General features: G+C 42.1%; 2 protein-coding genes and 1 long non-coding RNA gene across 3 annotated transcripts; 2 read left to right on the forward strand and 1 right to left on the reverse strand.

Annotated features, from left to right (window-relative positions):
* Positions 1 to 5,541: 5,541 nt before the first annotated feature.
* LOC120324404 lies at positions 5,542 to 19,982 on the forward strand. Its single transcript, XR_005565688.1, has 4 exons — positions 5,542 to 8,990; positions 13,105 to 13,224; positions 14,080 to 14,186; positions 17,324 to 19,982. It is a non-coding gene; the product is annotated as an uncharacterized LOC120324404 (long non-coding RNA).
* Positions 19,983 to 26,040: 6,058 nt separating this feature from the next.
* Positions 26,041 to 42,742, reverse strand: UBE2QL1 (ubiquitin conjugating enzyme E2 Q family like 1). Its single transcript, XM_027743261.2, has 2 exons — positions 41,596 to 42,742; positions 26,041 to 27,374 (listed from the first exon to the last, which is right to left on the reverse strand). The coding sequence occupies exons 1-2, from the start codon at positions 42,388 to 42,390 to the stop codon at positions 27,243 to 27,245; spliced, it is 927 nt and encodes a 308-aa protein (XP_027599062.1). The 5' UTR covers positions 42,391 to 42,742; the 3' UTR covers positions 26,041 to 27,242.
* Positions 42,743 to 58,678: 15,936 nt separating this feature from the next.
* Positions 58,679 to 62,814, forward strand: MED10 (mediator complex subunit 10). The gene is made up of 4 exons (XM_027743258.2): positions 58,679 to 59,188; positions 59,344 to 59,427; positions 60,762 to 60,864; positions 62,003 to 62,814. The coding sequence occupies exons 1-4, from the start codon at positions 59,016 to 59,018 to the stop codon at positions 62,096 to 62,098; spliced, it is 456 nt and encodes a 151-aa protein (XP_027599059.1). The 5' UTR covers positions 58,679 to 59,015; the 3' UTR covers positions 62,099 to 62,814.
* Positions 62,815 to 72,089: the final 9,275 nt, after the last annotated feature.

Genomic DNA, 72,089 nt, shown 5'->3' on the forward strand with positions numbered 1-72,089 from the left:
TTTCTAAACTGGTGCACTGATGGCAGAGGGGTTTATCTGTGATAGAGGGGAAAATTGAAAAAACCTCATGCTTCTAAATGAATAGTCTGATGATGTTCTGCTCAGAGATGTCCTCAGGAACAACTAGAAAATCTGTTGACTGAAAAACCTAGAAAGATAAAGAGGGAATGCACATGGAATGCTTTTCTTCAACATTTACCTAATGTTAGTAATTTGTTACTTTTGGAAATTTGTTAGAATTTTCTTACTTTAGTTTACTGCAAAGTTAATATACCATAGCCTAGTGCCACTGGGGTGATTTTTTTTTTTTTCTTAAATGTCTAAATCCTATTAAATGTCAGTGAGGCTTCTCAAAGTATACAGACACCTTGAAAAATTCCTGCCTATGAATTTCAAATTTAGATTTAGCATTAAAAGAAAGCAATATAGCGCATGTAACAACCCCTTTTCGAGGCTGCAGCAAAGGGAAATCAGTGCATTTCTTTCTTCCAGTGGGAAAACTCCAGCCCAGAAAACAATCAGTGGCATGCTCGTGCTGCATTGCTGCCAGAGCTGAACTCTGCACACTGTCTCTCCCTGCTCTCTCCCTCCAGGACAAGTCTTGTAAACAACCCCCAGCAAAGCGGCGCAGATACAACAGCAGTTCTGTTATCCCCAACAAATGTCCCAATAAAGTTGGCTGGCGTGCTCGCGCCACCGCATGTTCTTGCCAGTCAGCTTCACAGCTGGCGCTCAGGAAGGTTTGTTGGCACGTGTTGCAGGGTGATCTGCAGCCGGCACAGGGGTGGAAGGCACCACGCTGCCCATGCCCAGCACAGGCCCCTTTTGGAGGGACCCACACTGCGTGTACCTTGCTGCATCAAATGCTCACCTAGGTATGTACCCTGCACCTTTTCCCCTCCAGGTGGATTTTGCACATCTACCACTCATCCGTGTACCGAATACATGGTTGTATTTAATTATTACTTAATTTGTTGCTCTGTGTTTCTTAAATCTTAGTACTGTTTTTGACCAAAATCTGGTTTTCTTCTTAGGTCGTGGCTGCTCAAGTTACAATTTTAAGTTTCTTGCTTGGTATTTCTATTCAGTTAAAATTTAAGCAAACGGTTGGCTACATAGGTGTTTGCCTGTGTAGCCAAATTTTTTCTTTAAAAAAGTTATCCATGTGTGGCTTTGGCAGGATGGGTAATTCCAGGCGCTTTGTCACCGAACCATCACTTGGGAATGTGCCTGTACACTCCTGACTCACCTTAGTACCTCCTTATATTTCTGATGTTTTGCCTCTTCCCATTTTCTGTTTGTCATCCTTTGAAATTACAGACTTCTCCCTAGTTCTCTTTTTGTGTAGCTCAAAGGCTTTCAGGTATGTTAGCAATGGACTCTTGCCTGTTCTCACAGGGAGAACAGATATGAACAGTGGCCAAAACAATGGGCCATTTTATGTAAGAATGGGGTAAATGTACAACAATCCTTGCCCAGAATATTCTTCCAGACCTCAGGGACATGTTGGACCAGAGATGAAGTCTTTGGGTTTAATGGTCACTTGTGTATTTCTCCTCTTATTAATTTGCTCCTTGAGACCAAGTGAACTTTAAGAACTCATAATGTCCTATCACAGGGATCCTGAAAATCCTACCTGTCATATGAAGTTTTGTTCAATGATCCCTATTTCTTGCATTGAAACTGACAACAAGCAACAGATTGCTGACTAGCTTGGTCAGGACCCTCGTGGTTTTATCTTCTGTCATATCCTTTACCAGTCATCTTTTTTCCAGGCTGGAGGGTCCTAGCTTACTTTTTTGTTCCCTCTATGGAGATTACTCAAAACTTTTCATGATCTTTACCACGTGTTTCTGAGCTTTCTCAGTTTTTATGTCCTCTTCCAGGGAGAGGAACCAGAACTGCACATGATGCTTAGGATGTGGCATTTGTGGAAGCGTGTGCTCGCTGTTCTGTCCTCCAAGTCCTCCGGTTGATGTTTTTTAATGCTACTAAATATCGAGCTGATGTTTCAGTGGAATTGCCTGTCATAAACTCATTATTATGTTCCGAGTGGCAATTGAGAACCTGTTGTTTTACATATGATGCTAACATTATTTTTCCCCACATTAATCACTTTTATCTGCATTGAGTTTCATTTGTTGTTTTATCATCCAATTGCTCAGTCTTGTAAGGTCCTTCTGCAATTCTTTTTTTTTAGTTCGACCTAAACCAGTAGCTACCAGGTTGAATTGTATCCTACCTCAGTTAGTTTTCTAGGAGTCTGCAAGTCCTTGGCTGCTCTGAAGGGACCCTGAGCTAGTTGTGTCATTATGACTAGGTCATGGGAGAGGAATTTTATGTCAAAATGCTGATGAGCAGGATGACCGAGCACCAAAGAGAGAACAGCATTTTATTTCTAACATTTAAATAATTAAATATCTGTCCACAAAATGCTCTTACAGAATGCCTGTTGCCTGGAAAATACCAGCTTATGGGAGGGGAAAAAAGTGTCCTTAGGAACACAGCAATCAGACTTCTGGCAGCCTCCCCTGAATCTTTTCCAGGACTCATCAACCTAGAAATTTATCTATCTGAGAACCACTCCCTAAACTCCTATTTTCTGTGGCTTTTTAGGCTTCAAATTCACCAACTAACTTGTGCAACAAGGTGATACCCTGAACACTGTGTTACCAGGATTTCCTGGCCTTGTAGGTCTGAATGTCTCCTTGACCAGCTGTTAGTCTGGTACACTGTCCAGCTGTGTGCCCATATTTTCAGCTGGATACTTTAGGACAGTGAAGAGGGAGTTGGAAACAGCCTGAAATTGTAAAAACATCTGTTTCAGTTGTTCCAAGTAATTTTTAAAGCCATTTTACCCCTGTAGGACACTTTGCATTTTCAACTCTTCATTCTCCACCATCTGAATTTTTACAAATGCAAAATCTCCTGGGGAACGAAATTCCAGGTCCTGCATAGTAGCAAACAACACTGTGAACTTAACACTGTTGTAACATGGTAAATAAGAAATACAAATGTAATGACAACTACATAATTAAAGTTTCCTAAAATTCTTTTAAAACCCACTTGCTAATATATCAGCATTTCGTTAGTTTCTTCACAAAAGAAACCCTAAGAAAAAGACAGAAGTAAGGGAGGACAGGGCAGAAGCTGTTCAGTAACACCCCTGGTGCTGGATGCAGATGCATGGCATGTAAAGCCAGGTGGTGGGTAACTCAAATGACTCAAGGTGAGCTAACTGATGGATGGTTCTCAGCAGCTGTTTTTGAAATGTTGCAGGAATGTACATTTAATTAGGCAGTCTTGTAGGTTCCACACACTTGCCACTGAGAAGTGAGGCAGTCTGAGCTTGTAGATGAAGACCTACAAGACAGAGCAGCTGAGGACAGAGAGCGCATCAGGAGACAGTCACTGAGAGTTTTTCTGATTATAAAAGCACAGAAACCAGAAGGATTTAGGTTGGAAGGGGCCTTTGGAGGTCACCTAATCCAAACTCCTCAAAGCAGGGCTAAGTTCAAGGCTAGGCCAGTTTGTTCCAAGGTTTGTCCAGATCAGCCTTGAAAGTCTTTTGAGGATGGCACTTCAACCACTGCTCTGGACAAGCTTATCCTTAACCGTTCTCATGGGGAAGAAATTCTTCCATATGTCCAGATGGAGTATTCCCTGCTTCAACTGCTGCCAGTTGCCTCTTGCCCTACCACTATGTACCCTTGAGAACAGTTTGGCTCTGTCTTCTCTGCAACCAGTGCTGAGGAGGGCAGATGAAACCCCCCTGACAGTCTTCTCTCTCAGCTACCCAAACCCAGCTGTCTCTTCCCCTCCTCACTGATCATACTCTGGGCTTCCTAAGCATCTTGGTGGGCCTCTCCAGTTTGCTGGCAGATCTAATGGGGAACCCAGACTGGACTCAATACTGCAGATACAGTCTCACAAGCAACAAATGGAGGGGAATAACTACCACCCTTAACCCCCTGGCTGCTTCATGACAGTTTTGAATTTCAAAAAGTTTATGGCGCTGTATTTAGTCTAGAATAATCTTGGTGGGTTTCTCTGCCTTGTAACTTAATTTTCATACCCTAATTTTTCAAATAACCTTTCTCTTGATGTTTAAAAAAAACCAAAATCTGTGCAGCTGTGCAAAATGTGCAGATTTACCGAACAAGAAGATACAACTAGCTCTGTGCAAAGATCCCGTGAATTAAGAAAGAAAATAAAATGCTAAGATTTTTCAGTAATCATTGTTTAAGGGCTTTTTATGTGATGACACACTCGTGATGGTAATGTGAAGTACTTTGAATGGTGATTTAAAAAATATCATGTTTAATATGGGATGGTCTTTAATGCAAAAATATGTACCTTCTTTTTGGACCAAAAATGCAAACTGCTTCATGTGGAAGAGGACTGCAGCTTATAGGAATGCCTCAGTGAACCAATACTTAGTTGTTTTAGGAATTCGGGCTATGGAGACAGACAACATGTTTCTTAGCTCTGCTGGCAGTACAGAAGGGACCCAAAGGGCAGAAACTGCATCATGGTACAAAAAGAAACAGCCTGAAGCACCAAGCTTTGTCCACTGCCTACGCACATATGTCCTGCAGGGAAGGAGTGCTGGAGTGCATTGAATCCTGCTGTCTGGGTTGGTGTATAATGAGTCCACTCCTGGGGACACTATCAGAGTACTGGTGACACAGCAGTGCAAAATCCTGCTCATCCCCACCTCTGAGGTCTTGTCTAGGTTTCCCATGGTGCATTCTTTGCCATAGCTTGAAATCCTCTTAAACCTGCAGGTTAGGATTTCAGGTAATGGAGTTTCTGATCCAAAGGAGGGTTGAATCCAACGTAGAAAAAAAATTACTAATTGAAAGGATAACTATGATAGAGGGATGGGTGAAGATATGTTTTCTTAGGTTTGGTCTGTTGCTGAGGCCTCTGGATGGCCATCGTGGCCAGAGTTTGAGCACCATTCAGTGTAAGGCCCTCATAATTCTAACAGGTCTCTGTTTGAACAGGGTACCTATCACTGATGAAAAACCTCTCTAAACTCTGGAGAAAGAGGAGATATTTGAGCTTTCACCTTCTCTCAGAACTGCATGTTACTGGCCTGTAATCAGATCTCCACCTTTTCTGAAGAAACCTTCTTCTGTCTTTAATGTGACCAGCAGGTCCAGGGAGGTGATTCTCCTACTCTACTCTACTCTGCTCTTGTGAGACCTCACCTGAAGTTCTGCATCCAGCTCTGGGGCCCCCAACACAAGAAGGACGTGAACCTGTTGGAGTGAGTCCGGAGGAGGGCCATGAAAATGATCAGAGGGCTGGAGCACCTCTCCTATGAACAGAGGCAGAGAGAGCTGGGGTTGTTCAGCCTGGAGAAGAGAAAGCTTCAGGGAGACCTTAGAGCACCTTCCAGTACCTAAAGAGGGCTTGGAGAGGGACTTTTTATAAGGGCATGTAGTAATAGGACAAGCAGGAATGGCTTCAAACTGAGATGGTGGGTTTAGATTGGATATTAGAAAAAAATTCCTCACTGTGAGGGTGGTGAGGCACAGGAACAGGTTTCCCAGAGAAGTTGTGGATTCCCGTCCCTGGAAGTGTTCAAGGCCAGGTTGGACAGGGCTTTGATCAACCTGGTCTGCTGGAAGGTATCCCTACCCTTGGAAGGGGCATTTGAAGTAGATGATCTTTAAAGTCCCTTCCAACCCAAACTATTCTGTGATTCTTAGTGCTTATAGGATTTAAGCAAGAATCCACTTAAACAGTGAGCTGACACCTTCTTGAATGACTGTGTGCAAGAACAAAGAGAAACCAATCCCCCATTTTTCAAAAGGGTTGGACATTCCTACTTCTCTTCTGTAGCTTTAATTGCTCCTATGGATGTTTTAATTCCATCTTGAGTTTTGCAGTCTCAGTGAGTCTGTTCTGGTTTTTAAACTTGTCATTTGCATAGGGGAGTTTATAGTATGCTTATTTTTTATATGTTTCTATGTCTTATTTCATAGCTCTGAATCTGAGTGTAGAGAGACAAGTGCACTCAGCTGATCTGAAATGGTCTTCACCTTAGAAATATTGTTCTTTTAAACCTTAGTGATATATTTCATGGTGGGGTACAGCAGAATTTAAATTGGTTGCTGCAAAATCAGCTTAGGTTATCTGGATTTATATTTTTTATTGGTGAAAATAATTTAGAGCTTGTGAAAGGTGGCAGATTGACAACCTTGAAGTTAATCTGATTGTCCCATTATTTCCCAGCATCTCTCAGCCTTTTAAAGACATCTGCTCTTTTCTAATCTCCCATAACTCAGTTTCTCAGATGACTGCTAAGTCTTCTGGGACAGTGAAAGCCACTTCTCTGGGTATCCTTAGATGATGTTTATCAGGCTTGTCTAATTTGAAGATGTCTAATTTATTTTGTTAGGTGCAACTTACTTCATTACTCTGTTTCTGCTCTTGTCCCTGAGACCTTTTTTTCATTGATATTATGTGTATGAACAGCCTCCTTTTTTTTTAAAGGGCCAGGTCATCGGTTTAGATACATTAATTACTGTATAGAGAACACAGGTTCAAAAGAAATAACAAGTAATTAAGCTTAAAATCATCTGCTGAATCTTTTTTCTTTAATGTATTTATCAGTGTTTTCTTTGGGCCATTCAAGAAGGTGCAGAGAATGATATCTTGTTATCCTGAGATTCTCTTGTGCAGTTGAATCTCATTTTGCACGTATTTCTTCCTTATATCTATGTATTCTTTTACACTTACTTTAGGAAACAGGAAAAGTTTACAGTATTTTTTATGAGTCCTTTTGTTGCTTAAAAGTCCACAGTGAAGGATCACTGATGTGGCTAGGAGGCTGGAGCACATGGCCTGCAAGAAGAGGTTGGGAGAAATGGGTTAGTTGAGCCTGGAGAAGAAGTGGTAGGTGACATCTAATTGCTCTCTTCCAGTAAATAACAGGTGGCTTAGAAAAGACAAAGCTACTTTTCAGGGCAAAGTGATGGGACTCACAGCAAAGGATACAAAGATGCAGCAAGGGATACTCCAGTGGGACATAAGGAAAAAACTATTTCCCACAAAAAGAGCTGAGCACTGTGGCCAGTGGCCCAGAGAGATCTTCAGAACCTGTCTGAGTGAGGCCCTGAGCAAGCTGATCTAGGCAGGAAGCAGGGTCTGCTTTGAGGAGGGAGTTGGACTAGCTCACCTCCAGAGCAGATTCAAACCTTGGTCTTTTTCTGATTCTAGGATAACTTCCTGGGTGATGTCAGTGATGTACAGACAACCACAGACCCCCCAAGAGTCTTTTGCTTAGTACACCTTCACCCACCCTCTGGCTACCCAGACATGGAAGTACTGCATTTAGCTAATACGGAAGCACACGTACATGTCTGACTCGAGTTAAATGAGCCTGCAATGGTCTAACAACACAGTTACTGGATCCCCTGCTGACTATGTTCAGCAGATTAGTATTGCTAGTGCTTTTCATTTTCTGTAATTCTAGTTAGTTCAGTGGAATCTACCCAAATGAGGTAGGAATAACTTCATTGTTAATTCAACTGTATCATAAATTAGAGGATAAAAGAGTTGAAACTGCTGATGAAGTTGTTAATGTTAGATTGCTGTAGCAGAAACAAGCCTCCCTCCACCTTGGCGTTTTGTACCACTATGCCACACCATTACTTAATGAACACTACAGAAGGTACAAGGCTGTTGAATTGTGTCCTGTGTTTCAAAATGCTGTATTCCTGGCTGAAAGCCACTGCAGTACATGAGTAATGTGAGGCATCTACAGATCTGAGTTGTTCCCATTTCCATTAAGTCATACGTTCAGCTGTAAATGTTACATTGTCTCTGGAGGCAGAGGATGAGTTGTACATAATGACTGTGAATTTCAGATAGAAAAGGGCAGATCTGAGCAGTTTTAGAACATTTTCATTTCCTAAAAGAAAAATAACAAAATTATATTAGGGCAGGATTATCTGGTTACTGGACAGCACAGGAAAACCCATGGTCCCTTTACCTTTGGCCAAGAGATGGCCACCCCCCCAAATAAGCCCCAGCCCAGTACTGTGCCCAGGCCTGAACTTTGACCAGGGGGGTATGTTAAGACGGTGCTAATTGGTATGTGGCAAAATCAGGGGGTGCAGGAGATTCAGTTTCTCTGTTGTCTCAAAAAGGAAGTGACAATATGAATGGAATGATACCTGTGAGACACTTGTCCTGGTGGGACTACAGTATGTTCCAAGGAAGTTGGGAAGTTCCTCTCTAGGGAAGAAATACTAGGGGAAGGTGTTGATAGCAGGCAAGTGGTTTGCTTTGTTCTAGATGGCTTATGAGACCATCTCAAAAAGAAATGTTTTGTGAAGAGAAGTAATGCGTGCATGTGCTGATGGGCTGCCAGTATGTCCCACAGAAGGTCATCCCATCCCATGGAGATATTTCTGATGCTCTAGAACATCTTAAAGACAGTCAGAGACAACATTAAGCCAACTGAACTTTACTTCCCTCTGGTTGGACTTCAGTGTTTAACTGAATGGCTTCTGGTATTAGCCAATCTTTTCTTTCTGATAAAAAAGTTGTTTGATGTTTTTTTTAAGCAAAGTCTTTTCAAGCAACACTGGAAAAAAAAGGTGAGATAAAGAAAAACCTAGGAAAAGTGTGTCAAATAACAAAAGCAGACATCACAACTGATGAACAATTTATTTGCTTCCTATGGAGAATCCAGTTATTTTGCTTTTCACGTCCAAATAGGATTTGGATCTACATCCACTGTTTGAGAAAACTCACGTAATACCTCACTCAAAACCCTCAAGTAAGAACTAACTCTTTAATGTTTTCCTATGACAAATTGCAACAGATCATGGAAGTGACATGCTTTGTTAAGAACTGATGTCATACAAAAGGATTTGCCAGGTTAAAATAATACAAGACCTCTGATCATGCTATTACAGAGACTGCTGTTCCCTTGGAGAAGAAATATGAGGGATAATGTAATACAAATGGTGAGTCTGAGCACAGGAAATAACATTAACATTTTGTACTCCAGGTTGCCTTGGTACAGTGCTGCGATAACAGGGTAATGCTGTTGACCTCTGTGAACTACATTGAAAGGAGACCTGAACTCAGCCCAATTCTTTCCTGAAGTTTATAGAAAAGCACATTAAATCAGATTTAATCTGAAAAGGTAAACATAATGAAACAGGGTATTTTCCTGATATATTCTTTGTAGCATGCAAGTGTTCTACAAAAAATGATGTCATTTTCCATCTCTCTGGATTAATTTCCGGGCTGTGCTCTGAGGCAAGAAAGGCTGTTTTTCAAATCAACTCTGTCCTCTAAACCAAGCGTGTGGGACCATGGAAAGAGTAGAACCGATTGGGTTGGAAGGGACTTGGGGAGGTTGTGCAGTGAGCCCCCTGCACCATGAAGGACCAAGTTCCCTGGTTCTTCAGGGTCCAGGTGCATCTTGTGAACGTCCCAGATAGTCCACTGTCTCGCTGGGCAGCTGCTCCAGTGCTTAACCTGCTCCTGCAGGGAGGGCATGCAGCAAAATATGGCAAAAAAAAAAAAAAGACAGCTGGCCCTTTCAGAGAATCATGAAATCATTCGAGTTGGAAAAGACCACTAAGATCATTGAGTCCAACTGTCAACATAAGCTCCACTGTGTTCACCACTCAACCATATCCCCAGGTGCTACATTCACATACTTTTTGAACGCTTCCAGGGACAGTGACTCCACCACTTCCCTGGGCAGCTCTTTCCAATGTTTGACAACTCTTTCAGTGAAGAAATTTCACAGAATCACAGAATATGCCAAGTTGGAAGGGACCCACAAGAATCATCAAGTCCAACTCCTTGCCATCCCCGAGAATCACACCATGTGCCTGAGAGCATTGTCCAAATGTTTCTTGAACTCTGTCAAGCTTGGTGCTGTGATCACTTCCCTTGGGAGCCTGTTCTAGCATCCAGGCACCCTCTGGGTGAGGAACCTCTTTCTAATATCAAACCTAAACCTTCCCTGACACAATTTCAGGCCATTCCCTCAGGTTCTGTCACTGGTCACCGCAGAGAAGAGATCAGTGCCTGCCCCTCTTCCCCTCACAAGGAAGTTGTAGACTGCAATGAGGTCTCCAGTCTCCACTTCTCCAGGCTGAACAGACCAAGTGACCTCAGCTGCTTCTCATGCGGCTTCCCCTCAAAGCCCTTCACCATCTTCATTACCCTCCTTTGGACAATCTCTAACAGCTTAATGTCTTTTTTATGTTGTGGTGCCCAAAACTGGACACAATATTCAAGTTGAGGCCACACCACTGCAGAACGGAGCAAGACAATGCCCTCCCTCAACTGGCTGGCGATGCTTTGCCTGATGCCCCCCAGGACATGAGTGGCCCTCCTGGCTGCCAGGGCACTGCAGACGTATTCAACTTGCCATCGACCAGGACCCCTAGATCCCTTTCCGTGGGACTGCTTTCCGGAATCTCATTCCTCAGTCTGTACGTACATCCAGGGTTACCCTGTCCCAGGTGCAGAATCCAGCACTTTCCCTTGTTGAACTTCATATGGTTGCTGATTGCCCAGTCCTCTCATTTGTCGAGGTCTCTCTGCAGGGCCTCCCTGCCTTTGAGGGAGTCAACAGCTCCTCCCAGTTTTGTGTCATCTGCAAACTTGCTTAGTATCCCTTCCAGTCCTGCGTCCAAGTCATTTATGAAGATGTTGAAGAGCACAAGGCCCACGATGGAGCCCTGTGGAACCCCACTAGTGATGGGTTACCAGTCTGATGTTACTCCATTCACTATTACCCTCTATGCTTGACCCGTGAGCCAATTGCTCACCCATCTCATGATGTGTTTATCCAGCTGTGTGCTGGACATTTTGTCCAGAAGGATCCTGTAACAGTATCAAAAGCTTTACTTGAGATCCAAAAAGATTACATCACTTGGCTTCCCTTAATCAACTGGGTGGGTTACCTTGTCATAGAAGGAAATCAGGTTTGATAAGCAGGACTTTCCTCCCATGAAGCCATCCATGCTGGCTGTGACCAGTGACTGGGTTGTCTTTTGGGTGTTTTTCAATACCTCCCAGAATAATCTTCTGCATAACTTTACCAGGCAGTGAAATGAGACTGACAGGCCTGTAGTTTTCGGGGTCCTCCTTCTTGCCCTTCTTGATAATCAGAACAACTTTTGCCAGCTTCCAATCATCTCGGAGCTCCCTGAATTCCCAAGACTGCTCAAAAATCATCAAGAGAGGTTTTGTGATGACATCAGCCAGCTCTTTGGGGATTTTAAACCTTCCCTGGAACAACTTAAGGCCATTTCCTCTTGCCCTATTGCTTGCTACTGGGGAGAGGAGACTGACCCCCACCTGGCAACAACCTCCTTTCAGGTGTTGTAGAAAGCAATAAGGCCCCTCTTGAGCCTCCTTTTCTTCAGGCTAAACAAATGCAGCTCCCTCAGCTGCTCCCCATAAGACTTGTGCTCTACTGTTTTTCCACCAGCTTCATTGCCCTTCTCTAGACACTCTCCAGCACCTTCTTGTAGTGAGGGCCCCAGTGAGGGCACCTCCGCAGTACTGGAGGTGCGACCTCACCAGTACCGAGTACAGGGGGACTATTGCTGGCCACACTACTTCTGATACAGACCAGGATGCCATTAATCTTTTTGGCCACCTGGGCACACTGTTGGCTCATGTTCAGCTGGCTGTTGATCAACAGCCCCTGGTCCTTTTTCACAGGGCCACTTTCCAGCCACTCTGCCCCAAATCTGGGGTGTTGCATGGAGTGGGGTGTTGCATGGAGTAATGCTTTATATAGCTGTACTGAAATACTGTATTTTCCTGAAATACAGTATATGTGTTTAACACCATCATCATCGTGGCTAGGCTTCGCGAACGAAGATTTGGGAAGGCTCTAACCACATTTGTTACAGGCATGTTGGTGACTTATGAGGCCAATACGAGATAGACATATCCGATTGCAAAAGGCACAGCAGAAAGACTCTTTAGATGGTGTATTCTGCAGAACACGATTCTTTCTGCGTTGCCTTTTCTCCTCGAGAGTGATCCTGCGTGTGTTCTCAAAGGAGACAGCTGCGTTATAGATGGTGTGTCTCCAGGCCTCCCGATTGGAGGCCAGAGTAGACCAGTTATGGTGATCAATATGGCCAAGGCTGAGATGTTGTTTCAGGGAGTCCTTGTATCTTCTCTTCGGGGCTCCTCTCATGTGTCAGCCAGCGACAAGTTCACCATAAAGCAAGATCTTAGGGAGGCGGTGGTCCTTCATCCTGGAGACGTGCCCTGCCCATCGCAGCTGTGTTCTCATCAACATGGCCTCAATACTTGTGACTGCTGCTTGCTCTAGAACAGATGTGTTGGTCACATAATCTGACCAGTGGATGTTTAGGATTGTGCGGAGGCAGCGTTGATGGAAGCGTTCTAGGAGACGCAGGTGGTGGCGGTAGATGACCCATGATTTGGAGCCATATAAGAGAGTCGACAACACTATGGCTTTGTAAACACTGATCTTGGTGCTTTTCTTCAAGTGTTTATTACGCCATACTCTTTTGTGGAGTTTTCCAAAAGCACTATATGCCTTTGCTAACCTGTTGTCTATCTCTCCGTCAATCTTACCATCCGAGGAGATGAGGTAATTAAACTGTTGGACTGATTTGAATTCTGATTGGCCAATGGTGATGTGGGGATGATGGGGGACTTCCAGAGGTGCAGGTTGATGGAGAACCTCTGTCTTCTTTAAGCTGATTTCCAGCCCAGAGAGCTCAGCAGCATACAGTCCATGGGACAACAGAGAGGTCTCAGTCAGAGATGAGTGATTACCAACAGATTACCATTGATTTACAGAGGGAATGTAGAGAGATGTATATGGACAATAACTTTTATCAGCTTACTGCTGAAACTGCCAGTGGAGGAGCCGTGCCGTGCACAGCAGATGCTGATCATAAAAGGATTATAAAAAGTCTCAAACAGCTGGTAAGGACTACACCTGAGTTTATGGCTGGTGGCACCAAGCAAAGATGCCAACTATTGTTTCTTAGCAAGATCTGAGAACAGGAATCTAATGAATGCATCATGTTTACTGGAAATCACTCCATTTGCCTCCAGACGCGAGTGGGCTTGAAGATCACCAATGGAAAGACTGGCTCTGGCTCTGGACCTGCTCACTCCCTTAGGCCTGGAAGATGTGTGCTACCAGCAACAAATTGCTCTCACATTATGGCACAGGTAAGGGACACCCAGAAACAACCTGTCAAAAGAAGGCAAAGCAAATGCAACCTGTGATAGCAGCTTCACAAGATCCTGTTATGTCAGTGTTCTTTGGAGGGGGGTCACCTTGTTCAGTAAACCATTCAAAACCTCTGTCTCCCTACCCCTGAAGGGTGTAGGCTGGGTCTGGAGGAGCCCAGGATACTGAGAACAGTGCCTGAGCAATATTTTGTCAGAGGTAGGCAAGCCGAACTCGTGCAAATGCCAAATAAAAGCCACTCTTTCCAATATGCCCTGCGCCCCTGCAGTGCTTTCCTGGCAGAGGGGAAAAGCTTGTGGGGCCTGGCCATGGATATGCTCTTAAATGTTGCATGTCTGCTTCTTCCTTTCCTTCACAAAGGGCTCTGTGCTTCCCAGCAGAGAAGTGAAATGGGTAGCAAGCCCCTGGAGAGGCTCTGAGACAGGGGAAGCTTTAGGGAGAAGGGATGAACGGGGTGGCAAGTGGGAGGGCAAACGATGAGTGCTATTTGAAACTTAGGAAGCTAGGAAAGACTGCTGGGAAACAGAGGAATCCTGCAACATTTGGAATAATAAACAAATTAAGATATTGCAGCTGGCTGTGGGTCAGAGGGATGTTAGAAAGATTTTGAATGTCCAATATCCAACATTAAAAGGAAAAAGTGTCCCTGGGGCATTGTGTGTATGCTCAGAGCTGGAACTGCAGCTTTCCAGGAATGAGCAAAATGATAAAGCACTGATGCACTTACTGGTTCCGGCTCCTGAGGGAAATGTGTCCATGCAAGAGCAGCTCTCTCTAGTGCTTGAAGGGAGCAATTAAGGCCATTGCTAGCAAGCGATGTTCATTCTTAACAGCAACCGCCTCTGCAGACAATGTTGAAGACATGCCAGTTCTGGGCTTGGGAATGATGATGAACTCTTGTGAGGACAGGAAGTACCAGAACAAACTGGTGAACAAAATAGTAGGTACCAAACCAAAATGGCACATAAAAGAGCAGCCTGTTCCAATAGGCTCAGTTGGTTTGTGTTCAAGAGTTTGGAAGGGATATAAGCCTCATGCTGAATGGCTGCAAGTGAAATTATGTTATAGTGTATAACACATGGTGAAAATGCATACCCTATATTCAATATTTATTAAATATATATACTGAGATTACTTTTAGTGGTTTAAATTTATGTTAAATGTTTATGCTTAATTTATACTTTATTATTTTTAAATTTTACTGATTATTGGTTATATGCATTTTATATTATAAATTATATTACATTCACTATATGCTCTATATATTGTTATATATTTATATATATAAACATATAAAATATGCATATGGGATATAATTATATGTTAAAATGTTATGTCATATTACATTACATAATACCATGTCACATATTATTCAGGGAATCATGGAATGGCCTGGGTTGGAAGGCACCCCAAAGACCATCTACTTCCAACAACGCTGCTGTGGGCAGGGACACCTTTCACTAGACCAGGCTGCTCAGAGCTGCATCCAACCTGGCCTTGAACACTTCCAGGGATGGGATATCCACAACTCCTCTAGGCTGTTCACCTGTTCCAGTGTCTCACAACCCTCACAGTAAAGATTTCTTCCTAATATCTTACCTAAACCTAACCTCTCTTTCAGTTTGAAGCCATGTCACCCTGTCCTGCTCTCAGTCTTTCTTGTAGGCTCCCTTCATGTACTGGAAGGCCACAATTTGGCCACCCTGAAGCCTTTTTGAATTATTATGTTTTATTGTATAATACAATGTAAACAGTTTTCCTGTTTACATTATAGATTGTATAAAATATGTGTATAATATTGCATTATACAGTCTATATAAATAATATTACATAATTTATAAAATAATATCTATTACATATTAAAATTAATTTCTCACTGAATCTTGATTTTGTGCTAGAGGGTTACAGAGCCACAAAATGCTGAGTGTCTGTTCTGGTTGGCTTTTTTTTTCAGATTAAAAAAAAAAAAGCTTTCAGAGTGATTCGCAGAATCAAGAGTTAGTAAACCTTATACCTGCAGCTGGCAAGTAGGTTTAACTGATCATTTGAAATAAAAAAAAATTAAAAATCAAAAAAAAAAGAAAGAAAGGACAACTTAATGTAATTAATAACTCAAAAAACTTGGATGAAGTCCTTTCTTAGCAGCTATAAAAATGCAGAATCTTCTTATGGCTACAAATCTGCCCATGATTGCGCAGAGTAGACTGAGAAATTAATTTTCAGGGTGGCAAGAGATCAGAAATGTCAAAATGTTTAAAAACATTAAGCTTCGGCAGTTGATCTGTATAACATATTGAATACTTGGACATTTGGAAAGGGATGTGAACAGTGATTTAACAAAATTTGTGGAGACTATAAGGCTATTTGTTTTAGTTAAAAACCTGAGACTATTACAAGGCAAGTTGAACAAGGAAGGAAGAACCTAATGAGAGACAAGTAAATGAAGGGGTACCGTGACAAATGGCCCTCCACAGTCAATACAAATGAAAGAGAACTGGAGGGAAAAGATGAAACTTCAAACACTTGCATTTTAGACGGAGAATACCATGGTGGTGAGATTTGGGCACTGCTGTAAGCAGGTCTTGGGAGACCTCTGCTTGGTGAGTGATTCCGGGAGACTAAAACACTGAGATGTCACCTTGAGACACTAACTGGGAAAATGTAACTATTCCTTTCTCTCTTTTTGAACTGGTTTTATTTGCTTCTCACAAATGCAGACCCCTTTCAGAGGTTCTCATGAAAGAAGACAAGAGCCAGCAGCCATCCTTCTAGTTGGACAGGAAGAAAAGGTGAACCCCCCAGAGGGTGACTAAGCACTGGAACAGGCTGCCCAGAGGGGTGATGAGGTATCCACCTCATATGTGAGATTCAGATATGAGCAATATGATCTAACATCCCAGTTGGTCTTTTTTGGAGCAAGGGGTTGAATGAGATCATCTCCATTCCAGCCTGAATCATTCTGATCCCCAGGACAAGATTCTGACTCTCCCTTCTTAGCCATCAGGATACAGAATTAGATGACTTTCTCATTTGGCTGGACAATTAATTTGTACTGATCTCAACATTTCTATATTATATAAAAAATACAAATCAGATGCCTGGTTCAAATCTTGCCTAGTGCAACATAACCCAGTTGTTTTTATTGCATGTCATGAATTGGACTTTGCAAGTGGACTTTCCACATGGACTGGAATTTGCAAGTAGTATTGAAAGATTATGAGATACAAAAGATAAATATTGTCAGTCATTTTTTAGGAAAAGCCTGTATATTTCTAGAGCATGTTCTGAGTCTTCAGATATCCTGGCAATAAATTACTAAAAGTAGCCAAAGCTGCCCCATGAGTAGCAATATGAAAACTAAGGTTCCTTTTTGATCGGCTTTGAGCAGGTGCAGTAATAGACAAAATCTAACTCCAAACTGAGAGGATTTGATGAATGTAAAGCTGGACATGACCCAGCAAGGTGTGCTCACAGCCCAAAAAGCCAGTTGTGTACTGGGCTGCATCAAAAGCAGCGTGGCCAGCAGGGTGAGAGAAGTGATTCTGCAACTCTACTCTGTTCTGGTCAGACCCCACCTGGAGTACTGCATCCAGCTCTGGGGTTCTCAGCACAAGAACAATGTGGACCTGTTGAAGCTAGTTCAGAGGAGGGCCACCAAGATGATTAGAGGGCTGGAGCACCTCTCCAGTGAGGAAAGGCTAAGAGAAGAGGAGGCTCCAGGGAGACCTTAGGGCAGCTTTCCAGTGCCTGAAGGGTACCAACAAGAAAGCTGGAGAGGGACTTTTCACAAGAGCATAAAGTGATAGGACACAGGGGAATGGCTTCGAACTGAAAGAGAGTTGATTCAGACTAGATATAACAAAGAAATTTTTTCATGATGAAGGTGGTGAAACATTGGCACAGGTTGCCCAGAGAAGCTGTGGATGCCCTATCCCTGGAAACACTGAAGGACAGGTTGGATTTTGTGTAACCTGATCAAGTTGAAGATGACCCTGCTCATTGCAGGGGGCTTGGACTAGCTGACCTATTAAAGGTCCCTTCTAATGCACACCATTTTGTGATTACTATCTTTTTCAGTTGCTCCCTACAGGTGTGCACATCTCTGAGGCAGTGCTGGTGCCTTCTGGCATCCTTCAATGTGACACCTAGTGCTGTGGCATCCAGAGAAACCTGGAGAAGCCATCACATCCTCCAAATGACACACGGATCACACTGAAGTTGACATCAACTCTTACCAATTTCCACAAGGCCGCTTTCCACTTTCTGAAACAGCTGGGTCCCTAAACACTAAGTTAAAGGTTATTTTTATTTGAGTAAAAAGCATGCTTCTGACTAGTGTTGATAAAATGGATGGAGTTTTGTTTGAGTTTTTCTTTAATTACTATTGTCTCTGAAAAGGTGAAACTTCAAGTTATTTCTCAGGTTCAATGCAAAATGTTACCTTGCTCAGGAAGGAGAACTGGCGCGTGAAGGGAAGGCAAGGTATTTCCTAGGAACTGAAATTTAATTGTGTGATTCTCTTTTATGGATGTTTGCCTTACTGATAAGAGTGACAGAAAATGAGAGTACAGAAGGAGTGACATGCACGTGTTCTCTGTCTCAGATGAATTCATTTTCTTGTAGCTGATCCTCTGAATTTGCTGCCTTTACCTAGCTTGGTAACATCTTTGCAGGTTGGTTGATGTTAACTTTCCTTTCTTTTCCTCTCCCCTTACCCTGCCCTGCTCTCCTCCCTCCATTTCTACCTCACCACAAGGAATCTGGTAGATTTATCCTTAGGCACCAGCAGATGACTCAATTAGAGAAGATACCTAAATGCTTATCTTCCGGATTGAAAGAACTTAATTTATTTGAAATATTTGACTACAAAGTATTACATTTTGACTAGCTGCTTGAATCACAGAGGATAATCTCTTTATGTTACTGATGTTGGCTAAACTTTGCCAGTGTTGCCATCTACTGAGCAATGGTATTCTTGACTTGGCAGAGTCTATCAGGGAACCAGGGGCAGGACAGGTCTGTGGAGCTGGAGGTAATGTACAGTGGCAGGCGGGTCTGTTTAAAAAAGGCTGTTTGCCCTTAGTGTGAACCTAACCTCCTTAAGAAGTTAAGGACATTCCTAAGGATTCTTTGGAGACATTTTTTTTTAATTAGAAACAGGGAGGTCCTATCCTTTTACTAGTTTCTACTTACGTAGAGAAAAATCTGGCCAAATGTTTAAAAAACCTTTGGTGCTTTGCCCATGTAGTTTAAGCTGGATATACCAGCTGTTTACTTTCATGAATTAATGGGTATCCTTAAGCTTTCACCATTTGTTTAACATCATCAGCATTAGAGGACAAAGGGATGTAGGTATTGAGAAACAAAATGCTCCTTCAATTTCTCTATTACATTAGAGCTATTGTTATATGTCATGTGGCAAAATCTCAGATCACTTGAAAAAGTGTCCTGAAGAGACAATCTATTTATTGAAATTAATTTCAGTGACAGAGATGAGATGACCTTGTTATAAATCAGGACTGTCTACTCTCAGATTCATACATTAGCTCTCTACTATTGCCCTGATCCAGCAGATCGTAACTTTAAACCACACAAAGGCTGCAGCGTGTTTATTTATGGTCATTAAGCTAAACACACACTTCAAATACTTCAATTTACTTGTTAAAGACAACTTTCCACTCTCATTCCAGGTGGTACATTGCACAGAACTTACTTAAAAACACATGAAATCAAGTACAGCTCTGCAGTTACAGATGCCTGCTAGCTGAGGAGGGAGAGAATACACCAACAGTTGTGAGTGCTCTTCCTCCTACCAGCACTTGCACTTTTGTATTTAAAAGGAGTCTGTACTGGCCCATGATGGTGTCACTGACGAGACTCCTTGGGTATGATCCACATGTACTCCAAATCACTTGGAAAAAAACTGGGAAGGTGGAAAGGCATATTTAACTGAATAGCTGCTCAGGGCATGTAAAGTATTGTAGGAGAAAGAGGTATAAAGAAGAAATTTTTGGTAGTCTTTCAAATTTCCAAGTCAAACCTTTATCGAAAGGTTTTAATTTTCAAAAGTCAAACCTTTGACTTCTCATCCATCCTTGTTTGGCTTTGTTTACTGGCAGAAAAATAATGGTCTTCTCTGTCAAAAGAAGATTTCAAGAGAAATCAACAGCATAAACTGGAACTTCTCCTTCAGGAGGCTGCAATAACTTCTTGTTCTTTTCCTTCCAAAGAACTTGTAAGCTCTTCCAGGAACACAGTCAGCAGTTGTACTGGTGGAGACTGTTTCTGCCTCCTCCTTTGCCACCTTCACCATGGTGGGTCCTCACCACTCGTACCCCAGTTTGCCTAGTTACATTTATGCTTTTCCCATAAAGAATTTACCATGGGTACTCGGGGAAGCATCCAGCTGTCACTTTCTGAGAGCTGGTGCATGAATTGTAGATAGCTCCAGCTAGCAATGAATGGATCATGTCACCTGTCAGTGAAATTCATGTCAAGAAATACATGGACTCTTCAGGTCATTTCCAATGGGCAGGGACCTTTACATTTATTACTGCCAGTACAGAAAGAAGAGCAGAAATGGCCTTGAGATAAAGCTGTTATTTATACCCCAAGTCCTGCAGAAGATGTCTAAGCAGTTGCACTCCAGCTTTTGGAAACCTTATGGGTGTAATGGTGGAAAGAATACCAGAATAGTCTGTTTCAGCCTTAGTCTTGATTTGGGTCCAAGTTTATCCTCTATGTATTTATATATATGTATATTTTAATATAAATAATATTTTAATATATATAATATAGAAAACCATTTTTAAATATAAAATAAAATGCATATAAAATTTAAAAATACATCAGGAATAACTGAGTGCCTGTAGAGTAACTGTTCAGAAGGCCAGGACGAGGGTAATTTTTTTTTTCCTTGATGATGGAGGAGAGGGGAGCGGCAACTCAACACAGATACACTTATTGGCACACCCCTACTAAGACTGGGCACCACTATTGCTCACTGAGAGCAGCAAAACTGCTCTTGCAATGCTTAACATTCAAACTGACGACACTTCCAGTAAGACTCCATTTTGCACGATGCAGAGGATAAGGGAGCTGAATCACAGCACTATTCACTGTGGCAACTTACCAGCTGTGCTGTAGGGCTACTCACTTGGAATACATGAGTCCTTTGTTCCATCTCTTTGTTTTTCCAAGTGCTCTGACTGCCCTTGTGAGGGAGTGGTACTTGACGATACAATTTTATCTCAGAAATGGGGTCAAAGTAAGTGCAATCAGAGAAGGCTTTCCTATTCAGGTGCAGTGACGTAAAGCATACCAGGGAGCAGGGAAGGAAAGGCAAATCCAGGTACTCACACTTGCCTGTAAAGTCTTTGACCCTACAAGGTGGGCAGGGGAAGCACATGTATTGACCAAACTGGGATCTGTTGTGCAGCAGTGTGGACATCAAATGCAGAGCAGAAGTGTACTGTGACATATTCCAGAGGAAAGTCCCTGTCAGAAATGCCATCAAATAAAAATGCATAATAAAAAATTAAATAATTAATTTATTTAAATAATAAACCCCTCATCCAGTGTAAGGCATTTCTTGTGCTTGTACTGTTTCCATGCATTTTCAGAACTAAATGATGCTGGTGTTAATGAAGAAATGGTTTAAATTTCTCATAAGGATGATCTGTTTTCGTTCCCGACACACACGCTAATCCATATCAGCATGGATTTTGTGCTGAACTTGAAGTCTTAGTTTTGTTGAGGAAGTTCAGAAGGGGAATATTTAGTAAAAATTTGCGGATCTCAATAATGCAACTGGCAAGTGGAGAACTCCTCTAAATCACCTAGGCAACAAGATTTGGTTCAGTTACATTTCACTGATTTTGCCAAGAGGACCTGCAACATACTTGGCATATCTCTGTTAGTGAACCACAAATAATTTAAAACACAGGAGGTCGCTGAATAAGAAAATACAAGAATATTTGACAGCAAAAGATAACGAATGCTCTGTGTGGTGGCAAACACTAAGTATAAAATGCAAAGTTTTCAGAGTGTGAGGAGTTATCTCTGAATTCCCATTTGGTGAAACACAACTGCAATGAATACTTATTGCCACCTTATTTAGCACCATGAACAAAAGGAACTGTTATAAATAAACAACACTATGACAGTTTTGCTGCTGTTAGCTTGACATTCTCATCTGCAGTCAGTCAAACTGAAAGACAAAGTAATCAGGGAAAAGACTAAGTCAAACATCCAAATTACGGAGTTTCTATTTTTGTTTTAACTACCGCCATCACTGATTTGTCCATGACTTCTGTGAGGAAGCTACTGGTGAAATTTGACAGGTGTCAGCATGGCATTTGCATGCTTCCAGATTGAAATGAAGGCTTTAAACGTAAATTTACATGACTCGCTTAATGTTTCCTTAGCATGTCAGCAAAACTTTGAAGTGATAGGAAAGGGGTAAAATTTACAAAGAAGAGCAACATACATTTAAGAGGATGCAATTAAGTAATATGCAATACACACATACATACACACAACAGAGGCAGGTTGTCTGTAAAACTTCATGTGTTTCATGTGTTTCTCCTTCTGGTGGCTCTCACTGCAGTACCTCACCTCTATCCTCTGATGTAAGGATGAAACTACTTCTCCAGTCCAACTGTTCTGATAATAGCATGTGACTCACTTCCAACCTACTTGTCCTCAGACCTAGTTTGACAGCCACTTTATTCTTTGGAGCCAGCAAAGCAAAACTTTAAATGTGTTGCTAACTTACACAAAAACCCACAGTGTGTATTTAGTAACCCATCTGCTCTGCAAACAAGAACTCAGGTCAGAGGTGTACTGAACCCTTTGATTTAATCCAAGCAATATGCATGTTTGTAAAGTATTTACAAGGTCAGTATTTGATGAAAACAAGACAGGATGCACACTGCCTAGGTAAGCTCAGAGGCTTGTTTCCCCCATCCTCCCAAAGCTGGCATTTTGCAGGGCAGCACATGCTCTCAGTGCCTGTGCACAGTCCTCTCCGTCTCTCTCATTCACTTAGGGCTAAATCTTCCCCTCAGGAATGCATTGGGAAGGCTAGAGGAGATACCTATCCAGAAGTCTTACTTCAGCATCATTACTGATCTTCTGACATGTAATGTCTGTAGCAGGCATAGGTTGGTGCTTGTCAGAGAGGGAAAACATAACTGGAAAATTATATTGTACCAGCAGGTTGGCCTGCTTAATTCGACTATACAGATCACAGTACAGTTTGAGAGGAACCTTCTCCACCAGAAGTTACCTACTGCATGGAAGAGACAAACTTTTCACACTGACGCCATGCAAATGCTTCCCCATGTAATTTCAGCTAAGCTTTGGGATGCCTATGCATGCGTCACATCTGCCCACGTAACACTACCAAGTAAATCCTCAGTACATCCGCCAAGCTCCACACCCAGGCGTTCAGCTGGAACACAGTTATCCTCTAAAAACTTCAACAAGAAGTGTGTTTGTAATAGACCACCTTACTGGAGTCATGCAAGCAACCATGCTGGTCATACTCCCAGTGTAAAATGAAGACACTGTGGCTCCATGTGGGTGTCTGAAAATCTTGGAAAAAGAATGAATTAAAATGTGGTGAAGAAAACTGTGAGATTTAAATCCCGAAGCTATTCAGTTCTGTGATATTTTTCTCTGTACAGTCAGCCTATCCCTATCAAGAATAGATTTCTCTCTATTGCAAGTTCCTGTGGAATGGAAAGTGCACGCACATCAGAGCACTGGCCATCACAGCTGTCACTGGCTGACAGTTGTGATTCTGAATGTCTTTCTAAATGAGTTTTCTAAAAGTATATATATATTACATTGTCATATCACATGTATTTGTTATACTAGAAAGGCTTTTCCCAACCCTGCTATTTAGGCAAAAAGTTTAGTTTTAGGATCTTAGGTACTGCTTTGGACAAGGATAATGAAGTGAGTCTTTTTAAAAATATAATACAGTGTCATAGCACAAATAAACAGACCATGCCTATGACTTTTCTCTAGGCTCAGGACTGAAGTTTAGGCTGGAATGAAGGAGACACGCTGTGTTTGGGAAAGAAAACAATGCAAGTTCAAAAGGTCTTTTTGACTGATGAGTGAGTTTCTGACTGTTGAACTTTTAGGACCAATTTCTAATGACACAAAAATATACCCCTGTATAAATCATCAGTTCTGTTCTTTGTGGAAATCTTCCAGCATTTAGGTATTTAGAGAGAGTTTTCTTCCTTTATCATTCTTTGTTCAATGCCTGTATTCAGTCAAGTAGCTTTTTCAGGCTCAAAGAAGGTACTCCAAAAGGATATATTCTAAAGAAGCCTGGAAGTAAGTTCCCAATACAGCTTCACACCTCCCCAGATGCTCGTTTCAAATTAATCATCTGTTCTGGGGACAGCAGATGGAAAATAACGTTCCTGATAAAATGGGTCTAATGAGAGCTGGAGGAACCGTACTGACTGCTAATTTTGCAAGAAGTCCTAAAGAGATTTTTGATTGGATAAATGGGGAATATTGACGTTTAGTCTGCAAAAAAAATCCTCCCACTTCTCTGATACTGAGGAACTCTGACCAAGCAGATGACTGTCCAATCTGTTTTAATTTTGGCCTCCTCGAATTTAGGATTTGGGAATGACACTTGGCTTTATTTCTCAGTCACAGAAGCGAGGTGACGGCCTGATTTGAGTTCCGCACCACAGCTCCAAATCCTAGCATCTTTCTTCTGAGCTGCCAGAAAGAGGACAGAAAAAGGAGGAAGTACTTCTCACTTTCTGTGATACAAGCCAAAAGGACATTATAGGATCTCTTTTATGGTATCTCCCTCAAGAGAAAGGCACCTGAAGCAGCTCTGCAATCAGTTCCTACAGTAGGTCCTACCTAAACTGCTTTTTCTGGTGCTGTGCTGTTCTCCTCTGACCCCTCATTTTATACCCTTCCATCATCAGCCTTTTTCTGTCCTGTGTTTTACCTGTCCAGTTATACCTTCTTTAGCCCATACTTCTCTCTCTCTCTCTCAGGTCTTCCTCTCTTCCTTCCTCTCATACACCTTTCCCAATTTTCTCCTTCATTTATTTTAGGCTTGTCTGTTGCAAAGAAAGTAGAACCTGTCTAGCATACAGTTACGATAAAAACCATGAACTAATTTTCCCTAAAATAGATCAACCCTCTTTATAGCTCTCTTAAGTAACCACATTCCTAGCCATCTCCCTCCCTCCCTTCTCAGAAGCACAATGCACTCCCTGCTGTCCTCTTTTTCCTGCACCCCCCCAGCACAGGCTGCTCCTGCCATAAGCCATCGTCCTTTCAATAGGAGCAGTATTATTTTTGGTGCAGCAGGAACTTCATCCTGCCCTAGTTCATGCGGTGTACTTTGCCTTCTTTCTTCCTTGCATGATTTGTTGCCGCAGCTTATCATCACACGCGTTCTGCTCCCCTTCTGCTACTGCTTCAAAGCACTCCAGATTTTTTGATTTACCTCTCCTACTGCTCCAAGACGCTTAGTGATGCAGAGAACCTCCTACAGCCAGAAAGTAACTGTGATTTTTAGCGATGATGTTTGCTCTAACTATTTAAAGCACACTTAAGAAGACACATAATAAGTAGGTTTGAGGGAAGTGGTAGCAATCCACCCACTACGTTCCTTTTAGCTAACCCTTTAATTAAATATTAAAGATATGGTTCTCAGGAAGATTTAAAATAACCCACTGACAGAAAAAAGAGACAGGTTAAAAAACAGCAGAAAAAGAAATAATTCCCCCTAAAGACTTACCACACCTTCATGCTGGTTTTAACATAATTTCACTGTGCTGATAAGAGCTCTTCCAAAAGGAAATAACAAACCTTATGCTTTCCAGTGCTAGATCACTCTCTTTGTTCTCCAGGGAGTCACACTAGGAATTGCAAATTATTTGATGCTTAACTAAACATACTAGTTTCCTTTTTCATAAGGGATAGAAAAAAAAAGTTTATAAAAATTGAGTAAGTAAATTACTTGAAATGCTATTCCTCACTCAAAAGACACACTCTGGTGCTGGATGTACAGAACTGATATGCTGTTTGAGGGGAACGGTATATATATACAGATTATAGCATTGTCTCCCTGTATAAAAGGGTGAGATAAATGACAGCAAGATCTGGGTAGATTTGTGGTACAAAGCATTTCCCTTTATAACTGAGTGAAAGCACACCAGGTGGGCAGCACAAATGATCAGAGGAGAATGAGAAGAGACTACTGATGGGAGATTAGAAGTGCAAGAAATTAGGTATGTCCACATACCTGAGTGGCTCTGACTTGCATATTCGTTTTCGTGAAGGCTTTGATTATTTTTCTCTGTATCTAGCTGACAAAGCATTGGTAGGTTAACTGAGCAGTGGTTTTGTACTAGTACTGCACGAATATCTGCTCTGCTGCTTCTTCGCTTGTGTTTGAACTCCATTGTCCTCTGTGACTCTTTTGTTCTTCTATGATAGGTGTAGTTTTAAATCAAACTCCAGACCCCCAAACTCCCTAGAGTATAGTCCCCACTGTTGCTGTAATACAAACAGAAACTGGTAAACCATTTCGATTTGTTCTTGTGTTCGCCATACAATGGTGTTTCCAAACACACACCGCTCTTCTCCTCCAAATCAGTCTTACAATCGATACTGTCCTACTTTCAATTAAAGTATCACAACAGATATATCTATGTGGTGCTCAGAATCTCACAAAAGAAAACCTGTAACTTTAAATACAAGAGCTGACCAAAATGATTGAATTCCTGAGGCAACAGAAACGATACTGGTGATTTTATTCAGCACGTGTCCAATACGATTTTCCATTCGGAATCCACATTTTTTAATACTTTTCTATACCATTCTTAACATTACCTTCAGCTTTTATGGAGTCCCTTAGAAAGTTGGTTTTTTTCAATTTGTTTACCAGAAAACTTAAATTTTAATGATTAAATAATAGGACATTTATATACATCAGTGGGTTTTCTCAGATACTGGGCTCTAAGTACATACAATGTCTATTGAGTGAAAATAAAAAAGAAAAATTCCAGTCATGCAAATCATCTTACAAACCATGTTCCGTTTGACTTGAAAATTTTTACTGTTACTGGCATATCATTTCAAAATTAAACAGATAAAATTTTAAGGTTGCTTTGTCCATTTCCATTTGTTTGTTTTGCTGTTTTGAAGAACTGACAGGCCACATGCTACTGCAGAAGGTACTGGCAGGGTAATAATTGTTCTGCTACCACCAACCAACCCCTTCGAGCCCTGGTGTGGATGTGTTTTAAAAAACCACCTAACCTTCAGCTAACTGCACTGGTTTATTTCTGAACAGCACATCACAATATCAGCACAGAGAGCACATTGTAACCGGTTGGGTGATTCCACTTAATAATTTTTCAACACTAGGACCTTTCAGCATTTTAATTCTGGTTTCATTTTATGAATTAAAGGTCATATATAGAGCACAAATGAGGTCTAAATTTAGTCACAGCAGACCACAGTTCCACATAAAGACAAATCTTCAAGTTATGTTGACCTGCTAGGAGACAAAGATAAACAGCACAGCAAACATGTACCTGCAATGCACTGCTTCCCTATTAAATATTAACTGTTTCATTTACATTTAAATGAACTGAGCAGTAATGGATAGACTTTCCAGTACTGCCGTTTGGTGCTGCTGTCATGGAAAGAAGCTGAAGACAATGTGGGCTGTATGGGGGCAAATGACGCAATTTCAGCATCCGCTCAAGTGACTTCAATGATGACCATTCTCCAGTCTTGAAACATAATCCTACACAGCAATTTTTTTTTCTCTCCCTCTGTAAACACATCTGTTCATAAATAACTTAGATGTCTCCTTGACATTCATGGTATGTAACTGAAGCTGAAGTAGAAAAGGATGGGCGGTGTACAGCACTGAGGAGATGTCACAGTACTTTTTTTCAGCATTTTTGTCAAGTGCAGGTTGCTAACATCAGCCATCAGAGACGGGCGGGGTGACCCACCCATATTTTTCATGGGTCTTCACCAAACTCTTAAATGTTGCTTCAGCTTCCTTTCGACTGAATGACTTTTTTGATTTGCCAGCTTTTCTGCAGATACGGCCCTGCGCCAAACAAAAAAGAAAACCTTCATTAAAGACGTGAACACGCATCTGGAAACCACAGCTCAACTTTTCAATGCATCAGGCCAAGAGGCATTCACTTACGGGTACCAGAAAGCAGAGTTCCCAAACGCGAGCAGACAAATGCATTATTAGAGATGATTAAAAAGTATATTCAGTGAAGGGGAAAATTAAAAAAAAAAAAAAAAAGAGGAAAAAAAGACAGCTGCCGGACTACTTCTTCCCGGCGAGCCCCTGTGCTGGCGTGCTGCCCTGCATGCAGCAACCGGCAGCGGCTGCTGTGGCCGTGCCACGGGGCTCGCCTCCCTCTCTGCTGCACTGGGACCTCTGCCATTAAGTATTTGGCATGAGGACCCCCATGCCCACCCTGCATGGCCAGGGGGGAACTTCCGTGCGGGCAGGGACTGCGAGGCACACACCGCTACTCCACAGAACTGGTGCCTTGACAGAGCTGCGTCTCAGGGCTGCCCGTATTCACCCCTCGCTGCCAACGCACAGTTGTCACTAAAAATTACATCCATCCTACGAAACACACTCCATTCTTCTTCCTCCAATCTGACCCGTGAGAAATGAACAGCAGAAGTGCCTTAAACCAACTTGCTTCCAACTTACATCAAAAATTCTGATTTGTTTGTTACCCCTTCATGACAAGTTTGATAATAAATGAAAATATATCCATTTACATACACTGCATTTTTATTATTCTGCAATTAGATATTACTTCTAAATGCACAGCAGTATAAAATTTCAAATCCTTGTTTGGCAATAGAGACTTTTACTGAGTTATTAACAGCTTACCTTATTTTTCATATTGGTCTATGTCAATTACCAACTGAGATACAAGAAAGAATTATATTTGCAGATTAATACCACTCTACAAAAGTAAATATCTTAAAATAAATAAAATTAAATAAATACCTTGAAAGTATTTATGCCTATTGGATTTATCACAAAATAGAAGTTTATTAAACTCACTGGTCTAATAATTTTAATAATTGTTTGACAGACTGCACCAAAAGCCTTTTTAATAATGAATGGTATTTGATGAGCAGATATCACATTGCAGTGTTATAATTATTAAGAACCAAGTTAGCATGTTGTCATTTTTTTCCATTCTATAGCTCAAAATCATGCATTAGGGGGGCATCTTTTGCCTCTCTGATTTTACTGTCAAATCAGAATTTAAACCAAAAATTCTTCATTTGCAATTGCATGCAACAAATACTGAGAAAATAATCAGGTATATGGAGGGAAAAAAAGGGGGAAAATGGGAAAAAACAAAACAAAATCTATCTTTGGAGCATAAAAGTTATTTTTACAGACTAAAATGAGTAAGATAAGTCTGCATTGTGGACAAACTCTTTCTTTCTAGAAAGCTGTCACAATATTACAGAGGCTCTTTTGTGTTCAGTGCCGCTTCTACTATAACAAAACTATGGATACGTGAGAGAAAAAAGGCTGTTTCCTGCTCCTGTTTTAACAAATCATTTTTCAGTGCAGTTTGAGTTCTCCTTTAGAGCCTACCTTAACCAAAGATTAGGAACAGCCTCTAATTCCCACCTCAACTGATTCACAGTCAACTTATACCCACCCAGTTTTCACAAAAATAGCTATTTTACCTGTCGATGCTTTTTCTCACCTTTCTCTCTATTTCCCATTTACAGACTAGAAATGTATTTTCTCTTTGATAGACTAAACAGTGAGACACCTTCTCCATCCCATACTCATTTGGCAATTAATATGTCCCAAATAAGGATGATCTGAATGGTTCTCAATTTAACCCCAACCATAAATTTTCTTAGAAAATGCTCATTTTTAGTGGTGACAAATGGAATAATTAAATAAGACTGAGTAACGTATTTTTTAAATCTTATTTAATAATTATCATACATAATTATATAATGTATAATTATCAATCATAATTATCCTGCAGAAGTATTTTTGTTGTTACAAAACACATTTTGTATTTTCTTCCCAATCTGAGGTTTTGTTGGAAGCACACTTAAAGAAACATAGGAAAAGATAAAAGTGCAACAGAAGACTCAATCAGCACAGGAAATGCTGTCCTCAAAATCTCAACAAAGAAATACTTTTGAAAGTAAATATAAACTTACTCTACTAAATTTCTGCATCAGATCCATTTGCCATCTCCTATGTTTTACACATTATCAATCATTTAAAGTTCTGATGCCTTTCTGAATTATGTGCATAGCACCTAGGACAGTATGATCTACATATTCCCCAGCTTTAACAAAGTACTAATATTAAGCTGTACCTAGAAAAGGGATCTTTGCATTGTGAACAGCTATTGCTCTTGTTTGGTGTCAGCTACGTACAGCTTTCAAAGAAGGACAGTAAGAATTCTCTGGTGTTGCAATAATGTGGGGAATATCATTACATTATCTAAAATGTTACTGGAGCCATGGCAGATGAAATGGGCATTGTTTCATGAGTTTATTCTGATACTTTTTTGTTGTTAATGCAACGGATCATTAAACCCGCTTCCATTCTGGTACCATATGCAGGTTGTATGTAAACCGCACCATCAAAGACCAGCTAATTCTACCCTGCTGTAATCCATGTATTTCTATGTTTATACAGAAACTATGGGTGGCATGGTCAGCACTGTCTCTTATTAACCAATATCCTACCAGCTGTTTATAATTTGGATAATATTTAACCTCCTGGACTGAAAGTTTCCCTATTTGGTGCCTCAAGTAAACCTGGGGTAAAAAGAAAGAAGTGTGGAATTTCAGCTGACAGAATTCAGATGCTGCTGAGTCTATACTTGGGTGGTATCTACTCTCTTACTGAATTTTAGCTTTTCGCCATTCCTACAAAACTCTTTAAGTAAAAAAATGTCATTTTGGATGCAATTATAAAAGAAAGCGTCAAACCTTTTAACAGGCACCGTTACCAGCTCTGACTACAGTTTATTTTCAGACTGCTACTTAAATATGCAGTCATTTTAACTCAGGTCAGGAGCCTGCGAGCTGCTGCATTCTGCAAACACAATAACAATGGTAAATACAGTATGTAAATATAGTGCTGGCCACAGCTCTGTTGCACACAACTGCATTTTGACCAATGCCCAAACCTCATGCGTCACTACTGTCGGGGTAAGGAATACAGATAATTTTCACGGCCAGTGTTTTGATGTGTCCAGCACCATATCAAGGAAAGATAGCAAAATGATATCAGAACAAGATCAAAACATTCCACAAGAGATTAAAAACAACAGAGAAAACCTAAGAAAGCCTTTCATAAAGATATCAATGTCGACTTCAGCTCTGAGAAGTCGCACCAGGAGCTTATTTAAATACTTGCAATACTTCAGGCACTCACAGAGTGCCTTTCATAAAGGAATAACTGAAAACCTAATTAAAGAGTTGGAGAGAACATTTCAGATTTTGCCATCTGCTGTGACTTCATGTACTTTTCAAGATATAATTTTAACAAGCTAGAAACATATGAAAGGTGAAAGCAATGCCACAGCATCCAACTGGTTTATGCAGCCATGCTGAAATGCAGGGGGACGTGTGCTGCACTCAGCCTCCTCCCTCGCTCATGCTCTTGCTGTGCCCAGTCTGTGTGGCACAGTGAGCAATCGCATGCCACTCATCCAGGCTTTGCCCAAACTAATGAGCTTGAACAAACAGCTGATAAGGATCTAGTCTATAACCCTGATAATAGCGGGCAGAAAGACCTCCTGGAACACAGTCTGCTGTGGGCAGCCTTCTCAGGATCCTGATCATACCAAGAGACCAACCGCTCCCTCCTGCCATGTTCAGCAAAAGACCCAATGTGAATCTCACATATCATTTGTCCCTCTGTCCTGGTTTCAGTTGCAATACAGTTCATCTTCTTTCTAGCAGAAGTAGTGGTTTGGATTTAGTATGAGAATAACGTTGATAACATACTGATGTTTAGTTGATGTTTTAGTTGATGCTGAGTCAAGGGCTTTTCAGTGCCTTGTGCTCAACCAGTGAGCAGGTGCACAAGAAGCTGGGAGGGAGCATGGCCAAGTAGGGGATGGGGTAAGCAAGTGGCTGTGTGGCACTTGGTTGCCTGCTGCGGTTAAACCACAACACATCTACATATATGGACCACTGTGGGCAAATCTGGGAGCTTTTCTACTTCTAAGTGATGCTGCAGTAGTCTACATTTTTGCACAATCATGAACACATCTCCCCTTCAGAACACTCTGTGGCACTGAAGCACATCCACAAAAATATTCAACTCAACATCCACTAGCTCTTTAAAGTCTATCAGTACCATTATCAGCAACATGCCATGTTGATTCTTCCCCAACACCACCAGGTCAGAAGGCAGTCCGAAGATAGAGTTAAGTCCTGTACAGAGATACCAAATACGAAACCTGAAACTCTCGAGCCCTGTAATCCCACTACGACCATGTATCTGCCCATGTCTGGCCTGTGTGTCATGAAAAACAGTCCTGGCATTTCTACTGGTCTTTCCAGAATATGGACGGCCTCAGGAGGATTTCTTTGGCAGTAACAAAGGGATTTTGCTCTCTTGTCAAATCAACGATAGTAGCTCCCAGACCAAAACCCAACAATTTTAGCACAGCACACAGCACCAGGTGTGCTTCCATGCGTGTCCTGTTGGCACTACCCGGAAGGACAGGACTATATAATGGAAGTCAGCCTTTCACAGGATAATACAATCACCAAAGTGCTGGCTGGAAGGAGCCTATGGTGGTGTCCAAGTCCACCTTAGACACTTGGAGCTGAACTGCCAACACAGGTCAGCTGTGGCAGTGCACAGTCAGGTCCTGAACCCTTTCAGGTTGTGTTCAATCCTCTCCTCATGCCACTCCTTGTTATACTAGGTCCCAAATTTTCAGAGATTTATTGTACACAGTTATCAGCCCTTACAGGACTGATGTTATCACGGAAACCACATAAGCCCCTGTGCTACATGTCTCTCAGATGTCACAGCAACCCTTTAGGCAGATCCAGACCATTTTTCTTGGACCAGTTAACAAAAAGCTGCATACATTTCAAGCGCACAGCTAAGAGACTCAGAAGCAGGCAAGCCTTCACGTTACTAGCACAGCTCTTAACGCAAACTCCTCAGCCCTGTGTACCTTTCATTAATCCTGGCAATGCAAATAACTCAAGGCTGGTCTCCCAAGGGCAAATCATACCTGCCTTCTGAACATGGGGCTAAACTTGGCCCATCATGTAAGCCAGCTTAAGGATGCATGGATACAGTCTCCATTTTCTGCCTCCATCTCTTAGCAGATCTCTACAGTAGGCTCTACTGACCTACCTCTAGGTAGAAGTCAAGAGACAGAAAACAAGCAAAGGTTGAGAGAAGTACACAAAAGACTGCAGGAAGTCACTGTGCCACACACAGCATCTGTGGTGATCCCCCCAAGGACAGGAAAGAGATCCACAAGGACATGCCCATTTTCCAAGTCTGTTGTCCCAGGCTTCTCCATGAATGATGTAAAAACTCTGGATTTCTATGTACTGAAGCATGCTATGAATTTTGGGTACATAACATGTTCCGTAATGTGCCAGTGACTAATGACTTTGGGCCCCAACTGTTCAAAGCCACATACCATGCAAACATACTCAAATCTTTTCTGATAAGTAACAGAGGAACCCAGTGCTTAAGCAGTCTTATCCTAGAATATTTAAACAAGTTTACAGAGAAAAATATTTCCACTGGCTTGAGAGAAGCATTCAAAAGTAGAGCGATGCTAAAGTGAGCTACTGTCATGCTCTCAGTGCAATGATTGCAATGTGTCACAACATCACTGTTAGAGTGCAATATACACAGTCTCTCCCCCCAATTACATGGTTTATAATTTTTTTCCTTCACGTACTGATGTGGCACAGTTAATCATGTCTCAAAAACTGCACACAATTTATATTGCACTATATATAATTATTAGCTATAGCTAAAACAAAGCAGTATAGAAACTGATACAGACAAATACCGTTACTGTCACAGCATAAGCGAATTAAAAATGGGATGTTTTACTTCAAATGTGTAATTTCTGAAGCAGTATTTCCATGCCTTTTTTTTTTCTCCTTTTTAAGAATAATCCATACAAAGAAGTGAAAACTTAGCGAGTTCCGGCTTTAAAGCATCCTATAAATTGCGCCTTCTGGGAGTATAACTGTTCTTTGTCCAGGAAAACGAAATCCAAGTTCCAGCTGAATAATCATTAATGCTCATTTGTCTGTGTGCAGCCTAGTGCCAACAGCTCTTAATCGATAGAAATGCTTACAGCCCCAATCTCTGACAGCTACAGAGCACTGCGCTGCTCTTCTTCACCTTTCCCTAAGTCTCAGCACTGAGCTGGCAGCGTGACTTCAGTACAGATAAGCGTTAAGAAACTCCCTTCCGGCATTTTATGGGTGGAACAAACTCTGTGTTGGCAAAAGAACAAGAAAATATGGGTGGCTGGCTACATTCTTAGAAGGTGCCTCAAGCTGAAGGTGCCAGGGCTTACAACATGGTGGGCTTCTGTCAAAAGAGAGAGTCCCTGTCCCCTGCCACCAGATGGGCACCTGCTAATCTAGGTGACAGCAGGATGTTTTCTCTTTGAGTCTTTTGCTGAGCTACCTGGACTACCTTTCTGTGGAATCATGTACCAGCAGAGTTCCTGAGAGCCAGTCCAGGTGAGAAGTTTGGGAACATGACAGCAACTCTTTACGTAAGTCCACAAGTCTTCCACTCACGAACCTGAAGTTACCCAAACCAAACACAGTCATGGTTATAAACCCAACCAAAGCAAAGCAAATCATCCTTTGTGACAAGCTGTAAAGGCAAAGGCACTACAGTCCAGACAACAACATCTATCTCCACATTTCCCAAAGTTTTACAATGCTAAAACAAAAAAAGAACAAAACAGTAGTAAAAAGCAGGCTGCCTCTGGGAACATTTAATCAAGTTAAACTCAAATTTAGTAAGATCAGAGTCACAAGCTGACGTGCTTTTCCCTTGCTATTTATACAAATGTGTCAATCTCTTGACTGCGGTATGTTTCATACTGATGCACATGGATATCTACTCAAAGAGCCCCCACTTTTAAGTGCTTTAAGTACATATCCTCAAATGACCTTTGGGAAGAGGGTTATCTGTATTTTACAGGTGGGAAAGAGGAATATAGTGAAGTTATATGACTTGCCCATGGCTGCACCTGAAGTCAGTGGCAAAATCTGGAAGCTTAACTCAGATCACCTTTTCTCAGATCAAATGCTCTAACTGTGAAATAACCTCCTTCCCCCAATACTTTTAGAATCCTAGAAATATTTTAATTGAAATAATCTTATCAAATTTACAGAAAATTTTATATCTATAGAAATTCATAGAAAATTTGTAAAACTAGTAACATCAATTTCCTCTGTTTTGCAATGCTTTAGGGTTTTTATACGGACATGTATTATGGAAACAAGTCCTACACTTCTTACTGCAGCTGAGGGTTTGTTACCATTTGTAACTCAAACCTAGAAACAGGGGAAATATGTAGTCATTCCACAGCTCATAAAGCCTGACTGTGACAAGCATCTGAGCTCTGAGCCATTTCATAATGCAGGCTTATGTCTTCCTTCCTCGGGTTTATTTTCATTCATCTTTGAATGCAGGTTTGGGGACGTAACTGACTTGTAAGTCTACCAAGGAGTCACTGCAGAAGTCCCAGGGGTTTTGGAGAGCCTGTGCAGAAGGGGATTAAATCACTGAGGATCAACAATTTTAACAACACACACAAAATTGTGAAGTACATAAAAAAAGACATATTCCAAGGACAGACTCCACAAATGCATGACGCAGGCATGTATCTGCCACACGAGGCTGAGGACAGGCATGCCTCATGTATCCTTCCCCAGTGTGACTTTTAACTGGAATGGGGCAAATCAGACTGGTACCTTGATCTTGTTTCAGAAGAGGAATCACCTGAACATCTGAAGTGTGGTGCCCACTTACCTGTTCTGTGCAGTCTGATAGGGACTGCAAATTAATTTTCATCAAAGTACACCCACACTTCTCCCTAGCTTAGGCTTTTTCAATTCCCAGTGCAGTGCTGGTTTCACCAGCCAGCCAGGTTAGGTAACAGTGCCACATCCTTCCTGTGTAGCTTGTCCTGTGACTTCCAGGATCTACTCAGTTACTGCTGTTTGCAGACTGAGTTAAAGACCAACACCATGGAGTGTTCAGCACCCTTCAGAAATGACCAATGGAATACAACTCAGACCAGCCCCCATGCTTTCAAAAAATACAATGAAACCTGCTATTCCATTGACAAGTACGACAACTGGATCCTGTGCACCTTGAATTTAAGGCACATTTTAAGCCATTTAGTCAGCATAACGACTGCAGTCTCTGAGGTTCTCCCTGTTTAACCACGGAGGAATTGCACCCAGCAATCCTTCCACCTCCCATCTCCCTTTGCACTGAACATCAGTGCTACCTTTTTTGATATTTACAGGAGAAAACTGGAAACTGTATGTGAAGGACCGAATATGTCAAGGAAAAGAAGAGCTCTTCACTGACTCTCACCAGCCCAAAGGAGCTTAGATGGGAAAAAGAAACACAGCCAATATTGTGTTACTTAACCAGCATCCCGCTTTGTGAGAGCAGATGCCCACACGGGGACATGCCTCGGATCATGCCTAGCAATAAGACACTCCCAGGATATGAGAAGCTGAATTACTGTGGAGTTACAAATCTTCAATCTGGAAGTCTCCAGTCACGCATGGAAATCCCTGGGCATTGTGTAGATGCTAGGAAAGCTGCATATTTTCAAGGCTAGCCTGTATAAGGAAGAGTAAATCTTCCTCACAATAGAAAGTGGGTTACTTATGTTACTCCTCCAGGATATCACCCTTCAGGTTCAATACAGTATCTGACAAAACATCCCAATGCTACATGGTTCTCTCTGCCTGAACACTTCCACTGAAGAAAATGAGCACTTCTTTTATAACTCAGGGAAGAAGAACCTTGCTCTTTTGAGCAATTTTCTTACAATCCAAAGCTGCAATTCTTTCAAATTCTTATTTAGGAGATCAGCCAAGTATTGCCAGGAAGAAGCAGTTCTCCCTCCATAAAAGCATGTTTTAAAATAAGTAGGTTTTTTTTCAATTTAGGGATTTAATTTATTTGACGACTATTTTAACATTAAGGATGATAGTTGAAAGTATTTTAAAATTTTCATTTTTATGCTTCAAAGGAAGAAAATGGAGATTATGTCCCCCCTGCTTTTTAAAAGAATTAAAATAGCTTCTTATTTCAATGAGTTGGAATCTGTGTGTCTTCATTCCTCTCAGTAGAGTTTATTTGCATAATAATAGTGGATGGTCAGAACAGCAATATATCAGAGTACACATGAAGAATATTTTTTCAAGCCTGTTCATCAGGCCCAGCATTTAACATAGCAAATATATATGCTCCCACTTAAATTTCAGCTTGACAACCCTAGGTTTCTCAATTGAAATAAAAGAGACATCTAGAAGGCCAATAGATCTGTTTTTCCTCTGTAGTGAAACAATACTCTGTTACCTCTCTGGCCCAGCATTTATACCTTTTAACGGGGAATAAGCCCCTTAAGCACAATCTTTGTCTCCTCTGTCATCTTTGTATACGAGTCAATGTGTTTTTCACCTATGGACCTAAAGCAACATTTCTTCCCTTGATGATAACCGTCATCATTTGCTCGGGCAACCAATCGAAAGCAAAAACCAAACCAGTTTTATTTTTTAAGGCCCTAATAGGAAACAGTGGCTCCAAATAATTCAGAGGCCACTGTGTTCTCTGTACCTTTCTGCAGCTTTTGAGATTAGCTGATTTATTCATGGCTACAGTCCTCAGACCCAGCATCTGGAGTATGAAAACCCATGGATTTGCAATTAATTTCTGCTATACATATTTGAAAGACCTAGAGTCTGCTGACCTCCTGGACACTGTGCAAGTCCCATCTGCTATCTGCTCGTTCACACTTTTGTTTGAAAAGGATGAAGAGGGAGTAATTTAGACTATGATTAACAGCTACCTTCTGTAGCTGTTTTTCATAAAATAAGCCCATTTCTCCTGTTTCAATCTTGTAGAAGTCAGCTGGGATATTCGTATCTTTAAAATGAAAAGATAAATCCATTCACTAGTAATAAAAGGCATATACCATTTGAGGCAAATGAACACGATTCCACTGTGGTAGTTCTAATGCTACAATGTGAGGGATCAAAGTACTCGATACCAGCAACTTTTATTTGAATTCAGGAACTTTTCCGATACAGAATTAAAGCTTAACTACAAACTCTCTCTTAAATTACCAATAAACCATTTTAAAGGGCTAAAAAAGGAATAACACTCAATGGGCCACTTCCATGGCCCAGATGACAGACAGACAAGATACGAAAGCTCTGCCTAGACAGGCATGTTGAACAGTTGCCCTCAGGACAACAAACAACTGGTATTTAAATTACTTCATTAGCATCACCCCACCTCCTTGGCTGGCACCCTGGCTCCGAAGCAGCAGCTCGAAGCGACTGCATCACTGGTTCAGCAGGGCCAAGCTTTTGCCTGTGATGACAGGAGTCAGCGAGCAGCTGACTGTTCAGGAAGCAAGTACAAAGTCACCCCTTAAAAAGCAAGGCTACAGTTGAGTTAAGGACAACACCAAGTTTTTTAAAATAAGATTCTGGATCCCAGACAGATAAACAGTCTTCGGCCTTTGATGTACTGAGAATTCCCCTCAAGATACTGACTAGAGCTGTGTGAATAATTGATTTTCTCAGCTGAATAGCTGAAGCAACCAACCAAACAAACCCCAACTTGTTTGTTAATTAACATTTTTTTCCTTGAAAACTGGGAAAAAGAAAGTTAAATTTTGGATGGTTTAATTGTTATATTGAAAGAAAAATAATTTCTCATTTTAAACATTTCTCTTTATGGTAAAAAAATCTAAAAATGCATTACTAGATTCATGATAGGAAGCAAGGGTGTGCATCCCATAAGGTAGGACATCTCTTAAGCAAGGTCACCTGAGGCATATGGTTCCTTCTTGGTTAAATCTAGAGAAAGAGATGCTCTGCTTTAAATCCAGTCCCTGGGAGGCACGCTCAGGTTTGGGAACCTGGAGTCATGTTTCCCCACATACGAGGGCAATGCTGTATTGAAAAAGAGCTAACTTAACTTCTCTATTGCATGCTTATGTCTCCTTAGACACAACTTCTGAGTGACATCCCATGAGATGTCAGAACAACTTATCTCAATTTCTCTTTTACTCTGCTCAAAGTTCTGTGAAATCCATTAAAAACATCTGCATTTGTCAAGAATCTTGACTGTCTGAAAATGTATTTTCAATGCTAGTTTTATCTGCTTTTTGATCATTTTGTCAAGAAGCAGAAGGTCATACATGTTCATAGTTATTATTAGCTCTAATAACAGACCAAGAAGTGCTGTGTTTCTCTCTGAAGAACCAGCAGAGAACTGCAGTGTTACAGTTAGTTCAGCAAAATGGGACTGATGAGAAACATTGCATGAAATCAATCACCTTAGTTTTATCACTTGAATCACCAGAGGAGGAAGATGTGCTGGTGAGACATTCAGCCCTGCTCACTCACGCTGGTGCCTATGCCAGCGAGGCGCACTTTTGGATGCGTCACAGGCTGGAGTATTCGCAGTGATTTCATGCTAAATCATGGTGCTGCGAACCGGTGACATTTCTCTGGAAGGTCCCATTGACCCACCAGCGGTGGCAGTGCCTCATCTCCCACTCAGCCTCAGGCCACTGCCATTTGCTCAGGCAGGGTCGTTCTGAGGTGGTGGAGAGCGGACCTCACCCTTCCAGCCTTGCTGATTAACAGTGAGCATCTTGAATATTTTATGCTATTCCAGAGTGCGGGCTGCTTACAGAAATTACAGAATTTGGCTGGTGACAGCCATCGCTATTTGTTCAGGACAGCTCCTTGCAGGCACCAGGACTGCCCACGGCATGGCAGGAGTCACCCAAACCTGGCCCTGCAGTGCTGGGGAATGCACACCCTGGCCCCCGACACTCCATCAGCTCCATTCTCATTTTCAAAAACTAAATGGTCAAAAGTAGATCACCTGTAAAATGAAACGAGGATAGGGGAGCGCCAGTCGTATTTTGAGCCCTATTATGCAATGGAGTGGGGATTACATAACGAGGGGAGTGCAATTACAGAAACGTGGCTCCCATGACACGGAGCCCGGCTACGGTGACAGGCCAGCAACCCATCATAGGCGACACCTCTCTAACCCAGAAAATAAATTTATTGACAGTATTGCCTAATAACCTTTGCAATTGGAATGAACAATCCGAAAGGTTGAAACATGCATGTTGTATCTATTTAACTACTAATTTACTTTGAGCAATTTATTTCTGACTTTTTTTTATCCCACACACATTTTCTTTTCATTATAATTGACTTTGTAAACTTCTGGCAGAATGTTATTGGAACCCTTGCTTTTTAAATGTGTTCATTAATGATGCACACATAAACATCTTCTGTTATCAAAAACTGCTACTACTTTCTGAAAATCTCTTAAGTGGTTCAGGGAAGAAAATTGTCAGATTATATAGTTGAGAATTTATTACTAATAAAACAATTCAGTGCTTATCTTCACTGAGCCATTTTATGATCCCAGTGAATCTTAATTTAACCCCTTTAGCATTCAACACTGCAGAAAGGGGTGAATTGTTCAAAAAACTGAGAGAATTTAGCACTGTCCTTCTAAATTAATGTTAAAAATAACAAGAACTATGGCCTCTCTAAAAAGAGATGGGTTAACAGTAAGATGCAGTAAGAGTAGCTACAGAACTTCAACATACACCAAGCTCAGTGTTAATTAAAATTCTTTTTTTTTTTTCCGGTAGATGTTTTTATATCCCAAGGTGACCTAGGAAACTTGACCTCTTCAAATGAAGTGCAGAGAAAAATACTATCTGATTAAAAAAAGGAGCAGTAGGCCCAAATCAAATAGGAAAAAAGGAGGAAAAGCCACTTACAAAAGAGCCTGTTGAAAAATCAAAATTAATTTTCAGTCTTAAGAAAAACCAAGCCTTTAATTCTGCTCATGTAAACAGTTCCATAGAAAGAAACAGCAGTAATCTCACTTTTAAGCAAATGAAACATACGTTATTATTTACTCTTTTTCCACCTACTTGCAAAGATACAAATTTAATAAGTTACTTAGTATCATTTACTAAGAGACACGGAGCTGTGCATGTCCCCTGAATTCAAGGGCACTCACAAACAGGAAAACCATTCTGTCACAGATATGTGTACATTGCCCAGTACAATAACCATAAAGAAGGACTGCCTACGAGCTTCACCAGCAATGTTTACCCATTTATTAAAAACGGTTTATGGAATACTTCTCTTCTAAAGATATTCTGCAGGAGAGAAAGAAAAAAAACACATAAAACGCATCGATTCAGCTCAGACGAGATCCTCTGCCGGGGGGACCCGATCACCTCCTTTGAAGAGGAGAGATGGCAGGAATCGTCAAGCTGCTGCAGCTGCAGTACATACCCGAAATTACTTGTTCCTTTCAGGCCGGACGATTTGAAACCGGCATAACTTTTTCCAGCAGCTCAGGCAGAGATTCCTGGTGTGACCCCGCGACACAGCTCAACCCGGTGTGCCAAGCCCCAAAGCCGGGTCGCCCTTTCTTTCCCTAGGGATGCTATGCGGGACAGCACAGACAAAGACCTGGGGGCAGCAGCTCCAGCTCCGCCAGCGGCAGCACTGCACGCAAGAGACCAGCGAGTATGGCCGACTAGTTAGTGAAGGGCAGGAGACGGGAAGCTCCAATCCCAAACCCCACTGGAGCCCGGAGAGCCCCTTTTGCTTTGGGGCGAAGGAGGTGCCCCCCTCGAGGGCATGATATCCTGGTGTGCCACAGGCGGCAGAGGAAAGCAGAGGAACAAAAGCCGGGCGAGAGGACACGATGGATGCATGTGCTCCTCGCCCTTCCAAGCTGCCCCGTACCTCTGCTGCACCTGCCCGAGAAGGGACCCCGGAGCCGAACACGTGTGTCCCTGCCTCACCGGTGACACCAGGTCCTCAGGGAGACCTGCCACCCGGGCCTGGCCAAGGTCAGCCGCGGGCTGGCCGCCTTTGGGGTTCCCACCCGAACACCCGCACGGACCCGCTTCCCGAGCGAGGGATGCATATGCTCCTCCCCGAGCAGGGAGCCCTACCTGCCCCTTGACCAGGCTGGCGGCGAACTGCCTCATGACGGCCTCCACGGTGTAGGCGCTGGACCAGCCGCGGGGGGTGAGCAGCTCCATGCAGATGGCCCCGCCGTCCAGGACGTAGCCGTTCTCTAGGCGGGGGCTGAGCACCCTCATGAAGGGCGGCGAGAAGGGGAAGTTGTCGGGGAAGGTGAGGTTGAGCAGGATGTACTCCGTGTTGGTCTCCTTCATGTCCTGCCACAGCACCGAGTCCTTGTCCACCTGGTGCAGCTTCACGTTCCAGTCGAAGAGGCTCTCGTCCACCAGCTCCACCGAGATGAAGCGGTCGCTGAGCCGCGCGATGTCCTGCAGCTCCTTCATCAGCCGCCGGGTCCGCACCTGCGTGCAGTGCTGCTGCCGGCCCGCGGGAACCAGCGCCGCCGGCCCCGACCCGCACCCGGGGCCGGAGCCGGGACCGGGCCGCTGTGCCGCCTCCTTGCCGGCGCCGGGCTCCCTGACCACCTCCCGCGCCTTCTCCCGGCCGACTCCCGAGCGCGCCGGCTGCGGGGGCTGCTTGGCCGGCTCCGGCGCCTTCTTGTTCTTGTGGCCCCCGGGGCTGCCCTCGCTGCTGCTGCTGCTGCAGCCGCCCCCGGGGGGGCCCTGCGGCTGCGGCTTGTTGCTGCTGTTTTTCTGGTTGCCCCTGCCGCGGAGCGAGGAGCCCTGCTGGCTGCTGCTGCTGCGGTGGTGGTGGTGGTGCTTGGGGTCCTCCGTGTCCCGGCTGTGCAGCCGGATCAGCCCGATTTTCCGCAGCAGAGTGGCCATGTTGTGCGCGGCTCTGCGCTCCCTCCCGCCTCTGTGCACCGGTGGGGCTCTAGTGTGGTTATGATCAATTTAAAGCCCGGCTCGGCGGGTTTGCTGCTGGCGGGCGGCGAAACCCCTCTCCGCCGGTCCGGGTGGCGGAGAGGCGGCGGTGCCGCCGCGGTGCCGGAGGATGTGCGGCCGCCCCTCAAACGCCTCCCCTGGCTAGGGCTGCGGCGGGCAGCATTGCCGCAGCGGGGCTGCTCCCGCGGACATCACGGCCGCGCCGCCGTGGCCATGATCTCGTGAAAAGGAAGGAGGATCGGGGGAGGGGGGAGAGAAAAAAAAAAAGGTAGGAAGAAAAAAAAAAAAATCCCCCAGCCGCCCGCACGGGAGAGCCCGCTCCCTCCCCCCGCACAGCCGCCTGCGCTGCAGATGGCTTCCCCGGCACCTTCGGATCGCGCCCGGCCGAGCCAATCCCCGGCGGCTCCCGGCGGGCCGGGCCCCGCGCCGCGCCGGGCGCCTCCCCCCGGGGCGGGCGGCGGGGGGATTGGGAGCCCGCCCGCGCAGCCCCTGCTGTGCCCACGCTGGCCCGCAGCGCGCCCGGCCCTTTGTTCGGGGAGCGGGGCCGCTCGCCCGGGCAGCGCCGCCGCAGCCTCGCCGCGCCGCCTGCGCGCCTGGCGGCACCGCCGCTGCGGGGCTCGGCGGGGCGGCGGCCGGCGGGCAGCGCGGGCAGCGTCCCGCTCCGCCCCGCGCTGCGGCAGCGGCCCCGCCGGCCGGGCGGGCCGGGGGCGGCGACGGCGGGGAGGGGCGCCGGGAGAGACCCGCGGGTGCGTGGGCAGGTGTTGCACACGTATGTATCGTATGTGTGTTTGTGTGTGTGCGTGGCGTCGCTCGCAAGCCCGGGAAATGATACCTTGGCAGCTCAGTTGCACGTGTGTGCACATGGACAGAGCCCGCACGTAATGCAGAGACATAACAGCTCTCTATGGTCATGTGGCATTTAAGTGCATCAGCGTACGTGTATTCACACCTACACACCTAAACAGATCTAATCACATATGTAAAGCATCTGCCTATAAAAATGGGAACTTATCTATAAAAGGGAACTTACAGAAAAGATGGGGCAAGACTGTTTATGAGAGAGTGTAGTGACAGGACAAGGGGGTATATGTTCAAATAGAAAGAGAGTAGGCTTAGATTAGGTATTAGGAAAAAAACCCTTTACTATAGAGGTGTTGAGGCGCTGGAACAGGTTACCCAGGGAAGTTGTGGATGCCCCATCCCTGGAAGTGTTCAAGACTGGGTTTGGCTCTGAGCAACCTGTTCTAGTTGAAGATGTCCCTGCCCATGCCAAGGGGCTTGGAACTAGATGATCTTCAAGATTCCCTTCCAACCCAAACCATTCTATAATTCAATGACGATTTCATGAAAAATCTATATATAAACACAGTTGGAAAATAGTTGTAAGTACATAACATGCATGTATATGTGTGTGTGTGTGCACATTTTGGTATTTGTTGTGTTGGGAATGATGTGACAATCTGGGTTTCTTCAGCACAGCAGGTATATATATCCCATCCCTCTCACACCTGCTCACCTCCAGGCCAGGTAGGTCTGTCTTTTGTGGGACTCTGTGCAGCACAGGAAGGAACAGCTGATTCCCAAAATCTCTGTCCCCACCACCTTCTTTACCGTCAGAGACTTGAAGAGAAAAAAAAAAAGTACAATAAATGCTTTGAATTGGGGAATAGTGAAGGCAGTGCCCAAAATGGGATTATGTCTGCTGCGTGGAGAATGTAAAGCAATAGGCAATGTGTGCATATAGCAGCATTATATTCTATAACACCTTTCCTATTGGGGGATCTGGAGGTGGAGGCCCCATTGCTCCCACAAGACTCCATAGAGCAAAGTCAGGAGACACTGGCAGAGTTGACCCACGTACTTCATTAGCCTGCTTTGAAAGAGCTGTGACCTGTCAGTAATGGCCCTGGGAGGCCCAGGTGCCACAAGGCTGTCCTTGTTTCCTCTTGCTCTCCCTGCTCTTGACCTGCCTGGTCCAACTGCCTGTCAGTGAGATAACTGGGGTTGCTTTGATCCTTCCCCGAGTGCAGATACCTGGGTCTGTTGCAGGAAGTGTTTGCTAAATTCCCTATCCTGAGAAGATCTGCATGTGAAATACTGTTGACAGAGTGTTTCCCGGGAGGTCAGATGTCCTGGGGAATCTGAAGTGGGTGTGGGCTGAAGTGTCAGGGAGTGTTCTGTCCATCCCACGTTCACCTCCTACCTCCTACTTTTGCCTGAGCAGTTGAGGAACCTGCAATTTACAGGATATTGGAAAGTGTGTCCAAGCCTTCCCCTAGTAGCCTTCTGGAGTGCCAGACACACTGAACTATTCCCCTGAACTACTGATGGCACATCCATGGAGCTGGGAAATTTCTGGAGTGCAGACAAAGTGCACCCAGACATTTCATGGTGTGTAACGCTTCCAGAAGACAAGTAATCTGTGTTTCACTGGGCAAATGACTCCAGCAAGACTTGCAGGGAGAGAAGCTGAGGCACACAAGGAAATTTCTCATTAGCAGATGAAGCAGGGCACAGAGAAACGTGATGACTGGGAGGCTGCTTCTGCCCTGGTGCAAAAGCTGGAAGTCACAGAAACTTCACCTGCAGCTTCAGTCCCCGTGGACTGCCCAGGGGAAGAAGGCATTCAGTGGTCATCCCTGGATAAATACCTAGCATAAGGCAGGGCGGTGGGGCATGTATGCTGAACTGAACCAGAATGCCAGCTAGCAACTTGAGCCTTTGTGTTGCCTACATTAATGTTTTAAACTGAAAGGTCTCTGCATGGCGCTCCTGTGGCAGGTGGCAGCAGGAGCTGCGATCGTTAATTTAACATTATGGAAGTTATTTACCTGTCTCATATAACTGACTATCTACCCAGCGGTGAAGCCATAAAAAAAGAGCAAAGTCTCTGCCAAGGGAGACCAGAGCCAAGCAGCCCCTCTGTGGCCTTGTGCCATTGCTCTGTGAAATGGTACAAGATTAATGACGGAACTGATGAGAAAGCTGTTTCAGTGACGTGGAAGGTGTGATAAGTGTGTCTGACCAAACAGTGTTCTGCTGTGTTCTGACAGGGACTGCTCTAATGGTGTTGGAAGCAGTGAAATCTGGCACAATCTGTGTCCATACTGTGTGCAGGGTTAAAAAGCTGAAGTGATGGAGTTAACTCTTCTTTTTCATACCCGGGCTTCCTCAGCTCTCCTGTCCTTGCCTTGGAGCAGGACTGGTTGATCCACTTACAGTGCATTAAGACATCCTAGAGTGATGCAATGACTTTCAAATCAGGAAGGCATCTGGGTATGAAAAACAGACTGACCTCTTGCAAATATTTTTCCTACATTTTCATCTGGAGAGTTGCTTTCAGGCTCAGCCACTTATTAGTAACACAGAACAGCATTCAAAGCTCAAGTCCAGCAGCAGCCCTCAGCTCCACATGGAGCAGGATGCAGCTGATGAAGAATATCTCATACTCTTTTTGTGGTAGAGAAGCATCTGCCACTAGCTGGAGATTCAGAACTCTGAACTCCCATTGTAGTACCAATTTGGTATTGTTTGGGCCTACCACGAAGGTAGGTTTTTTTCTAGAAGGATAATACTGGCCAGTGATTTTCTTGTTTTTACTGAGTTTGCAAAAAAGGAGTTACCTGGGGCTCAGCAAAAAGTTCATATGTGTATTGTTTACTTCCACTTAAATGCAGCAGAATTTTAGGGTCTGAGTGGGTAGAAAGTATTACTTAAATTGAACAAGTGCGAAGAAGCATTTCTAGCATGATTAGGGAAACAAAAGTCATATCTTCATAGGAGAATTAGAAGATCTTGTCTTGTTTAGTATAGCCCAGCAAAGACTGAGCAGGGCTGTGATAAGACTTTATAAATATATTTGAGAAGTAAATGTCAGAGAGGAATATTGACTTCATCACATGATCAAATGGCAGTACAGTGAGTAATTCTGAATACATCTGCACTGGAAATCTAAAGGTTTCCAGTTATATGATGAATGAAGACCTCAAATACTCTCCCAAGCACTGGAAGGAGTAGCTTGCAGTCTTGTAGGATGGAGCCTGAGAACTTTATTGACATAATTGTACAACGCAATAGAACAGAAAAATGCCTGAAGATAGAAAATTAAGTTTATAGTATGAATCCCTGGGTATCTGATGTGTCAGTATCCCCTAATGTGTGAGAAAATAGATTAGATCACTGTCAATTTGCATTATACTTATAATAATTCCATGCCTCAGGGCTTTCACTGGAGTTGGGAAAGATTTTATTTTATTCTTCCTGATGCATGACTTGTCCTCTACTGCTCTTTTTGTGCCTTCCTCTGCAGGTCTGAAGATAGATTGTTATAGGTGGCATTAAAATCTTGGGGTTTATGTGTCTTGCTGATATACTCAGGGATAGGCCAGCCTCTAGGCCTAAGTCAGCTTGGCAGGCTCCATTGGTTTCATTTATAGCATGGGACACAGCATGCTCCTTCCTAGAACCAAATGAAGTTTTATTTAGCTAAGTCTTTGCAAAATCTGCAAATACACACCTTTTCAGCAAGCAAGTTTTTTATTAATCTCTCCCTTCTTTGCCTGTCTGAGTGTCCCAATGCTTACTAGTATCTCACTGGGCACATTTGATTATTCATTTTTTTCTGCCTCCTTTCATACTCCAAAGTGACAGCATCATTTATTTTTAAAAGAATATTCTGAGGAAAGGCATTCTCAGCAACAAACAGCAAGAATGAAGACAGACACAAAAATGTTCATTCCTGGAACGTTCAAACCTGTAGAGGTGCACATGTGGTTCCTGTGTTCCTGTTGACACATCCTCCACAGTTGCCTTCTTCTCTGTGTCGGAATTCTGTATGGCAATTCTAATCTCTTTCACTGGCTTAGATAAACAAAATTTTTGAGGTGACCGCCGCTCAACAGACATACTAATCCCATGTAAATGCAAAGGATACCTGGGTAAATGAATTAATGAGGTAAATGAATAGCCATTATATCACAGTAATAGCTTTTGGGAATGAGCAAGGTAAACAATATCGCTGGAGAATATGGCTGTCTGACTGGCACTACCAGTAGGTTCTGAACTTTCAGCTGGCACTCCATCCAGTGAGCTGCTGCCATCTTTTCTAGGACCTTCACTAATTCAGGTGCTGCACAATTTGGCAGATTTTATCTGCTTCTTTTCCTTTCAAAGAGCATGTTTCAATTAACTCTCCATTGGATGTTATTAATGTCCTTGTTTTTATTTTCTTTTTACTGAGTAACCCCTTTTGTGTAACTGAAGCAGCAGTCAGAGTCTCTTCAGCACCGGGTATGAGCAACCTGGTGCAGTGGGATGTGTTCCTGTCCATAGCAGGGGGTTATATCTAGATGATGTTCAAGGTCTCTTCCAATCCAAACCATTCTCTGATTCTGTGATTTTTAAGTTTGCACATCACTGGAAATGCTCAAGAGAAGCTTTTTATGGTGTTCACCTTCATGTATTGCTACTTACTGACTAAAAGAGATTTGCATCCAGGAATCCTGAACCACGAAACTCTGTGTCAGATGTGACCATCGCATAAACACAAAGGTATTTTTAAATTATTGCACTCATACACAAATGCAAGATGGGACCAGTACTGCAAAGAGCAGAATCACTTATAAATTTCTCGCAAAATAGAGGTACAATGCATCCTTTATCTTGTTCCACTTTTAGCCTTGGCATTCTCTGGCCACATTTTTGTCTTACAATATAACCTTTAAAGCCATTCTGTAGCTGCTCAGTGAGGAAGCTCTATCCCATGGAATGGTTGGAGGAATGGTAACTATAGGATGGGCCCCGTACTCTGGATGCAAAAATTTTTGTTTGTGTGACTCTCAGAATTTTCTGTCTAGAAATTTTACAGGGTCTGAGATCATGAACTTTTCTAGGCTCCCACATATAAACAGAGAGCCAGGGCCATTGGTGAGGCCTTACAGCTCTCCTGCTTTTAACTGGGGGCAAGAATATGCATCTGAGCCCTAGGTACCCCTTTTTTTTCAGAGTATCTGCTCATGATAGATGGCTTTTTACCCCAAGGAGAGTCTGAGTGGTGTCCTGCCTCAGCTGCAGTCCACATGAAGCTGAGGACTGCTTCCAGACCCGTTTCATTTGTCAGTGCCCAGTGGCTGAGCTTGAAACCAGCACTCCAGTACTCCAGTACTGTGGTGCACAGCACCAAAGTAACACGCAAATGTCTGCTATTACCCACTCAGAGTGCCAGATGAACCCCTGGCTCAGCAAAGGCACTGTAGATCATCTAATTGACAGAGGGATGTCGATGTGATCCACACAAAATTAACGCAGGGAGACCGACTTTAGTTAAACCTTAAAGGCAGAATGCTGGAATTTCAATAACTTAGCCTCCAATACCTTATATGCCATCAAACAGTTTTTGGCTTCTGAAGTTTTAAAACTGCATCGCAGACCTCTTGCTCACCTGAAGTGACAGGAACAGGATAAAGTTCAATAGTACAAAGTCCAAAGTAATGTACTGAGGGGCCAATGGTAATGAGTTTTTACATAAATCTGGAGAAGCAAAGAAGCGACAAAGAAAGAACAACGTGGATAAAAATCATGTGCTGTCAGAGTGATGCAGCTTTAAAAGAACAGGCTGATGTGACTGAGGATGGCACTAAGTGAGGTGTTTTTAGTGAAGATGGGGAAGTATTAGAAACTTTGTATAAGATGATAATAAGATCACATTTGGATCCCAGAACAACACACACTCATCTTTGATGCCCGCTTAACACTTTTTCTTTGACTCTGGTCAATCCTTTACCTTCATGTTCCCACTGTATTCTCTCATCTTCTTTACAGCACACAGCCATAAGAAAGGTCAATTGCAACACATTTACGGGTAATGAACTCTTCCTCCTTTATCCTAAGATCTTAATGTCAGCCTTGCCATCACAACAGTAAGAGAAATGTTTTAGATTTCTGTTTTGCAATGCCAAGTATAAATCCCAAACTACTATGCAAAAAATTCAAAAGGGGCGACAAAGGATTAGAGAAGCTAAATTCTTTTAAGAATAGATTAGTTGCAAGATTACTGACAATGGCTCAGTTTTTTAAAAGTGAGAGTGTGTATTTGCATACTGTGTCATGCAGTGTCACCAGGAACTGAGATCAAGTCCTCACAACCTGATCTTGGAGAAGCTGCTGCTGCCACCAGCTGGTAGTTCCCCGGTTCTTGACTGGAGAGATGAATACATAGCTTACTCAAAGAAGTTGGAGACAGGTGGACATGAAGGAAGTCATATCTACAGAAAGTTACAGACACATTGCTCGAGTCCAAAGTACATTTCGGACTATGACAAAAACCCTGTATTATGTGCAGATGTGGCATTTAGAGACTTGGTTTAGTGGTTGGTTGGCTCAATAGGAGATCCGGGAGGGACATGGCAGGTCCAGCACCCTTGTGAATCCATGGGTGAGCTGGATGTTCAAACGTCATTCTCACTGCAACCACAGGAGATCAGGGGAAGGAGAAAAGAGGCTGCACCCTGAAGATCCCTTCTTTCCTTCTCCCAAGTCTCAACCTCTCTACCAGCTCCCCAGCTCGGTCTCCTCTCACCTGCTGCCAAACACAGATATTTTGCAATGGGGAGGAGGGTTGCCAAGTGCAGGGTGTTTATGTCACCTTCATGGCATATAGTCACTCACAGGTAGATAGTGGTTTAAACTGGGTCTTCATCTACCTGCACCCAACCTTAAAAATCTTGCCACAAGAATTATATATATTCTTGGACTCTGAGCCAGTCGTGGCATTTGTAAATGAAATGCAAAAGCAGAAAAATATGTGAAAACTGGAAGCAGAGGTGTGTTTATTTTCAGAGGTGTGTTTATTTTTATGTCTCGTGAGGCTTGGCCAAGGACTTATCCCTTTACCTGTGGTACTCATCCAAGGAGGCTGTAAGCAGGTCTGACACTGTGGTTCTGGTGGCCAAGGGAAGACAGAGAGTGGAAGGGCTGCTGTCAACCCAGTAGCACCAGGGCCTTGAGCAGGCAGGGAACCAAACATTTCCTGAATCAGTTTATCTTATTTGATTTCCTCCTGTTCTGAGAACAGATGGTCCCTTCCTCTTCCATCAGCCTTTTTCTGGCACCAGGGCAGGCTGTTCCCTACCTGTGCATGATCAGTCTTCTGTGTCATGGTCCCTAGGACACGCAGTGTCTTCTGTTCCTCCACCCTCTGGCAGACAGTAGATGCCTGCCAAGGTGAGAATCAGGGAAGATACAGAGGTCCCCAGCCACGACACACCACAGTGAACTGTTGCTCATATGGATTTTCCTGTGACACCTCCATCTCACATTTTGTTCCAGAGGTGTTTTTCCTGAACTTAGGGAAACCACATCCCAGAAGAACTGCTGGGTCAGGAGGGCCAGCTGGCATTCCCCAGAGTGGTGCTCTGAGGTTTTGTCTGGGGAGCACAAAGGAGGCAAAAGGAACAGAGAAGAGCCAAGCTATGTGGTCTGTGAGGTGATCATTGTGAGAGAGGGCTTTTCCTGTTCTAGCTTTTGAAAGGAGGAGCCTGTGCTACTAATTAAAGTCAGGGACACTGAAGGACCTGAAAATAGTGTTTTAATGATACGATGACAAGGATGTAGATGGTATAGCCTGAGCCAGGGCTTGTGGAGACATATAGGGACATGATGCTGGTTGGGATAGCGTTGGACTAGTGGCCTGAACAAGGCAAATCTGACACAAACTCATCCATACAGTTTGTAAAAAGAGGACCCTGGAGCAATCCCTTATGCCAGACTTCACCTGGAATTTGCCTCACATTAGGCTGGTCCAATCAATCCAAAATCAGTTTTGGGAGCAGTGTGACAGACAAGGTGATCTGCTCCCAAGTAGGACTTCATTTGGCAATATTGCCAGTAGAGTGCCCAGGGGACTGCTACTGCCATAATTTAATAGTTGTATTGATGATCTGGAGGTAAATTAAGAAATTGCAAATAAAAAAAAGAGCACACAGAAAGGCCAGCAAAGTGACAAATAGTGTGGAGGCAAACTAAATTGAATAGTTGTGTTTGTGAAATAAATGCATTTTAATAAAAAATTGCAAAGTCATCTTACTAGGAGCAAATCATACAAGTTCCTGTAACTGCAGACTATATTCCCTGTAAAGGGAAACTCTAAAGGCAATTAGTGGTCACAATGTACAAGATCATCACAAGCTTCCCATGGAATCTTCTCATGTGTAGGAATTTTGCAGTCCTGCAGTGCATAAATTGGAAGGAGCAGCACAAGGCATGGGTGAACAGGGACCAATACCTCTGCAGAGACCAATACCAGATTGTGATGTGCAGGTCATCTTCCCTTTTCTGCTGACATTGAAAAAACAGAAACACTAAAAAAGCTGAAATTCATTAAAGAAAATGGTGTAAAGAATTCAAGTGTGTTTAATTTATCATATAGAAACCTGGGAGATGATTCAATTATTTGATTAAAGCACAGAATAGATATCTGAGAACAAAACTAACTGGACAATAAAGCATTTCTTCATCAGATAGACAGAGGTGTGGAAAGAATCGATAGCTATAAATTAGAGTGTTCCTCAGGCGACTTCTGTAAATAAAACCTATTTAAAGACTGGATGCTGGACATGAACAGTAAAGTGTCTTTCCCAGTGATGCAAGCAGAATGTAAAGAGAGTGGGATATCAACACATAAGAGTGTGAAGAGTAAGTTTAAAATTAAAGAATTACTTGAACTCTTCCCGCCTATAATAGTAGAAAGACAGTCTTTAGCTCACTGCCTGCCTGTTTCATGGTGCCTTTCAGGAAGGAATGCCTACTGACATGATAAGGTATGCCAGACAGCCAACTGGCTAGGACTGTGTCCAAAGAGTCCATGTGACAGGATGGACTGAAGCAGCCATATACTCAAGCCTTTTGCCCCACCGTGTTCTGAAGTCACCCAGAGCCTACAGTTGCCCACTCATTCATACACCATTATTGGTTTGAACCTGGGCAGTTCAGAAATAGCTTGGAAGACCTGGTAGTCCCAGTTTGAACTAGAGGTAGCTTGTGGGCAGTTCTGCTGAACATGAGACACTTTGTGTTGATCAGCCTGAATCCTGTTGTGCTCGTTGATTCCAGCCTCTCCTACAGGACATCCACATAAAGCCCAGGACTGTAAAAAAGAGGGAGAGCAACATTTTTACACAGACAGATAGTGATAGGACAAAGGGGAATGGTTTTAAACTAAAAGAGGAGAGAATCAGATTACGTGTTAGGAAGAAATTCTTCACTGTGAGTGTGATAAGACACTGGAACCGGTTGCCCAGGGAAGCTGTAGATGCCCCATCCCTGGAAGTGTTCAAGGCCAGGTTGGATGGGACTTTGTGCAGCCTGCTTTAGTGAAAGTTGTCTCTACCCATGGCAGGGGGTTTGGAACTAGATGGTCTTTAAGATTCCTTCCAATCCAAACCATTCTGTCCTTTTCTCTATTCTATCCTTCTATGATACTCTAGCCCAAAGTCAGCAGTGCCAGTAACTCCATACCAGCTGTGACCAGGGCTCTGCACAACTTGCTTATTTAAATGCTTTTCAGGGGCATAACCCCGAATGCTAAGTAATTGTTCTTATTTTCTGATTTGTCCTGTTTTGAGCCCATGTGGCCATTACTTCATTTTTCTTGTATACCATGAGTAATAGATCTACCTTATAAGAATGAGAAGTGATAGGGAAGGACACAAACATAGGAGCACAGGTATCCACACTGTTTAACAGTGACAAAGGTACCCAGCCGGCTTTTTTATCCGGACTACCCATATTCTTCCAGAATTGCTTTAAGGTACCTTTAAGGACCTTGAATACAAATAAGGGCTGCTCCATGCCAGCTGGACTCAGTGCTGGAAAGTGGTCCCAAGTCCTTTCATTTGCTACCACACATGTGGTCTGGGAGTCTTAGTAAATGTTACTGCCTGGGATATTCCTATGCCTTCTTTCCTACATTTTTGGTAATTAAAAAAAGTACTAGTTTTAAATGCAGGGCCCTAGTTATTCTGAGCTACAGGGAAAAAAAAATTGAAAAAACCCAACAAAAACCACAGCAATAGGCAAATCAGCCTTACTTGTTAGTATTGTATAATCAGAAGAGTATTTTTCTAAAAGTAATATGTATATATGTATTTCTCACACCTGTGGAAAAAAAAATCACGTGAAGCTGCTTGACGAATATTAAACCCAACTCTGTGCTTCAGAAGAACAGATCTTAATTTTGCTTTAAATGACATATGGCAGCAATATGGATGCAACATAAACTGAGTCTGAAAAACTGCAACATAAACGGAGCGCAAAAAACCCTAGATAATTCTACTGATTTCTCAGCATATTTTTGAAAAACAAAATTAAGAATCAATTCTTCATGGGATAATAAAGGTACTATGAAATAAAAGTTTTCAGTATTGCAGATCTAGATGAATTATCATTACACTGTGGTAATAATATTCCTGTCCTGAAACATATATGTAAGTCCTTTGCTGTGTTGCTGACCTCCAGCGCTGTGAGAACAGACTGTCATCCAATGCCCTCTACCATCAAAAGAAAGAGTCTCATGGGTCTCAGTTATCTTTGGATCAGGTCCCAGAAAATCCCCACATCTGCAGGACTTAGAAGACCAAAAACTGTCTTATGAACAAAATTCTGATCCTGCTACTTCTTAGATAAATAAATTTAGATGATTTCAATAAGATTGAGATCCAACCATGATGCATAAATGCATCATCCTGCTAACTTGTGGTAAGACGTATTATTTCAAGTCATTAATGAGCATATTACTAAACATCAAATCTGTATGGAAACTGTAATTACAGCTCTCATTCAGCTGCATAATTGACTTTAAAAAATTGTTTATTGTATCACATTATTTTTGTGCAGTAAAATGCGAAAATACCACATGCTTCTGAGTCAGTTGAAAAACATTCTAAACAAAAATACCATAAGCCTGACATATCAAGAGCAAGTAAATGGTATCGTCTGTGCTCTTCACATCTATCTCCCCTGCTTCTCTTCTGCTTATTACCTGTTGTAATTAAAACAGCGAAGGGTAGATGGCTCTCAAAATGGAATTCTTAGGTAGGTGATGCTCTCAGTTAATGGTCTAAAATTTCAACCTCCATTTCTTGGTCTGCAGAATGAGGAAGAAGTGATCGGTGCATTAGATACAATCATGCAGAAGAAAAGTGAGAAAGACAGAAGGAGGGAAAACATGAGTGACTGGAACTTGATGTGTTTTGCTTTCTTTACTCATTTTCCTCCACTTTACTGGCTAGCAGTAGAATACAGGAGCTCAGAGGAGAGTCACAGTTCTAGAGATGGAAAAACAGATTAATTATTTGTCACTTTTTGTATTTCTGAGAAGTTGATTGTATCAGCACTTTCAGTAATGAATCTTAAACACAAGTCATTTATCTGGAATATATATACCACTAAATAAGAAAACAGTGAGTTGATCTTTTTCCAGACCTGAAGGCTGTTTAAACAGTCTCAAATCAACCTTCTTATGCTCTGCTTGATAAGAAACCATTATGCAATCTGTCTGCATCCTACACAGCACTGGCCATCCTTTGATGTTCCAGGCAGGCAGGACCTCACAGCAGTAACCCCCCAGATTCAGATGGCTCCTGCTCAGAAGTAACCAGAAGCAAATGCTGAAGAGCAAAGACAAGAAAAACATCTATAAGACCTCTCCTGACTACCCTCCTGGCCTTGGGCTACCTTTGGTTCATGGAATTTCCTGAGCCAGGTGTGGTTTACATACCTCTCTCTGTCTATCAAGCATTTGTCCCATTTTCCCTTCATCCCAGCTAAGCTTTTGCTATATCCATTGGCAAATACTCCTACAAGGCTGATGAACTTTGCATGACAAAAATCACTGCTTTTTGCAGGTTTTGAAGCTGTCTCTTCTTGTCTTTAATTTGATGGCCCCTAGTTTTTGTGCTGAAAGACAGTTTAGACTCCAGCGCACTCATGGCTTTGTAGATCCAGTAAAATATTGGCCGTGGGCTCTCTCTCAAGCTGAAGAGTCCCTGTCGGTTCATGCTTTCCTATTACAGAAGCCATTTCATATCTACAGCCATCTTGGCAGCCCTGCTCTGACTCCTTTCCAGGTCTACTCCAGGGAACCCGAACTGCATGCAGTATTCAAGGTTGGGGCAAACTGTGGATTTATGCGGCAGCACAATGACATTTTCTGCTTTGTTCTCGCATTCTTTTCCTAACCATTCCTAATTCTCCACGGGACTTCTGATCACTGCTGAGCTCTGAGCTGATGTTTTCACAGAACTTTCTATTGCGATCCTCAAGCCTTGCTCCTGTATGGTAACGGTCAAGAGGTCTCGAATCTTCATGTGAAACTAGGAGGTTTTTGCTCGCTATGTGCATTGCTTTACACGATCTGTCTTAAAGCATTTTTAGGTCCTTCTACAATTTCCTACAACCTGTATTCATCTTTAGTCTGCCAAATAACTTTCTCAGAAGCCAATTTTCTTATTGTACCATCTGATCTTTTTTCTGGGTCATCTGTGAACATATTAAATGGCATAATTTTCAGCCTAGTTCCCTGTTGAACTCCTCTGGGATCAATTCTCCCCTGAAAGAATTAAATGTTTACTCCTATCCTGCATTTCCTATCTGGCTTTCAGTTCTTTATTTAGTCAAAGACTTCTCCCCTTATTCCATTGCTTTAGTTTCTGTCGTGGTTTAAGCACAGATGGAAATTAAGCACCACGCAGCCACTCACTCAACTCCCCCTCCTCCCTTCCCTGGGGAGGAGAATCAAGGTAAAACTTGTATGTTAAGAACAGTCTAATAATTGAAAAAAAAGTAAAATACAATAGCAATGGTAAATAATAATGATGATAATAAAAAGGAAACAAGAAGTGATGCACAATGCAATTGCTCACCCCCTGCTGAACAATGCCAGACCCCCTTCCCAAACCCAGACTGGCCGTGCTTCTGGGTAACTCCCCCCAGTTTATATACCAGGCATGACATTCTATAGTGTAGAATATCCCTTTGGTCAGTTTGGGTCACCTGTCCCAGCTATGATCTCTCCCCCTGACAGAGCATGAGACAAGAAAAAAAGCCCTTGACTTAGGATAAACACAACTTAGCAAAAAATCCAACACATCAGTGTGTTATCAACACCGTTCTCATTCCAAATCCAAAACACAGCACTGTAACTACAGAGAAGAAATTAACTCTTCCCTAGTTAAAACCAGGACAGTTCCTTAAAAGATTTTGGTCAAGGATTTCACTAAAAGCTGATGGAAAATCAAGTAGATTGTATCATTTAGATGGCTCTTATCTAAATGCTTGCTGACCCCTCGAAAAACTCATTAGAGGTTTGCAAAATAGGATTTTCTTTTATGTAATCTGTGCTACTCTTCCCAAATGGGTCATATTGATCCATATGGTCTCTCATTCCATCCTTTATCACAAACCCTGCTTAACTGCTAGTGCAGATGTCCAGCTTACAAGCTAGTAATTGCCCACTCTCTGTATGGAAATGAGGGTTTGAGTGCAATATGGTTATTTACATCATGAGCTATGACATTTTCTTTCTAAATCTTTCTGTCTCTATGTACCTATTGATCAATTCATTTATTGGTCGGACTTTCTTTCTTTCTTTCTTTTCCTTCTTTCTTTTCTTTCTTTCTTTTCTTTCTTTCTTTCTTTCTCTCTTTCTTTCTTTCTCTCTCTCTCATATTGAAATACAGGTTTCACTTTTTTACTTTTTATCCCCAGAACATGAAAACACTGCCCAAGTTGGTGATCACGAGAAAAATTTAAAAACTGGTAATATATTTATAGCAATCCTTAACCTTAAAAGCACTGCATACATTTATCTAACAAAATTCATTAACAGGATGACAATATTGTCAAGGCCTAGATTTGATACATTGATTTCTGCATCCTAGGATTGTTTTTTTTATTTCACATTTGCAGAGTACTATATCTTCTTTAATATTCAGTGCTCTTTACAGTCACTTGCTTTTTAATTTTAGGCATACTTTTTTGCATACTTAATCTTATGAACTCCTAAATAGTGGTTTATATTTTTCAAAGACCTAACTTTCTGCTACTGATCTAGCATGGTAACCCAGAACAGAAACTGACCATTTGAGGGTGGTGGTGTTGTTATTGATACCATAAATGGAAAAAAAAGATACATCCAAGAAATAAGGAACTGTTGATTTTGATGGTTCTCACTGTGGAACAGAAACGGCTGCAAGTTATAGCTACAAAATGCATAAAATACATTAAATCTGTTGATTGATTAGAATATCTGTTCTAGTTAGTCCATATTTGATTCAAACGTTCATTTAAACCCTTCATTGTGAATCAAACCATCATCATAGAATCATAGATTCATAGAATGATTTAGGTTGGAAGGGACTTTAAAGATCATCTAGTTCCAACTCCCCTGCCATGGGCAGGGACACCTTCCACTAGACCAGGTTGCTCAAAGCCCCATCCAGCCTGGCCTTGAACACTTCCAGGGCTGGGACATCCACAACTTCTCTGGGCAACCTCCAGTGCCACTCTCCCAGTAAAGAATTTTTCCCTATATCTGATGTAAATCGCTCCTCTTTCAATTCAAAGCCATTACCTTTTAAAAAGTCCCTCTCCCTCTTCCTTATAGGCCTCTTCAGGAACTGGAAGGGTGCAGTTAGGTCACCCTAAAGCCTTCTCTTTTCCAGGCTGAACGATCCCAATTCTCTCAGCCTTTCCTCATAGGAGAGGTGCTCCATTAGTCTTATGACCTTGGTGGCCCTCCTCTGGACTCGCTCCAACAGGTCCATATCCTTCCTGTGCTGGGAACTCCAGAGCTGGACGAGTTATCTCCTGACACTACTGGACTGATCTGCTCAGATTCAACCAAAAACAGGCATGCTGGAAACAAGCTATTCATAAAAGATACAGTTATTGTGAAGTGCCATGGGATCTTAAGCATGTCAAATAACCTTTCCACAGGGATAAATGACAGCTAGATTACTTACTATAAGCTGATATGCAATAGGACAAGGAGTAACGGGTTCAAGCTGAAAGAGGGTGGATTGAGATTGGGTATTATGAAGAAATTCTTCACTGTGAGGGTGGTGAGGCACAGGAAAAGGTTGCCCAGAGAACCTGTGGATGCCCCACCCCTGGCAAGTGTTCAAGGCTAGGCTGGATGGAGCTTTGAGCAACCTGGTGTGGTGGAAGGTGTTCCTGCCCGCGGCAGAGCGGTTGGAACTACATGATTTTCAAGGTCTCTTGCAACCCAAACCGCTCTGCGATCCTGCGTTTCTACATTTTGTCACTACCCAGACGATTCCAGTGTAGGCTTTTATTATGAAGCAGAACGTGCTTCTATTTCCTACACAGACTACAAAACACCCAGGACCAGCAGACACAGCACAGCTTCGAGCACGCCCAGACGGACGCGACGCTGCTCAGGCAGCACCGCCCCCGCCCTGAGGGGGGGCGGAGGCGCGGCCTGTGCCAGAGGGGGCGTGGTTTGTGCCAGAGGCGCGCGGTCACAGCCGCCTCCCCCCTCCCTCCTGCGCATGCGCCCGTGGCCGGAAGCAGGGCGGGGTGGGGCAGCGGCGGCCATGGCAATGGCGGAGAAGTTCGACTCCCTGGAGGAGCACCTGGAGAAGTTCGTGGAGAACATCCGGCAGCTCGGCATCATCGTCAGCGACTTCCAGCCCAGCAGCCAGACGGGGCTCAATCAGAAATTGTGAGGGGCCGTTGCCAGGCCAGGCCGCGGGGCCTTTTCCCCTCCCACCCTCCCCAGCCTCAGGCTCTCCCTGCCTGGGGTGTCGTGTCCCTGGCCTCGCACTCGTGCAGTGTCCCCTCAGTCGGCTAACAACGACCCATTTTTCTACTTAACAGGAATTTCATGGTGACGGGCTTGCAGGATATCGACAAATGCCGGCAGCAGCTTCACGATATCAGCGTGCCTTTGGAAGTCTTTGAGTAAGTCGCACTGCGCCTGGAAGGGGAGCTGCTGCTGTCGGGTGACCCGAGGTAGCGTGTTTTTGCAGCCTGAGTATTTTCCCTGTGGGCTGCTTGTCTCTTAAGCCCGATCCTTCTGAATGCCTCACGAGAACATGAGCAGGCAGAAGAGGGTAAGAGAAGTGATAAATTAGACAAGTGTTTTCACAGAATCACGAGACGGTTTGGATTGGAAGGGACCTTAAAGCTCATCTAGTTCCAGCACCCCCCCCACAGGCAGGGATGCCACCTGCTAGATGAGTTGCTCAGGGCCCCGTCCAACCTGGCCTTTCAGATATTTTTTTTTCTTTTTTTTTTTCTCATGTTGACTTTTACATATGTGAGCAGTAACACAGATTTTGCCAAATCTAGTGATTTCATAACATCACAGAATGGGTTAGGTTGGAAGAGACCTTAAAGAACATCTAGTTCCAACCCCCTTGTCATGGGCAGGGACACCAATTTAGTAAGCAAGCTTTTATTTGGGAAATATACTTTTACAGTGGAATAGAGTCAAGATTTAAAGTTGGAGGTGAAAATAAAGCCAGTACTCAGGTGTTTAGTTTCAGGAGTGGCAGAGAATTAAAACATCAAAAGAAAAATCATAAGTGTAGAGGAAGAGCTACACACGAGAAGTTCATTGATGTAGCTGACAATTTACCGGTGTGTCTTGTAAGTCTAGATGTCGCTGGTCTGCTGTATTCTAGTGTGTTACTGGCTGTACAGGTCTTTTTTGAGTTGGGCTTTCACTCCAGCTGTAAATTTGTGGTGACAATCTTAAATGTTGTTTTCTTTACTCAGTGATGGAATTTCCCTTTGCCAGGCCCTTGTATTGCAAAGCAGAAATACACATAGGTTCGCTGATACAGTTGTGTTGATTTTTACTCTTTACTATAGTATGTGCCTCCTCATCCTTGAATTGCCGGGTGCTGTATTTCTGTTGTGCTTATTACTCACCGTGTCCTAAGCTACTTCATGGTTACTGCCCTTTCAGTTGCTTGGAAAAAGACCATCTTTCTTCATTCATCTATACTTCCTGCCTGTGAGGAGCTGGTAGATACATATTTTTGTTTGCTTTTAATACTTTCTTCAAAGCTGTCCAGGTTTTCTGGAAGCAGAGTTTTAAAGAAGCTGTTTGCTGGCCATAGCCTCGTCCTTCTTGAGCTGTCTTTTGGAAATGGCTGAGTTAAACTGTGGTTTTTTAAATGCACATTTCAGATAGCAGTGGAAAGAAAAAGTAAGGTAAATGATACTGTACATTAGAGAGCATCCTAGTAGGAATTTGATCATTTAGGCAGTATCTTTTCTATTTTCAGATACATCGATCAAGGCCGCAACCCTCAGCTCTACACTAAAGAGTGTCTGGAGCGAGCTTTGGCTAAAAATGAGCAAGTAAAAGGAAAAATTGACACAATGAAGGTAAACTAGAATTAATAAAATTATTGATGCAATAATGTATTTGATAAGTATTTGGTAATTACTTTTCTGTAATTATGTAGGTATTTTTCACTTGTACCTTTATTAAATTCTGTTATTATATGATTTGTATTAGAAATTGTTCTGCATCCATGAATCTTAGTTGATACTAATATAGCCTGTTCAGGAAGGGAAACTTGTAGTTCATCCCACAGTTGGGGATGCAGATGTCACTATGATTTTATTTTGGTTGCAGTTGTATTACCGGTACGGATATTTTATTTAGGGTTTTTTGCAGGTCTGTAATTCTGATGTGTGTAAATTTAGAAATAAGCAAAAGAAAAGGGGTATTTTTCCCCGTCTTGAATGGATCTTAGAGAGTTAAAATGTCAAACATGCACTGTAAGCATGATTTAATCTTTATAAAAGTAATGAAAATGCCAGTGTTTGGGGTTTTCTGAGCTTGTACTTTCATCTAGTGTGAACTTAAGCATTCTTTGATACTGTTTAACTGCTGGAACTACTGCGGAAAAGCACAGAGAAGGGAGCTTAGTGAATTTTGAGAAAGGGCTGTTTGTGTCTCAGGATGTTCTTTGGCTGAACTTAATTAGTGTGGAGTACGACAAATTGTACTGCACAGTGTAGACATATCTCCCTATTCCCTAAGCTTCTCTTTCTTTTGATATGCTCTGTGCTTGTAAATGTTGTGGGAAGAATTATGTATTTCTAAGCCAAGTGTGAGTTTCTTTTTGAAGGTGGAGTGGGTTCCATATCAGATCAAGAGGACATATCCTTTATCAGTTTTTCTTAATAAGGTTAGGCAGATATTGCTGCACCAGAGTTTACTGGAGAAGCCCAGCTTCTTAGTATTTCTTAGGAGAAAACGCTAGTTAGTTTCTGGGAATTTAAGAGCATTTTAGTCTACCTAGTGCATTGCTAGTGGATTTCACTTGAGCATTTTCTGTGGATTTTGTAAGCATAACTTTCTGTGTTTGTGTGGTTTTGAGAGTTTTTTGGGTACTGTTATCTTAGGTCACTGAAATGTGAGGCTGTGTTGTATACAAACATTTCTGTTCATCAGATAACATGAAATCTAAATAAATTGTTCAAATGATGTATATACATTTTCTTCTCTTTCCAGAAATTTAAAAGCCTGTTAATTCAAGAACTGACAAAGGTGTTCCCAGAAGACATGGCAAAGTACAAAGCTATTCGAGGAGAAGATCCTCCTCCCTAAGTTGGCCTTTTATAGCTTTAAAAATATCCCATAAACTGACACCACCTTATAAAAACATTGATTGGAGAGAGGGGGAATCCAGACCCTCATAACAACTGTACTAAAAATGGCAGTGATGGACTGTAAAGGAGCTTAATGATTGTTGATGGTTGTGGTCTGAAGCTGCTTTATCTTTCTGAAGACTTCTACTCAGACACTGTAGTTGAAACTTCCTGTGGTAATCTGCTTTTCTTTCCTGAAAGGTTTTGGAGATTTGTAAATGCCTACAGGTCATCAATACAGAACATTTCCCACAAAGTGCGTTTCCGGAGCAGAAAAACACGTTTTTTTGGCCTCTGAAAACTGTGCCTCAGGATTGTGCACTTGTCTGTTTTTAAGAGAAATACATTTATTACACTCGATTATTTTTCATTTGTAAACTTTGGGGTTTTTTTAATTGCAGTACAAACAGTTGGCTGCTTTTGTCTTGCCAAATTCTGTTGAGCAGGAGCCTGTCAAGGGCTGCAGTTTTCATGTGTCATAATTAGTTGCAGCCAGGAAAACCTTCAGATGTTTTTTGTTCTATGAGCTACAGTGCAGGTGGCTGAGGATAGAGTAAGTGAGCATACCTGGGGACTGTCTCCTCAGCAACTTTAATGTTTTGTACAGTATTTAATGTAAGCTTTTGTTTATTCATATTCTGCAAACACGTTGAATAAAAATTTGAAAAAATCTAAGTCCTGAGTTTTTCTGTTGTATGCTGCTCTTTGGAGTGTGAACTGAAAGCTGTGAAAAAATAGCATATTCCTCAGTTCCACGATTTTAGAAATAAAATGTATATCGAAACTTGGCTGTTAAAATTTTACATCTGAAGGTAATGTCAATTTGGTATTTTGGTTTTGTAGTGAAAAATTCCATCTTAGTACCTTAAGCAGGAGATTTTGGGGATCAGCAGTTGTCACCTGAAGTCCTTCTGGTTAGCTGCAAGGTCATCCGTGGGATCTGTTGATATGTAAGGTGGTCCCAACAACACACTGGGCACCTCACCCAGGGCTCTGGTGTGTGTGCAGAACACTGGGTTTGCAGTGGGAGCAAGAAGAGCTCTTTTAGTTTTGGGCATTTGTGAAGCTGGAACTGTTTGTGGTTACGTTTGTTCTTCCAGATTTACCTTTTTTTTTGCAACAGCAAATTATTACTTTAACTTCTAGTTGCTAAACAGAGTGGTTTTGGGCAGGAGCTCCAAAATAGCACTATATGCATGTGCTCCATAGCAGACCTGTATAGCCTGCTAAAGACCTTAACAGGGATTTAGGTATGTTTTGAGTTGTTGGTGCCATATTTTGCTTACTTGAAGCACCGTCTGTGCTGTTACCTGCCTGAAGCAGAGCCCATCCATGATGCCAAACACCACTGTGCCTGACCAAACTTTGACACAGCAAAAGAAAAACAGAAAACTAGGTGTTCCTTTTAAAACTTATTACTTGGCAGTCTAAATGAATTCAATTGCTGCCTGATACTATCCTGCACACTTCCTTTCTTGTTTGGTCTTTGTTCCACCACTAATCACTTTTTCCTTCACAGTTTTACTGTATGAACTTAAAGCGTGTTTTACTCAGCCTGAATTGCCCTAGGTCCCTAAGGCTGTTGAAGTCAGTCCTGTGACTGGCAGGTGGGATGTATATAGGACACAAGAGGGTAAAGTATTTTTCCAGTGTGTATAATGTGGGAAAAAGCTTGAGAGCAAAACAGTCAACAGCAGGTAGGTGAAACTGTTTACATGGTAGTTCAGAGAGAACATGTAGGGGGCAAGAGGCTTGTGGATGCTGGTCTGGATACTGGAGTATTCTGGCTCCTAGCACTGACAGCAGTTTGTGTGTCAGATTTGGTGGAGTAGGACACTTAAAAACTAGAGCTTCCAAGAAGTCTTGTTTTTATCTCTTAGATTCATAGAATCACAGAATGGTTTGCACTGGATCTAAAAGATCATCTAGTTCCAATCCCCCTGCCATGGGGGAGTTGGTCAAAGCTCTCTCCAACCTGGCCTTGAACACTTCCAGGGATGGGGCATCCATAGCTTCTCAGGAAAACCTGTGCCAGTGCCTCACCACACTGACAGTGAAGAATTTCTTCCTAATATCTAATCTAAACCCACCATCTTTCAGTTTGAAGCCATCACCTTTGTCCTGCCATCAGCCTGGAGTCAGAGAGCCATGGAGGCGCAAGCATTTCCTCAGCCCTGAGGCCCTGAAAATGTGTGAAATGTCTGCTCTGTAAGTGTATAGTTTGTTATTGTTGTCATTAGTTAATAAATTAAGTACCCAACTCTGGCCACAGTGAAGATGGTTACCCCCATAACACTGGCACCTGTGCTTGCTGAAGGGAGGAAGGTCCAAAGCTTCCCCAGCTCAGAGAGATGATTTACAGCCAGCGCATGGAACACACACTTTCCCTGGATACCTAGGTCGTCGTGGTAAACATGGTGATTGGGATAGTTAGTGGAGGTGGAGAATTAGGGAATAACATTCCTTAAAGGACACCTAATCATGAGATCCCAGCAGCCTGTGTTTTGTGAGGAGTCTGTGTAAGAAAACATTTTTTTTTGGCTTGAGGGATACATATGTCAAGAATATAAATAAATAAATAACCCCAGAAAAAAACCTCTGCTAAATCATCAGGTTTCACGTTCTGCTCGGCTTCAGTTCCAGCTTTTTGACACTTTCTTATCCTATCATTTTGTCCTTGCTTCACTTACTGTTTCTGGGCTAGCCATGCAAAATATTGCTATTGCTGCAACTGTCCATATTTAGCATAATACAGAAGAGAAGTAACTATTGTAATTCATGTATATTTTAGAGAAGAAAAGGTAGCCAGAATAAGTGCCTTTGAGTTTATAGTGTAGAATGAAAATTGCTAGAAACAACCATGTCTTCTATCTCCAGTTGCATATGGAACAGAAAAATCCAACCTAATTTTTCTCTAGTGTGTTAATTGGTTCTCTGAAAAGGAGCATATGTATGAATCACCCTGATGTATGCTCTGGTTAGATGATAACCTTCAAGACATTTGTTAAAGGAGACTTCCATCCCTCCTCTTTTCCACTCTGCTACCTGGATTGCATGGTTGGAAGTGAGCTGGAATTTTATTTAAAGGTAACATCAAAATAACATCAGCCAGGCAACAAATAGCCTAAAATAATTAAAGGGCAACGCAAATCTATCTCAAAGGAAAGTAGAAAACCATTCAGGTTTCAAATGTGTCCTTGAATTTTTAGTAAGATTTTGGAAATAACTGGGAATATGTAACAACAGGTAATTACTTATATCCTTATTACATAAAATTAGGAGATACTAGATAATGCTGCTGGGTACACAGATCTTTAGGATGGAGCGTGTGCCCCTATGCTCCATTTAGAATAAACAAAGTCAATATAAAATTCTTTTGCTCAGACATGGAAAGAAACAGATCAAGAAGGTGCAAAGGATTTTACTGCAACCTGTTAAGCCTCAGCATCCTCTCTGTCCCTTTTCCTACTGGAAGGAGAAGTAGTTGGGTGCCCAGCCTTCCCCTGTCCTTGAAACCTCTTTTTGCTCTTTTATGCCTAAACCTTCTCATGAAGAAAACCTAATGCAGAGCTGTGAAGTCTGACAAGAATAGACGTACCTGTTTCAGGAGTTGGATGCTGCAGCTGCTCAGCTGTTGGTATATCTAACCTCTTTGGGTTTTTTTTCATGCAGATCAAGGCACTGTCGTTAGCCAGTTGTCAGCATAAGATGAAGCACCAGTGTGCCTGAGGCAATCTGTTACTCTTACACCATTCAGAAGAGAGTTTCTTAACTCTCTAGTCATTCTAGGCAGAGCAGTTTGGGTTTCCCTGATTGACCTTTCTAATTTAGTTGGATGAACTGCTAAGTGCTGGGAATGGTTTGATGATTTCACAAATATTTGATATTGTGATGTTTTTATAAATTGCTTTCTTCAATGAGTGCAGTTCCCAAGTAATTGAAAGTGCTTATGATTCCAGTAGTTACCCCAGGTACTCTATAATTTCATCTCTGACTCTCCTCCGATCATAGAAATAGAGCAGATAAACCCTACAGTCCACTTATTTTTTCCCTAAATGATTTTGAGATTTTAATCAGATCAGAAACTGCTAACTGAACTTGCTGGTTTACTGAAACCTCTCTAAATCAATGTATTCAAAAGGTGAATTATATAAATAAAGCCTTAAAAAATGTGTAAGAAGTGTTCCAAATAGCTTAACAGCGAGTTCATAATGGAGAAATATCCTTGCCAAGAATATTTCAGGATACTCATGTTTCAACACAAAGTAATTTCTTACTCTACTATGATTAATAGCAGCAGTGTTTCTGGGCAGGTGCCAGATGTCCTCCAGCTCTGCAAAGCAGAGAGCCAAGGTGACACGAATGTCTGCCCTGCTCTGTGCTTGCTGCAGGTATTTCAATTACTTCCATATGGTGAAGATCCTCTTGTATATTTTCTTAATTAAAATAATGGAGGAGCACACATTACAGGATACTTCTGTAACAGCTCTTGTTAATTCAAATCAGGAATCTGTATTTTCTGTATTGTGATATATTTCATACTGAGTGCTAGGTTGTATTTAGTCTCAACAACATGTAATGCAGACAGTGAAAAAGAAACATCTTTCTGCACAGTATGATAATTTTTAAAACAATTCCTTCTCTTCTTCTGAAAAAAAAGTCCCCTTAATGTGCTAGGAAATGGCACTTAAAATTTCCATTCCTAAAGTGCTGACCTGAATCTACTTCACTTGCTGTTGGCAATTTGGTCATTACGTTAAACAAATTTATCCAAATATTCCTTGAAAGAAGACAAGGCTACTTTTTTATATATTTTGGGAAAAGGTTATTCAAAACTAGTGTTAAGCTTTGTTATTTAACAAGTCACTTGGGTCATATTTATATAATTTCTGCTGCAAAAAATAGCATTTAATCTTCATGTTAATTGTTGACATTCATAAACTTTTATTTGGAATGCTGCTAAGGATTCAAAATTCCTGGGATGATATAAATGTAATGATATATACCAAGCCACTTCTCTACCATCATGGAAATTTTCAGTCCTAGTCAGTAAACAAAGGGAAGTTTATAATTGTCTGTTACCAAAATCACTGGTAGGTGCCATTTTTGTAGGGAAAATATTTTACCCTTAGGCACCTTAGAAATGCACTGCTGAAGTAAGAGATTATCCTTTGAATATATGAGAAATTCCATCCTCCAGCTTATTGTTTGTTTCAAAGTATTACTTCTTTTTCCATAATAGTCTGTTATCTATTATTTTATTACATTTGACCTATACTGTTTTGAAAGATTCTCTTATATGGTCAAAACCCAAGACCAAAGTTTTAGCAGATAAAAATGGCTATAAATAGATCTCTAATCAAACAGTAGATGTCACTCAGTCTAAGACTATTTAATATAATTTCCAGTCATCACATATTAGGTTACAATACTTACATGAATAATTGAATACGCATCTGGTACTCAATAAAACAAAAGATGGATTCAGTGATACAGCCAATCTTATTTAAGAGAAGTATGTTTAAAAAAATCAACAACATTTCTTCTTTTAACAATCTTAAGCATAAATTGTAGGACAGCTGCTTTATTGCTTTTTACTCAACCTGGGAATTTTTCCTCTTACACAACACAATGCAGAAGACGCAGAGCTTCATAGATGCACTTTTTCCTTGGGCAGACTTTCTGCTTTTATGTAAGTGGACTTCCTGAGGCTGTCCCATGTACGTGTAACCTCTGTGATCTCTAGAAGTTGCAGAGCATTAAGATTTCAAGAAAAATCTGACTTGCTGCTCAGCAACGATGGTCTATTTAGATCATGTGGAAGGGAAAGAACCATTAGGAGTCCATGTTGGAACTCACTGAGGAAGCCATTAGTAAAACTCCTTTCTCTCATTTTTTTTTCTCCAAAATTCATCATAGACTCAGTTACAAAGCTTGCCATGGAAATATTGCTGTTGCTGTTACCTTTATCATTATTTAAGGAACGCAAACAACCTGATAGACGTGTGAAGAGAGGATTCACAGGCAGAGAAAATTATGCCTCAACAGTGTAGCAGTACATAGGTGACTGTCTGGTACACTTCCCTAGTCTCTGATTAATGATGTGTAGATGTGGCACTTAGGTGCATGGTCTAGTGGTGGACTTGGCAGTGCTGGGTTAATGGTTGGGCTCGATGATCTTGAGGGTCTTTTGTAACCTTAACAATTTTATGATTCAATGACATCCTCATCCTGTCATCCTGATGTATATTACCTTTGAGCTTTATAAGTCTCCATGGAATTTTTTTCTCCTCCGTGAATTTGTTGGGCTGCCCTCTGAACCCCTTTAAACTGTAACATCTATATTCTCATAGTGAGGAATTCCACAGTCCATATTTGCATTATGTGAAGAAGTTTCTTCCATTTGTTTTGAATCAGCCATCCACTAATTTAATTCTTAGTACTTGCATTAGAAGATACATGGAGGAGGCATCTCCTCTCCTGTTCACTTCACTTGTGGTTGTATAGAATACTGCAATATTCCCTTCCCAATAATCTTTTTTTCCAGGCTGCAGGCTAATCACTATTCCTCATACGGAAGCCTTTTAGTACTTTAGGTCATACTTGCCACTCTTTTCTGAACTGTTGCCAGTCTTCATTTCTGTCTTTTTAAAACCTGAGTGCTCTAAGATTCATTACAAGGAATGTTGTTGAAAGCCATCAGGGAATCCAAACAGAGTTCATCTATGCATCACTGCTTCCCAAAACTCACACATGCTTTTAGGGAGCTCCAACAGCTTTCCCTGTATCTATGTAAAGCCTTCCCTGCACCAAAAGCTGTGTTAGCTTTTCCCTAATACATACTTTTCCTGATATATAATCTTGCTTTTACTGTTCCTGGGTGATTGAAGTGTTCTTCTTTATAATTTCAGGATTACAAAAGTAGTTGGGCAAGTCAGATTCTTGGTCTACAAAGATATCTGCACAGACTTTATTTATCCAGAACCATGCCATCTAAGGAAAAGACAGTATGCACAGCTTTTCAGCAAACAATTGCATAAAGTATATGTCAGTTTATGTTTATATATAAAATCCTCCAGTATTTTTTCAGAGGATTTGTCAACTTTGATGGAATATTTTGAAATCCTCTTTTCTAAATGATGGCAAAGGACAAGGACCTTAGCAACATGTGCATTTGCTGCATCAGGTACATGTGCTTTTTAAGAGTAAATATTCAACTGAAACTTATAGAGACGTCCTCCTTTGCACAGAATAAAATCAGATTGCTTTAAGTTCTCTTATATATAAAATTAAATTTACTTTCAAAACAGCTTAGTAGACTGAGTTTTAATATTGTAACATGTTAACTCACCCCTGTACACCATCTGGGAAATAGAACAAACGCATTTTGAAAATATAGAAAAAGGAATTTTTATCTCACAGCTTTGACATTTCTTATCTTCTTATCTGCACTCTTCAGCTGGTCAAGTAAACACAGATGCATTTAAAAGAACATGTGAAAGTTCAAACTGTCATAGCCTGCGGTTGTACAATCATTTAAATAACCACGGATACATGTTAGCAATAATAAATAAATACATATAAAAATGGTATTTAAATGTACAGATATGGAGTCATCCAGCTCTACACAACCAGGAATTGTGCATTTTTCAGGTTCTGATGAATTGACCACCATACCACACTGTACATACCATAACCTACTGACATTTTCTCATATAAGAATCTAGGAACCTTTTTTTGAACTATAATTTTGTATTCTCTAGTAACTTATATTTTTCTAAGTGAATATATGTACTTTGTGCAGTAGTATTGAATGTTCTTCAGAAAGTTGTGGCCATATTGTAGCTCCTTGAGCTGTAACAGCTGCTTTATTTACTCAGTGCTTTAACAATTTCATACAGATTAAAGCCACAGCACAAGAGAGCTATTAAAAATTGAAGGGAATTATAACAATTTTGCTGGCCTGTTTTCTGCAAGTGATCTTATAAACTGCAGAGCTAGAAAACTGCAGAACGCTTTCCATACGATCTTGTCCAGTTGTCAGTAGAATAAGAAGGGGTTGAAGCGGGTCCCAATAATCAAATACATGGTTAATGGGATATGTACTCCCATCGAAGAAGGCATCCTCAAGATTCATCAATAATTATAAATTGCTGCAAATTATTGAAGCTAGTTTATCTCCTGGGCATAGCAACAGAAAAAGTATTGCAGAGGCAGCAGTATTTTGGGAGATGTGATGATGAGACATAAAGGCTACTCTGGTCCATTTTTATAGTAGTTGTCTTTGCAACAGTTCTGAGGTAGCCCCAGTAAGGGTGGGATGAAAGATTTAGATTTGCCTGAGGAATTGACAATATTCTCCCATTCTTCCATTGGTCTGAATTGGCTCTGTTCACTGGAATAAAAATCTTGTTTAATTTTGCGGCTTTTGGAACCTAGGGACCTGAGGGCAGGCATTGATTTACTGCCTCTTTCACGTTTAGGTGCACTGAACAACAAACTGTTGCTAATTTGAAAGGACGTGTCTTAAAGGAAGATGCTGCTCCGTTGCTGCAGAGACAATATGCAAAATTGACTGGATTTTTTTATACAGTTGAAGCTCTTATACAACAGCAACCTTTAATATTATTGCAACTATGTTAAAATTGCAAAACCAATGACTCTAAATGTTACATACAAAGAATTTGAAAGAAGATAAAGAAGCTTAAAAAAATGCTTATGTATAAAGGTAGAAGAGACAAGATCATATTACCAGCCCTCCTACATTCCTGAGAAATTCTTAATATTGGAGACCGTAAATTTTCACTCGGGCATTCTTTGACTAAGTTATAAAAGTTGAGCTATGCCAGTTAAAATATTTCACTAAAAGCCAGGCAAAGTCCAAGCGTATGTCTTAGACAGGATGGTTCTGATGTGCAGTAAACCTTGTGACCCCCAAATTTATGAGCAAGCTCTAACAGTTATGTGCCTGATCAATGTTATCAAAGTGATGATTCACTGTATCCCTTGTTTTTCTCTCTGTGAGTACCTGATCCATGTTGCTCAAGGCAGGCAGGAACCAAGCCAAAATTGTAAGAGAATAGGTCTTGTAATGGCATGCTGGGAATAGCCTGTGAGGGACAGAGATCCATCCTGATGTCCTTCACAGCATCCTGGGTAAACAAGATCATAGAATTGTTTTGGTTGGAAAAGACATCTAAGACCATAACCCAGCACTGCCAAGTCCACCACTAAACCATGTCCATAAGTGCCACATCTATACATCTTTTAAATACCCCTAGGGCTGCAAATATTCAGCAGCAAAGTTGTCTCCTTGCAGAGGTGCACAGGTAAAGCTGAGGTGCATTGTGCAGACACATTGGGCGATACATTACCTGGGGGGCCCTGTAGTGCTCTTACAGTCCTGTCTGCAGCTCCATGTCCCCACAACATCCATACCCTCTATCAGGAATCGGCCCTGGTGTGGTCTGAGTCTACCATATAAACACCTTGCATGGTTTTTTTAAGACTGAAAGTCTCCTTGGTGCTCATTTATGTGAAGCAGGGCTTCAAAACTGAATCCTACTGTGTAAATAAACTACTGGCAGACTGTCATCAAGAAAATAATAGGAGTGAGGCTGAGGCGTCTCCAAAGAGCAGTGCAAATACTAATTTTCACAATGTTCCTCTGGCAAGTGTAGTTCAAGTTGCAGAATTATGACTTGAATGAGAACCATAAACACAGGCTACAGGCAGAGAAGATGTAGGAACCAAGCTCCAGCTGCCTCCAGACCTGTTCCTCAGGTAGACTAGAAGTGCTTTACATGTGCAGTACAGATAATCAGAAAATGTGCCAACCTTAAACTGAAAGAGTGCTGAACTAATCAATATGACAAAATAGTTTGAAGCAGCATTAGCTTGCAAAGCTGCTCAAATCTTTTTTTTTTTTTTTCAGACTGTGTTAAAATTAA

This window comes from Pipra filicauda, unplaced genomic scaffold (assembly GCF_003945595.2).
Source record: "Pipra filicauda isolate LSUMZ 115617 unplaced genomic scaffold, ASM394559v2 scaffold514_size685291_pilon, whole genome shotgun sequence".
In the NCBI taxonomy this organism is placed as follows: domain Eukaryota; kingdom Metazoa; phylum Chordata; class Aves; order Passeriformes; family Pipridae; genus Pipra; species Pipra filicauda.

What these genes read in the sequence shown, in the direction of transcription:
- UBE2QL1 (XM_027743261.2), bottom strand. Translation starts at nt 42,390, where the DNA reads ATGGCCACTCTGCTGCGGAAAATCGGGCTGATCCGGCTGCACAGCCGG. An exon ending in CCAGCCTGGTCAAGGGGCAG is followed by an intron (nt 27,375 to 41,595) that starts GTAGGGCTCCCT and finishes TGTTTGGCGCAG; the next exon opens with GGCCGTATCTGCAGAAAAGC.
- MED10 (XM_027743258.2), top strand. Translation starts at nt 59,016, where the DNA reads ATGCGCCCGTGGCCGGAAGCAGGGCGGGGTGGGGCAGCGGCGGCCATG. An exon ending in GTGCCTTTGGAAGTCTTTGA is followed by an intron (nt 59,428 to 60,761) that starts GTAAGTCGCACT and finishes TTCTATTTTCAG; the next exon opens with ATACATCGATCAAGGCCGCA. An exon ending in GAAAAATTGACACAATGAAG is followed by an intron (nt 60,865 to 62,002) that starts GTAAACTAGAAT and finishes TTCTCTTTCCAG; the next exon opens with AAATTTAAAAGCCTGTTAAT.